Raw genomic sequence first — 72,089 nt, 5'->3', positions numbered from 1 at the left:
AGCAACTCCAATATGAGTCTTAACAAATGTAAAAGTTAAATTCACATTGGTTATCTATTTTCTAAGTGGATAATAGAATTTTTATCTATATTTAATCCATTTTTAAAATTTTCATTATCCAGCCTATTTTTTTTTAGATAAAGTGAATGAAGAACTGATTTTTTAATCCATTTTGCCACCACTGTCGTTGATTTTCTGATCTCATTTTCGGCTGAAAATAATCTTACTATCCCTAAATAAAGGAGAAATGGAGGCAAGGGGTTCTTCCACATATCATCATTGCAATTATAAAAAGTGACAAAAAGAAATGTTTAAATTAGCACATACAGGAAAAGCACAAAAACAGTACAGAAATAATACCAAGTACGGAGTACTACATTTTTTTTTGTTGCTATTCATAACTTAATGACCAGTGGAACTATATGTACTTATATCTTCCAACAAAGTAGTCAATCCAGTGTAAGATGACCCTCCTTCTTCAATAGCCTTTCTTGCCATCTCCTTATACGCTTTAGCTCTGTTTCTGAATCCATCTGCTTCTTCACTCACCATTACTCTCTTTATTGCCTTAGCTATTGCTTCTCTTTTCACTCCTTCACTAGCTGATCTCTTCCATTGTATCGAACCAACACCAGCTCCAGTTTTCAAAACCTCAGTCACTAACTTCTCATTGAAAAATTGCTCAGCAAATACAGGCCATGTTACCATTGGAACCCCTCCTGAAACTCCTTCTAGTGTTGAATTCCAACCACAATGTGTAACAAAAGCTCCCACAGATTCGTGATCAAGAATTAGTACTTGGGGTGCCCATCCTCTTATTATTAAACCTTTCTCTTTCGTTCTTTCCTCGAATCCTTCAGGCAACCAATCTTCGTTGTCTAGTTCTGTTCTAACAACCCAAATGAATTCTTGTCCGGAAGCTTCAACTCCCATAGCAAGTTCGTGCAGTTGTGATGCAGTGAAATTCGCTACGCTTCCAAAACAAATGTAAACGACGGAACTTGGTTTCTTCGAATCAAGCCATTTCAAGCACTCGTGTTTATCAATAGAGGATTTCTTTCCTCTTTCAGCTTTATCTTCAATGTCCCTGTTGCACATCGATAGAGGGCCAATAGCCCAAGCTCTTCTACCCAGCACCTTAGTATAATGCTCAACATAATCTGTTTCAAGCTCATAGAAACTGTTGAAAACAACTCCATAGCTCTTTGAATCTGATTCCCTGACTGTTTTTATCATCCGGGTCATAGCCGTCTCTTCCCCAGATCGCTCAAACGGAGACACCTGGGTTCTGGTCAGCTTAATTTCGTGAGGCAAATCCGGTACAACAAAAGTTTCAGAATCTGAGGACACATTCTTGAAAGGCTTATTTAGCCTGACGCTATTCTCAACACAAAGAGCAAAGAAGCTTGTGCCATGAAAGACTATTCTTGGAATGTTAAATTTTGCTGCAGTATCAGTAGTCCAAGGAAGGAACATATCTGAAATAAGACAATCGGGGCGACATTCTTCAATAAGCTGTTCTAGTGGTTCTTGCATCATAGCTACAGCTTTGAAAAAGTTTGGGAGCTTCTCATCTGAAGGGATTTGATCGAGGCGTTCGCATTCTTCAGGTAAGCCGTTTTCAACAGCTGGGAATTTGATCAAACGGATTTCGATTTCGATACCCAAATGCTTGTTTCTTTGAATAGCTTTGGAGAAAACGAATTCATTGAGTGGGGTTGTGATTATAGTGGCCTTAACACCACGTGAAGCAAAGAGCTTCGCCATGTCTAGTGTAGGAATCATGTGGCCATGAGCCATCACAGGAAAGAAGAAAATATGGAGCTGACCCATTTGTGAAAATGCTTGAAAGAAAGAAAGAAAGATGTACTCCTAGTTTAGTAGCAGAAAATAGAAAGAAATATAAAGCTGTGTGGTTGTTTTCAGTTCTTGTATGATTGCATGAGTGTTTAATGCTGCAGTTACGAGAGTACTCTCACTTTATTTATACGTGGAATTAGTTGTGACTTTCGTTGAAGCTACATATTAGTATGAGTTAAGACTGACTTTTCCTTCAAGGAAAAAAGTTTTTCAATTATTTTGGTTGAATCAGAGTACGTACGTAAGCACTCGCGTGATTGATTTAACAGGCAAAGACATAGAGCCAATCATAAAATGAAGATAAAGTGGTGGGGGCCTAGGGGTGGTGACTCCCAATTTCTTAGAGAAGAGGGCATTGTACGAATACAGATGATGAATGTGACATATGCTCTTCCGTCACAACTCACAAGTCGAGCGCAGACTCAATTTTTGCCTTTTTCGTTACCTTTAAGACCAGTGTTCTGTTCAAACACGAAAACTTTGTTTAAAGTTTTAACTTTGAGATAGATCGTGACATTGGATCCTAGATGTGCAATTTACGAGTCTTCTAGAAGAAGCATTTTGTTCATTAGCTATTAACTTATTGTAGCAGGAATAATTACCATGCAGGGGAGCATCTGATAGTATATCCACTGGCCGACTCGGACATTCTTCTATAATTTAACTGAGCTTTCACTATTAATAGGCTATTTGGCCAAATTTTTAAAATTAACTTTTTAAAGTACTTTTTAAAAAAGCGTTTTTGGTGAAAAACAGTTTGTGTTTTGCTAATTAATTTAAAAAACACTTTTGAGCAATAATTAGTATTTGATCAAGTTTTTGAAAACTATTTTTAAATATTTTTTTTTAAATGCTTATCAGAAAATTAATAGAACAACCCTGCATATAAGAGAGATGTTACTCGTAACTTTTTATGTGGGATCTCATAGCAAAAGTTGCCCTCTCCAATTGTAAGACTACAATGACCTTGCGTCACACATTATTACATTTTAATTTCTTCTGACTTCGTTAACCAATTTAGATGTCCAAGTAATTATAACACATAGGCCTTTAGGCAACACATCTGGGTAAGTTTTCGCTCAATGTGTTAATCACAGCTGTATGAACATTCTTGACATACCTTCTGCCTAGTGGTCGAGTTCGGAAATTTTACTATGGGAAAACACACTAAGAAGATAAAAGAAAAATCAACATATAGTATATATATACATAAAATTAAATTTTTGACCTAATTAGATAATGTGATTTTTCAGCAAAAGGGAGTCAATAAACACCCCTCAGCATAAGGTGGCTCCGCCCCTATTTCTACCAAGTGTTGTCGTCTAACACCACGGATTTCAACCACATCATGTAACGACGTAGATTTTGGGGGAGTAACAATAAGACGTACAATACATTTTCATTCATAAACAAAAACATCCTAACACTTAGCACACCAAGAGGAACCTACTGACTCAATACATATATATAATATTTCTGTAAATCTAGATGTCATATATATATATATATATGTAATTTATAAGTTGTAACAAAAAATGGTTTAATATATATGCACAAAACAGAATCTGTGAGCACAACTTTATATTAAGAAAGCGAGAGAATATAATAGATTCCTATTGTTTTTCGATTATCGTCTCTGCAGTACCATTCTTAAACTCCTCATACCAGACATAGATAAGTTCCAATCATTTGTTACTTACAAAATTAATTTGCTTAACACAAAGAATTAACAGTTTTTTTTAAAAAAAAGACACTCCCTTCCACGGTAAGTCCAAGTATTATTCTCAAAAGAAACATCGGTGAAATGAGCCAAAATTAAACTTTGAAGGATAGTAAAAGCAGCAAAAGTTAATCCAGAACTAAAGTAAGAATTACTTGGAAACGGTTAAGAAGGTGCATAATTAAGTTATCTAGATTGCTTGAAAAATCAAAAGACCAGAACCTTGTCACTTTTTTTGTTCTCTGGTATTAATTCTTTTTTATATACCTTTGAGGATAAGATATGCTATATAATGAGAAACCAAAAGTTCTAATTGATTGATCCTAATAATTTACTAACAACAATTACAATTTTTTATTACCTTCTCTTATTTGACAATAAATAAGTAAAAACTGAAAATATATCAAATAATTGGTAGATAAAGGAAAATACATAATTTATATTCCAATAAACAAAGTCATTTTGCATAAACAGACACTTGAATATAATTCCAAAAAATATCACAAAAAGATGAGGCCTCCAACCATTTGACAAATAAAATTATGCCAGGATTGTTAAAATTCACAACCCATATATCTAAAAATCTTTTTGCAGTGTAAAGATAAACTTGCCAAGCTCTCCTCTTCTTGAAATTTAAGATCGTGACCACCACCATGTAGATAAAGTAGAAAAGATTATCTCCAAATATCATTTAATAGGAAATATATAATAAAGAAAGGAATATTGGTAAGAATATTATAGTTAGAATATAAGGATCATTGGATTTTTCCTCTCTGTGCCTCTTTATCGTACACTCGTACTCCTTAAAAAGCCTTGCCCTTGAAGCATACATCGTCATTGGCTATCCAATATTAATCAACACAAATACTTCAAAGCTTGAAATAATCTTAAATCAACTGATTTTGTTTGATCAGAATTGGGGCAAAAGTACAACCTATATAATCAGTGTGATTTTCAGTTACAAGTTAATTAGTTAATTATTCTTTTTTATATTCCATAACTGAAATCCTCTTATAATTGAGCATTAATTACATCTTTTTATATTCCATAACTGAAAACTTCCAATAAACCTCATTTGTTTTCCTTTAGTTCACTTCCGTGGATAGTAAATGCGTTCTCTGTATTAAAATAGATAAATAAGTTTCTTGGCTAAAGAAAGGTGCCAAGTCACCTATTTTATTTTCTTATATATATAAGGGCAAAATAGTAATTTACTTTTATTCTTTTTCCAAAAGGCATGCACTACTTTCTGTAAACACGTGTCAAAGACGAGACATCCCAATTCATTTCCCTCTGTTGAAAAAATCATTTCACTCCACTGACCGTGAGCGTGAGTCATTATTCATCATCTTCTTCTACTCTTCTTTTTTTGAATCACAGCTTCCATGGCAGCCATATCTAACCTTTAGCACCACTTTACTTCAAAGTCTGACTTACCGCTTCGTTCTTCCCCTTTTGTCCCTCTCAACCTCTTTTATTTGTTCACCTGGTAAGTATTCTTGCATTGGGGATTGTCCCTTTTTCTTATCGATTTTTTTTCTCCTTTATTCATTATTTATTAGTACTATTTATCATGGGATTCTTTAATTCTACTTTTTGTGTGTCTTATTATTGTTGTAGGTCTTATTCTTGGTCTTTCTCAAATTTTCTTGAATTCTTTGAGTTTTTATGAATGCCTATTCAGCATATTCAACTTTAAGGTTAAGGTTAGGGTATATGGGCGGTGTCTGATTCTGTACATGCATCTTCTCTTTTCAATATTTTGTATCAAATTTCAGAACTACCGGTATGATGGTGTTGCCTTCACTTTGATTATGGACCAATTACTGTCCGATTCTTTTATGTTCACTTCCGCTTCTTCTATCAACTGACCATGTACATGCATGTGATCATTCTTTATTGTATTGTGCAATTACATTTTAGAGATAGTCATCTAATCTATTCTTTATTTATTTTGTGTGATCTTGGATCTCATGCTCTATGGTCTTTTGGCAATCGCACCTTCTTGCCTCTATAAATATTATATGCTTGCTCTTAAAAATTAAAATTAAAATAGCATCTTCGCATGGAAAGCTACAAGAGTTGAACCCTAAAGTTCAGCCAACAGAGGAATCGATCCAAAAATCAGAATCTGACAAATCAGTGAGGCAAATCACTCCAGCTTCAGGGGTACAGCAAAATCTAGTCCCAATACAGCTGGCTAGCTGGATACCAGGGACCTCGAGTCAGGCTGAGAAAAGGGAAACCCAGCAAGTTAAAAATGGAGAAGAAGTTCATACCCGACCTGCCCGGAAATTGACCTTTGCAACAGAGACGCCACATGCAACGCCAAAACTGGCAGAGGTGGTGAAGAATAATCGAACACAAAATCAAGGTATGAAACTCAAATTCTATCCTCCGGTGATGAAAGATGGGATCAAGGTTGTGCAATTGAATCAACAGGAGATTGATAAACAGAGGTAGAAATGGCAATGTGCGCTTATTGGGTATGTGTTTGGAGGAACCCCAAAATTCAAGGAAACGCTTCAGTTTGTATATGGGGTTTGGCATTTTGTGAACACACCTCGGGTCTTTCTACATGATGATGGGTACTACATTTTTCAATTTGAATCTGAAGAGGACAAAGCCTGCATAATACAAAATGGGCCTTACACATTTAGGAATAGGCCAATGATTCTGAAACAATGGAGTCCAGAATTTTAGTTGCACAAGGAAGCAATGCGTATATTACCAATATGGGTGTGTTTCCCTGGATTGCCACTCCTATATTGGTCTTGAGGAAAACCTAGGGAGAATTGCTAGCTTCCTAAACAAACCTATGTGCACTGATGTTCTAACAGCTAAAGGTGAAAGAATATCTTTTGCAAGAGTTCTAATTGAGATAGATATCACCCAAATATTACCTGAATCTGTTAATGTTGAAGTCCGAGATGGTGGTATTTGGACCAAAAGATTGAGTATGAATGGAAGCCTACTCTATGTCAAGAGTGTATGCAGGTTGGACATAAAAAGGAGAAGCGTCCAAAACAGAAGCAGGGACTGCAAGGCTTTATCTTGAATTCCAATCAAGATAAACACACTAGGCAAGTATGGCAGCCTAAACCAAAAGCTAAGACAGAAGAACCAACATCTCCTACAACAGTGATACACCAGGAGGAAACTCAAACTGCCCCTTCCCAAGTTCACACTCCTACAACAGTGATACACCAGGAGGAAACTCACACTGCCCCTTCCCAAGTTCAATTTAGAGGGAAGCAAGTGGTAGTGTTTCAAGGAAGTAAGGAGATCCCACAGTCAGATGAAGAGTCAGATAATGAATTGGATCTTAATCAATTCAGTAAGCTATGCTTAAAGATTGGAGAACCTGCAAGTAGAAGAACTAAGGGGAGCAGAAAAAGTAATACTGGAAAGTTGCAGAGGGATGGTCCTATTGCCAAACCTCCCCCATGATTTTCTGCTCATGGAATATTAGGGGGCTTAACAAGCCCTTTAAGCAAAAAGAATTCAAAAACTTTTTGCTCAAAAATAAAATTGACTTAATAGGATGTCTAGAAACAAAAGTTAGACAAAAAAATGCCAAAACAATTACTAGAAAATTTCATACAGATTGGAGGTTTCATTATGATTATACTCAAGTCCCAAATGATAGAATATGGCTATGCTGGAGACAAAGCTGTGTAACTGTTACTATTTTGGAAAGTACCCCACAGGTGGTACACTGCTCTGTTGAAGCTAAGAACTCTCCGTTCCAATGCAAGATGTCTTTTGTATATGGTTACAATACTACAAGGGGGCAGAAGGGTACTATGGGAGACACTAAGGCACATTAGCACTTATACTATTGAGCCTTGGATTATTCTTGGTGATTTCAATGCTATTCTCTCCACAGAAAATAGAATTAATGAGCTGCCAGTACATGTAAATGAAACAGTTGAATTTCAATCTTGTGTCACTGATATTGGACTGGGCCAAGTTAATAGAAAAGGTTGGCAATACTCATGGTGTAATAAGAGAGATGGAGATGATAGAATTTATAGCCATATTGACTGGGTGATGGGTAATGATAAGTGGTTTCAAGAATATGGAAATCTAGAGGTTGTTTACTATAATCCAGAATGCTCAGATCATACTCCCATTGTTATCAGAACATTGATCCCTCGACAAAAGTTGAAAAGACCTTTCAGACTCCTCAATGTACTAATCAAGCAGGACTCATTTAAGGAAGCTGTAAAACAATGTTGGGATCAAAACATCACTGGATGTCATATGTATAGACTATGGATGAAGCTTAAGGCATTGCAAAGTGAAGCAAGGGTTATGAACAAAGAGATGTCTACCAAAGAGATTAGAGTTGAAAAATTACAACAGAGGGTGCAGGAAGTGCAAAACCAAATGGCCAATGACATGTTCAATAATCAGTTAATAGCTGAGGAGAAAGAACTACTTACTCAGTTGGAAAAGTGGATGGGAATTCAAGAGCAAATACTAAGGCAGAAGTCCAGAGCTACATAGATATCATATGGAGATGCCAACACCAAGTATTTTCATGCACAAATGAAAGCAAGACAAGCCAGGAACATGATATCTTCTATTTGCAATGATTAAGGAGTCCTACTCTCAGAGCCAGATTTGGTACAACAACAATTCTTGGAATATTATAAGCAGTTCCTGGGAGATGTTGAGTCACTAATGCCTTGTATTGATACTACTATTGCTAGAGATGGTCCACGCCTTTCATTGATCCAGCCGCAGGAATTACTAAAACCAGTTACTAGAGAAGATATAAACCAAGCTGTTAAAGACTTTCCAAATGATAAAGCCCCTGGTATAGATGGATTTACAGCTGAATTCTTCAAAGCACACTGGGAGACAGTAGGAGAAGACATGATTAAGGCCATCTTACAATTTTTTGACAATGGTAAACTGTTAAGGGAGGTAAATTGTACCACAATCACCTTGGTTCCTAAGGTTTCTTGTCCATCTTATGCTAAAGATCTCAGACCTATAGCCTGTTGTAGTACAGTCTATAAGATTGTTGCAAAGGTGCTAACTATAAAAATAAAACTCATGGTTGATTACCTGGTGGGCCCATCTCAATCTGTATTCATTGAAGGTCGAAATATTTTGGACAATGTGATTATAGCTCATGAGTTAGTGAAGGGCTATGGGAAAAAAAGGAGTATCTCCTAGATGCCTAGTAAAAGTAGATATCAGAAAAGCATATGGTTCTCTGAATTGGGACTTCATGAGGCAAGTGCTAATGGAATTTGGATTTCCTCAGAAGCTGGTCAATTCGATCATGAATTGTGTTTCTACCGTCAGCTATTCATTGCTTCTAAATGGTGGTCTAACTTCTATATTTCATGCTAAGATAGGGTTGAGACAAGGGGACCCCATATCCCCATATCTATTTGTTATAGCTATGGAGTACCTAAATAGATCCTTGAAGCAACTAAGGAACAACCCTGATTTTAACTATCACCCGAGATGTGCAAAAAAGGAAATAGTTCATATTTGCTTTGCGGATGATTTACTAGTGTGTTGCAGGGCAGACAAGGTTTCTATTCTACTCATGATGCAAGCATTTGAGCACTTTTCTAGTGTTTCTGGACTGAAGGCCAATCTGGAGAAGAGTTCATTCTATGTTGCAGGAGTGACACAAGAGTTTAAAGCTCAGATAATGCAAGATAGGCATTTCACTATTGGGGAGATGCCATTCAAATACTTAGGTATTCCATTGTCTTCAAGGAAACTTTCTATTCATCAGTAGACTAGCTCCTACTAGTAAGAAGCTGTTCTCGAGCCAGGTTCCCTAGATCCACGTGTTCCTAGCCGGGCCTAAATGGATGAATGAAGAACGGCGCCCGGGTAGACTTCAAGGAACATAAGGGACAACTAGTCCTCTCTTACCTCGTCAAGTCAATATGTCTTCCACTAATTGGTCTTGACAGCAATTCCTGCATCTGACGTCGGATCTCCTCATTTTCAAATGGGGATAAGCGAGAAGCCGCTTTGCAGGGTAGACTCGCTCTTACCTGCAACTAAATCTGCTTCTATACCCTCCTCTTATCTTAGGGGGTAATCAAGCCGGTACTTGTGGATTCAGGGCGGCATCAATAATTGCTAGAATTCAATGTTGGACCACTAAGTTCCTATCATACAGTGGAAGAGTGCAGCTCATCAAGAGTGTACTGTTCGAGATGCAGACATATTGGGCCCAAGTGTTCCTACTGCCTAAGAAGATTTTGACTATAGTGACAAATGTATGTAGGAATTTCTTGTGGACTGGGAGTAATGAATACTCAAGAAGAGCCTTAATAGCCTGGAGTACAGTATCCTTCCTAAAGCAGTTGGAGGAATAAATATATTGGACTTCTTTACATGGAATAAAGCTGCAAGCTGTGGGCAGTGGGTAAAAAGAAGGACAAACTGTGGGTTCAATGGATCCATAGTATATACATAAAGGGCAGGGAGCTGAACAATATGCCATCCCCAAGCCAAGCCAACTGGTTAGTGAGGAAGATATATGATGCAAGGAAATGGTTGACTTAATCTGGGAATGTGATGGACTGCCTTGAATCATTTGAAGATAGAGAAAAGTTCAGCATCAAGAAGGCCTATCAATCCTTTATACCTACATCTCCAAAAGTTTCATGGAAAAGTTTGGCCCTAGTGAAAGGAATTATTCCTAGGCATTAGTTTATTCTATGGCTAACAGTTCATAAAAAGTTATCAACAGTGGACAGACTACAAAAATGGGGAATTAAAGTGATGCAATACTGTGTTTTATGTAACACAAATGCAGTAGAGACATTGGAGCATCTATTCTTTTGTTGCGATTATTCAAAGCATATATGGAGCTCATTGCTACACTGGTTAGGGGAGAAGAGACCAGTCAGAGGATGGGATGATGAGGTCATGTGAGCATCCAAGAGAACTAATAACTCTTGAGCAAGAGCAGGTATCATTGGTTTCTTATTTGCAGCAAGTATATACCACATATGGGCGGAGAGGAATGCAAGAAGATTCAGAAATCAGAGACGAGAAACAATTGGATGGCCTGAACAGTTACCCAGTATAGATGTTAAAGAGTTAATCATGTTATCACTAGTTATTGACAATAGTTATAGAAGTTAGCTAGATAAGGAACAATTAGAATAGTTATAGAGATTACTGAGAGCTGACTCATGAGTCCAATGAGTCCTTTGTACATATTACTTTTTAAAATTAATTTATGCGAGTAACGTGTTTGATGAATTTTCCGAGCAAAAGGAAGACTTGTGTGTCGTGAGAGATTAGTTGCAAGAGTTGGTTGCTTTTAGCAGTATGTTGCTAGGCTGATGAAGCCGAACTCTGGGTTTCGCTCTGTTTACCGTGCCTATGCTTTTGTCTCAATGTTCTGTCCCAGTGTCGACAAGGGGCTACCACATAAATGTTTCTACAATTACCTTAATTTCTATGGTTCTTTTGTTTGCATGTGTAATTCTACGGTAGCAGTTTTACCATTTCTCTAAATTTTTGTTGACATGAAAAATTAGAAATGATTATAGTTTAGTAGATATTTTTCCCCGTGATATCTGTTTTTTATGTAGTAATTTTCAACAAAAAGAAAAATGATAGATGTTTGTATGTTAGGAAGTCATGCTTTAGGTGATTTATTTTCTCCATGGCATCTGTTAACTTTCAGGTGAGTTATTGAGGAAGAATTGATGAAAGTTGTTGAATTCTTTGATGTTGTTGTGAAATTGGCAGTGAAATTAAAGACTGAAAAGGTAAGTTTTCCACTATTAATCTTTTTGTTGTATGTACTACATTTTAGAAAATATAGCCTATAGCCACTAACTCAGCAAGTTGAGTTGCAAAGTCGGAATCACAATCACGCCGGATCAGGAGATTCTTCAATTTCCAAGCCCTTCAAGTACAATTCCACATTCTTTACAGAGGCTCTGAATTTTGGGTCGCTTTTTCTTGGAAAGAGAATTTCAGTTTTTAGTTTTGTCTACCGATATTGGGCTGTGACTGATTTTGGTGTTGTATTTGTATTAAGTAGTTGTTTTTGGATAAAAGTTGCAACTGTAGTATTGGATACAAAAACCAAACTTAGGAAATACTTCACCTCTAGATTGAACTTTTGTAACTGACTTAGCTTTCTTCTAATATATTTAATATTTCAATTGCAAACTATTGAATTCGGATTTTTGGATTGAATAGAGGGAAGCAATAACTTGACAACATGGTTGTTATCATACTCATAATAATTGCAAATCTGAAATTGGGAGGATGATCATACAAGTATAGGGTGACTGATGATGATTGAGGTCAGTTAGGTGATCTATAGGCTCATATAATATCATGCAATATGATTGAACTCTACTTTGGAGTTCCTGTAATGTGTGGCTTTTTCCTCTGGATGTTTTTTCCTTTATAAGGTACTATGTGTGATTGTTTGAGGATCGTGAAGTTGAATGTAAACAAAATAGTTTATGTAGCTTATTCATGAGTATAGTCAGAACCCTGCATTAGGTAGTTCCTGAAAGATTTTAACTCAACCACAACGTTATTGCAAGGTATTACGCATATCTATCCATCCTTTTTATACTTAAACAAGAAGGAGCATGATCCTCTTGAAGTCTAATTTTCTTTGCCTTAAAGGAACATGATGGGCTAATTGTTTGGATAATAATTATGTTATGCAAGTAAGATGTTAACCGGGCACCGTCTTAGGTAAGAGAAGGGACTAACATATATTTCAAGTATCTAGCACTTTTTATTTCAGATACTCCTATCCTTGAGAACATCTTTCACACATAGATGCAACAGTTATTTCAAAGAAATAAGCATATAATCTTGAGATCATCTTGGGTTATTTCTATGAACCTGAAAACATTAGGTTATTTCTACCAGACGTGAACCTGTTCTTTACATGATCAGCTCTATGTAGCCCTATCAAGAGCGAAAAGTTTCAGTGTGAACCTATTAATTCGATCACCTACAACAGAGCGATGATGATCATTTGATGTACAATATCGCTTATGATAAAATAATTCAAAAAGCCTTTGCGTAGATGGATCCCTTGGATGGCCCAGATTCTACTGATGGCCCGCGCTTCCTTATTCATATTTCATAGAAAGTTGACTCCAACTTGGTATAGTAATAGTAGTTACTCTATTTCATTATGGGGTAATTTACCTCTATTTGTTTAATTATCAACATAATTTACCTTGTGGATAATTCGAACTGCGAAGGATTTTGTAGATTTCCTGTGAATGTAAGTTCATTTTCAAGAGTTTTTTATGCACGAAGTTCACCAATAATTTATAAGATAAAATCTAAAATAGCCACTAGATTTAGTTAGCAAATACACAGTCCAATTTTGACTGTAGAACCTCGATCTGATTGAGTTGTAGCCCAAATATACACACGTTTATTTAAGAATATATATAAGTATTATTTTAGTGTTTCCTATCCTGTTCCTCGCAGTTCTGCGTGAGAATTGAAGCTATTTTCATTTGTTACTTTCTTTACAACCAATTTGTCTTCTTTTGGATTTTTTTGTCCCAAGATGCAAAGAAGGCATGTTGATTTGGTATTTTCTCGGTAGTTGTGGTGAAGTATAATTTATATTATTGATATGGATTTGCATTATGCTGAAACATTATGTGCTTTTATATTAAATTTGGTAACCACTATGTGCATCAAATAAAATCTTCCAATTCTGACTTGGTTCTAAACCCCCCTCCTTTTACTCGATAAACACAATGTCTTTAGGTTAACTATATTCTTGAAGCACTCTTTGTACTACATCCCCATTGTCTCTATCTTTTCACATTTTCATTAATTTTATTGGATGGTGATAATGATTAACATGGATGTTTGACTTAAACTGAACGGAGAATCGTTCCAGCCTATAAATTGGAGACATGGCATACTAGATAGTGCAAGAACTATCCAGATAAGAAGAAGCTAAATGGATTTATCTCTTAATCACATTGCATTCAATTGTAATAGAAGGGATACATAATACAGGGTCAATTGGAAAAGTTAAAACTCTTATTTGAAGAAATGTTTGAGAGGTGTAGATTTACAAAATGCTCGAATGCTATTACAACAATATAGAGATATTATTATGCCAGATATACAGGTTTGGAGTTCCCCCAAATATTTCTGGTATATAATCTTGTGAAATGTTGCTACTCTTACTAGCCTCTAAGAGGCTCCTTGGCTATTCAACATGTCAAATGGTATTCAAGTCCTCAAAACTGAATCACTCATATTTATGACTTGCTGATATATTAATAGTACCACATAGCTGCTCCAGACCACTATAAAAAGAATTGTAGCCGTTCTTTAATATTACCTTCAATGTTGGGCATGTGCCCGTGCTGTAGTACGGGCTAAACCTTACTAGTGTTCTAATTATGGGTGTCTAACGGGCCAGGTCAGTCCGTTTTCGGACCGGCCCAGATCGGTTAAAACCGGAACCGGCCCGGACCGGTACAAGGGGGCCGGGTGGGGCTGGGTTAAAGGAGTAGAGGGGTTTGGTCCGTTCACGTTTTGTCAACCGGTTAATTGGACTGGTCAAACCCGATCAACATAAATTACTGTTTAACCGGTTAACCGGCCCGGTTTAAAAGCTATATTTCATTTTTATTTTATTTATTTTTTAAGGTTTTAGAGTCTAAGGCAATGCAAAACCTTTGAATTTACTCTTTTTTCGTTAATTTACTTGTTGTTAAATGTAAACCTTTCAATTTGTAAGTTTGAATTTTGAAATAAATGTAGAACTTGCAATTTATAAGTGCAATTTTTTTCCATCTATATTGTATTCTTTATATTATTACTTTATATTAATATAAATTACAATAGTTATACAAAATACAAAAAAAAAATAAAAAAAAAATAAACACTAACGTAGCCCGACCCCTTGTACTCGTAACCCTTACTGTTCATTTTTTACACGGATGAACCCGACCCCGTTAAATCCGGTAAGCCCCAATTCGTAACCGGCCCGGACCACAACCCGTTCGGTTACTAATTTCCCTACCCAGCCCGGCCCGGCCCACCCGTTAGACACTCATAGTTTTAATATCCTCAAGAAATAGTGCCAGACACCAAATAGCTAAATTATTTTTATTTATTCTGTGATCTCAATTTAATACTATTTTTAATTTTATCGTAAGCCCTAAACCAACGTCCCATCTTTATTAGGGTGGGTATTCGATACTTCAGTACGGTATTTAATAACTATAATTCGATACTTCGGTACGTATTCAGTACATCTATCGTGCATACCAAATACCATACCATAGTGTTTGGAATAAATCCCCCACAGAAATAATATTCACAGTAATAAAAAAAGAATAATAATGTAACACCGAGATATGATAATTAACAATAATAAAAGAGCGACAACAACACCAAGAATTTTACGTGAAAAACCCTTCTGAATAAGGGAAAAAACCACGACCCCGAGAGGAGCAACTGATATCACTATAGTAAGAAATTTTACACTTTGTGGTTCGAGTAAAATACTACAAAGATCACTACAACACTCAAAAGAAATAACCCTCTTTTGATATTTTTACCTCACTACAATATCGCTCACACTCTTTATTTTTTCTCACGGACTATTTTCTTATACCCTGTCTGTGATGCTTCACTCTTTCTTTCTCTCTTTGTTGGCGTGTTTGAAGAAGCGAAAGAGGTCCTCCTTTTATAGGAGAAAAGAGTCGTAGGCTCCAAGTGTGCTACAAGAGCATTTTTAATGTCCTTCAATTATTTCCAAACTTTGGCTCGAAGTAAGATCTTTCACCAAAGATCTCTGCCATTGTATAGGCAAAATAGGCATAAGGCTATTGCCAACTTTTTCCAATCAATAAGATGAACCCCACAATCTCCCCCTCCAGTCCCATTCACCTGAAGGAAGCAACACCGAGGTTGCTAGTTTGAGTGCATGCCGTCAAGTTCTTTGCATAACTCGAACTTGTCTCTTGGTACCACTTTGGTCAGCATATTCGAAGGATTCTCACTTGTATGGATCTGCTTGACCTGCCTAGATGCATCCTCTATCTTTTCTCGAACCCAGTGATGTCTCACGTCGATATGCTTCGTCCTTGCATGATACATGGTGTTTTTGCTCAAGTCCATTGTGCTTTGACTGTCGCAATAGACTATATATTCCTTCTGGTGCAATCCAAGTTCTTGAAGAAACCGTTTCAGCCATACCATGTCCTTGCCAGCTTCAGTAGAGGCAGTATACTCTGCTTCAATTGTAGAAGAGTGCGACACACTTCTGCAACTTTGACTGCCATAATATAGCTCCCCCCTAAAAATGTGAATAGGTATCCAGTAGTAGATTTACGATTATCAAGATCACCTGCCATATCAACATCCGTGTAGCCCTTCAAGATTGGATCAGATCCTTCAAAACACAACCAATCTCCAGCAGTACCTTTTAGGTACCTGAGTATCCACTTCACTGCTTCCTAATGTTCTTTTCCTGAATTTTCAAGGAACCTGCTAACAACACCAACTGCATGAGCAATATCTATTCTAGGGCATACCATTGCATACATTAAGCTTCCAACTGCTAAAGAATAAGGAACTCTAGCTATGTTCCATTTCTCCTCCACTGTTGTAGGACACATCTTCTTGCTCAACTTCAGATGACCAGCAAGAGGTGTGCTGACTGACTTGGCACTTTTCATGTTGAAGCATTCCAATACATGTTCAATGCACTTCGCCTAAGATAGCCACAACTTTCTGCTTGTTCGCTCTTGAACTATCTTCATCCCCAAAATTTGTTGTGCTGGGCCCAAGTTTCATATCAAATGACTTGGACAAATCTCTATTCAACTTCGCAAGCAGCTCTTTGTCTTATCCTACAATCAACTTGTCATCCACATATAACAATAATATAATAAAATTGTTATCAGAAAATCTTTTGAAGTATACATATGGATCAGAATAGGTCTTTATATATGTTTGACTTTTCATGAATGAGTCAAACTTCATGTACCACTGCCTTAGTGCCTACTTCAACCCATAAAGACTCTTATTCAATTTGCACACCATGTATTTCTTTCCAGCTAGTTCAAATCCTTCTGGCTGCTCCATATAAATCTCCTCTTCCAAATATCCATGAAGAAATGTAGTTTTCACATCCAACTGCTCCACTTCAAGATCTAGGCTAGCTGCTAAGCTCAAGATTGTTCGAATAGAAGTCATTTTGACAATAGGTGAGAAAATTTCGTCAAAATCAATACCTTTCTTCTATTCGAAGCCTTTAACCACCAATCGAGCTTTGTATCTAACCAACTTGCCATTTCCATCTTTCTTGAGTTTAAATACCCACTTATATTTGAGTTGTCTTTTACCCTTTGGAAGTTCAACCAGCTTGTACGTACTATTTTTCTGTAGAGATTCCATCTCTTCTTGCATGGTTTTCATCCACTGGTTCTTTCCTTAAGACTTTCTGGCTCCCCTTCATCACTGATGAGGATGTACTCTATGGAAGGGTACATGCATGACTCTACCCTTGGCCTTTATGATATCCTTAGAGCTTGAGGTTATTCTTCTCCCTGAGTGGGGTGCTCCACTTGCTCGGCATCATCATCAAGTTGCTCCCCCTGCTCGACAGCCTCGTCGGCCCTACTTTTTGCACTTGTGGGATTGTTAGAAGTAGAAGGAATTGTAACAAGGTTAGGGATTATACCATTCTTGGTAGAATAGCCGCACGTCAAGTACATGTCGCACATCTTTTAGAACCAATGTGCATCCGACATTTGTCTTTATACAAATGTCACCAATCCCCTCAATCTTTGAGTAACTTGTGTTACCCATTCTCACAGTGCCGAAATCACCTGCTACATATCTGCAAAAAAGATCTCTTACCGGTGTGGCATGGTAAGATGTTGTTGTGTCTGTCGACCACCCATTCCGATTCTGGACCTGTCAAGTGCATGCATTTCTCTTCGTCATTTATGAAGAGAACAACATTATCATTGTTTTGCACCGTGGCGGTTGTGTTGTTGTCATTCTTCTGGCCACTGCTTTCACCTTTGCCCTTCCTTAGATTTGGGTAGTCTTTTTTGAAGTGACCTAGTTGATCACAATTATAGCAATTTCTGGCTTTTGACTTGGATCAGTTCTTGGACTTCCCACGAGCTCTAGATCTACCATAAGTGCTTGAACTCCATTGGTAACTCCTGCCTCTACCTTCTGTGATGAGAGCCTGTCCTTGATTTTCAGGCTTCTTTCTCATCTTTTCATTGAGTAGATGAGCCGATATGACATCATTCAACTCAATGGCAGTCTTACCGTGTAGGATGGTTGTTGCCAAATTATCATACGAAGCAACAAGTTCAACAACAAGATGACTTTATCTTCTTCCTCGATTTTTGCTTCGAGGTTGGCAAGCTGTGTGATTAGTCCGTTAAACACATTTAAATGTGACAAAAAAAATTCATACCTTCACCCATATGTAGGGTGTATAACTGCTTCTTCAGGTACAATTAATTTATCAGCATTTTGGACATGTATAGGCTTTCCAATGTCCAAATACCACATGCGGTGTCTTCATCAATGATGTTATTTACCACATCATCTGATAAGTGCAACCTGATTGCACTAGCAGTATTTTCATCTAAGTTATCCCAATCCTCCCCTTTCATGGTATCAGGCTTTTTGGCATCAACATCTACTACCTATTAGTATACTGTATTTGTAAAATAATTTGGAGAATATAAAATAATGTATTAAATAGAAATGATAACAGAAACAGAATTTAATTCGAGCCCACTAAATTCACAGTATTTCCTTAAGGAATTTAATCCCCTCCTAGTACCCAAGGTTGTGGATTATTTCTTCCCAAGATAGAATAAATTATATACTGGTGTAGTGGTACTTCAAACCCTAGTGTTTCAGCGAACATAAAAATCGGTAGCAAATCACCCTTACTATTGCTTAGTAGTTAAAATAATGCAGAAAAAAAGAGGAGAAGTCAGAAATTCATATAAAAAATCTGAGAGAATGAACTGATATATAGCCAATATGTTGAGACTCTTCAGAAGGGCTATCATGACCGCTTAAGAAAAACGGCCATAATTTAAATGGCTATTTATGCAGCAATAAAACGGGAATTCAAACCTTATTCTTCCATTACAAAAGAAACGGACGGGAAGGGAACTTAATTTTCTATCACAAAAAACTGAAAACAGACGTTGAGAAAACGAATAATTTGGATTTAATATTAATTTTTTGTTTATAAAAATTGGATATTTAATAATATTACGTTAATATTTACTATTAACAAATAAATTTGGTCCAAAAAATTAATCAATCAATCGATTATTTGACCAAATCTAAATCCAAATATGAATCCAAAGTCGAAGCCAAAATCGAAGCCGAAGCCGATCCGAGCGACAACTACGGCAACGGCGGTGCGAGGCTTGCCTTCTGCTTAACTCTTTAAGAGCTACAAGAAGAGCAATTGTATATATACCCATCAAAAACCTTTTCCTCTTCTAATATGGGACAATATCACATTGTTAAGGAGGGAAACTTAAAATTTTTATTTTCCCTCCATTTCCTATTCAGCCTCTTTTAAGCTTATTTTAGCTTAAACACCTCAATAATCCCCCACATGAATGGGGAATGGCTATATCACTGAAATATGCATGAAAAACTGTGTGACTTTCAAGCAAGGATTAACTGCATCTGGATAAGTAGGTTTCCCTTTGAACTTTCCATAGTGAACTTATGTCGGGTATACTCGGTCAATCGGTAGATTTGATATCTTTGAACCGTCGAACTTTAGTGTATACCTAGACAACTATAAGTCACATAACCAACCCTTTACCGTCTTTGGTTCTCATTGTTGTGTTCGTTTCAACCATAAACACCGCCTGATTTCATAAGTTCATAGAGAACTGACCTTACAAAATTCTCCTTGAACCAGCTAACACTTCACACTTACATAGGTGATTCCTAAATGTGTCATCCCATAGATACACTATTTGATATACCCCATGTAGACATGTGATTTTTGACCCTCCCCAAGATTTTTCATATTTTAGCACGTAAATATTTAATTTATGCCCAATATAGCTATTTCAACTCATTTTTACTCTTTTACTTTATTTTACTATAAGAAAATGAAAATTACAAAAAAAAATATATTTTTATTTTATGTACCTTTCATAAAGTAAAAAAAAAGTATACAAAAATAGTACCTTAATTTTTATCTTTATATAATCTTGAAAAATACAAAAAAAAAATATATGTAATAGTTTCATGTTTTAATATAGTTTAGTTTAATTAATTAGAATTTATTTTTACATCATGTAGTATAGTTATCTTATATTAAGGGAATTTAGCTATGGTTTTAATTAATAATTTTTGGAGTCTTCTTAGCCCAAAATTGAAACACAAAAAAAAAGACATGGTCCAACCCAATTACCCTTGGCCCATTCTTCCCAACCCATTAGCCCATTTAAGTGCAAGATTTAATCCTAGCCTTCTATTTCTTTCTAATCCAATGGTCATCATCCATTCTCCCTCCATATAAAATACCCAATTGTAGAAACCCTAACCCAAGTTTTCAATTCCAAAAACCTAAACCCTATAAAAAATCCATTGAATCACCCGTTTTTCACTTAGCACAAGAACACACCCTAAGAGAGACGGCAACCGTTTTTATTTTGAAAAAAAAAAACTAAAGACTCTTTTCTTCATCTTCAACCTCAAGCCAAAAGAGGACAAAAATGAGAACACCCCCTTCCTGAGCTTCTCTTTCTCCATAGCGACAACTCATGAGCTCTTTTTCCCTAAATGAAAACCCGCTCTTTTACCTCCAAATCGATCAACAAAAAAAACCCATTACAACCCAAATTTCAACTCCAAAAAGCTAGGAATAGCAGCTGCAAAACAGCTCCAAGAACACCTCAAATCCAGCTTGAAATTCAGCTCCAAAAGTAGCAGAGTCAAATGTAAAACCCAGCTCAAAACCGGCCCCAAACCGTCCAAAAATCACCTAAAACATTCAATCCGTCGAGGTCGTCGAGGTCACCATTCGAGTGCGCCTGTCGCCGGTCTTGTTCGGGTTCGTTGTAGATTTTACTTCGGGGTGTATTCAAAGGCTTATTTTTAATAAAAGTTCAGAAGGAATTTTGGCTACAAAAGGTTCCATTTCTCACTTTTAATTTCATGTTGTTTCAGTATTCTTTGTGTTTACATGTGAGTGTTGGTTTACTTATCTATGTTATAGTGTAGTAGGAATTTTTATTTTTATGTCGAGCATTTTAATGGTGTTAATTGGATTTTGGGTTGATCACTGAAGTAATTTCGGGTGTTCAAATATATTTGGTTTGTTTTGTCTTTTGTTTCTTTGTCAACTACACAGAGATTCTCTGTTCATTTAATTCTTCCTTATATTTTGAATTTCTAAAGTTCTTGAATCCTATTGAAATATCAGTTCCTCTATTAATACTAATTATTTAATACGTTTTTATGAGTACTTTATATTGGAATTAAAATTATGAATTTCACTCCTTTTTGTTTGAGTAGAAGAAGCTTCTAATTGTTATTTTTGTGCACTGTTGAAGTACTGACATTCCGATAAGAGTATGTGTTATTAATATATTTTTCTTAATTCTGGGCTCTTGTTGATTTTTGTAATCATTTTAGTTTGTAGATCTGAACTTGACAAATCACTCTATGGATTGAAATTTTTAATTGGGTATCTCTGTTCTTGTGGGTTATATGTCTAGTTTTGCAAATCTGGACTTGCATACAAACAAAATAAGGTGGCAAGTGAAAGTGACCAAATCTGTCTACTCTGCATGCAATATTTTCCAAAATTAACAAAATATAAGCTTTTTAATGTTGATGGCAAGAACCTTTCTGGAATTGGATTCCTCTTCGAAGGTGTCTCTGTGTACGATTTTTCTTTTGAACATTTAGGCACGATTAATAAATAAATCATTGCAACTACGGGTACGGTTCCCGTGGCGTGGTTGTGATACCTAAATTAATTAGTTGTAAAAATAAATATCCGTAGTTTAACTAATTGCTTTTCCTTGAATAAATTGAGGCGCGCCATGCCAAATAAAATCATCAAAACTCATGGCCCTCACTTAATTAATTTTAACCCTTTAGAAATCGAGTTGTACCATTTAGTTAAATTTTTCATGGCCCTCGCAAAGTTAAAAATGCGTAGTTGCTTTAGGCGCGTAATTTAAATCAATTTCCTTAAACTCGGGTGTGCATTTATGTGACCCAAATCCAAATCTCAACAACGTTTGATAAAATGTGTCGTGGACCGCGGGTGCATTTATGTGACGTGGTTCACGATGTATTCTAGATGACGTTGAATCTTTCCTAAAAAATAGTTAATTAAAAGCGGTTAATAAGTTAAAATTGAACCATAGGCTAAAACATGTATTAAAATCAGACAATAGGCCAATTATGATAGTTTAAGCGACCGTGCTAGAACCACGGAATTCGGGAGTGCCTAACACCTTCTCCCGGGTTAACAGAATTCCTTACCCGGATTTCTGGTTCGCAGACTGTAATACAGAGTCAATCTTTTCCTCGATTCGGGATTCTAAACCGGTGACTTGGGACACCATAAATTATCCCAAGTGACGACTCTGAATTTTAATAAAATAATCCAGTTTCGATTGTCACTTCAAGTGGAAACTCCCTTATACCTCCCTTCCGGGGGTGCAGGAAAAAGGAGGTGTGACAGCTCTGGCGACTCTGCTGGGGATCGAACCCAGAATCTCTGGTTCAGGGTTCAGAATTCGAGCTTAGATGAATTGTTATATTTGGCTTTATCCATTATCTGATTTTATTACATGTTTGGGCCTAATGTGCTAAATGTTTCTTTTTAGCGCTTTGATAATATTTTAACTGTATATATAAACTGCTACGAAACCCCTCTCTTCTCTCTCCTGAGGAGTGCACGCTGGTCGTGACTTCTTTCTGTTAGTGTCATATCTTAAATAGAACGAGGTTCGGACAAGTTGCAAAGCCGGATGATCTTTTGGTTACCGGTACACAGACCCCCCCGGCTCGAGTTGTCCGCTCGGGTAAGCCAGGTCTAGAACAATACACCCAGGTTTTAAACCTAGAATAACTCAGCCTCATGCCAGATCCCTACTAGGAACGTTTGTTTGCATCATGTGCATTTGACTTTGGGGACTCAACACAGGGGTTGGGTCCGTCTAGGACAAGTGTACCCAAATTAAAAGATCATCGTGATGAATCTTATGTGCTACTTGCATATCTGTTTGTTTCGGCTTGCATGTTGACTGGCTTCTAGAATAGGGAAAGAAAATAAAAAAAGAGAAAAAAAGAAAATAAAAAAAAAAGGAGAAAGAAGGGAAAAAATTAAGAGTGAGAGGTAGGTATTTGAAATTTCTGAAACTCTCCCGAAATTCAAAAAAGAGAAAGAAAATAAGACAATGTTTTCAAAATTCATGTTTTCCCCGTTCCGTCAAAACGGGCGAACTACGCGGGTCTGATTCTCACCGGATATGAGATACGTGGGCAAACCTCATCGGTTCCGGCCCATAATTTTTTAAAAAATCCAAAAATATTTTCCTTTACTTCTTCTTTAGAAAAGTTTCTTGAGACCCCAATTTTTAAAAATATTTTCTTTTAGTTGCTTCTCAAAACCAAAAATACAAAAACATTTTCATTCTTCTTTCGAAAATTGAAAAGAAAATTCAAGATTCAAAAATACTTTCTCTTTCTTTAGAAGTACTTCTTTCCTAACTTCAGAATAAAAATCCGTAAATCCAAAAATATTTGTCTTTCTTCTTTAGAAGCTTTTCTATCGAAATTCCAAAAAAAACAAACAATAAAAGTCGAAACTCAAAAAAAAAATCTTTCTTCTTTTGAAGTCTTTCTTTGCAAAAAAATCAAAATCCAAAAATATTCCCTTTCTTCTTTATAAGTCTTTCTTTCGAAAAAATTAAATAAAAATTCAAAAAAAAGAGTTAGTTTATTTACTTTATTCATGATCTTCCGAACTACGCAAGATCTGATTCATGTTCCCACATGATACGTAGACAACCCACATCAGGTTCGATCAACCATTAAAAAGAAAGATGAGAAAAAAATAATAAAAAAAAAGAAATGAAAAAACAAAAACGGAAAACATTGCTAATAATTAGGACCGACTGAGTCCATTCTAACATATTTTGTTTTGAATTGTGAAGAAAGTTGAGGTGGTCGGTTTGTGGTAAGCTGGAAACACAAGATCCAAGGAAAAATGATAACTGACATCGAAACTGTTACAAGTGCTCAAGAGACTCAGGGTCAGAGGGTTCAACAAGACTCTATTGTGTTTGAGAAAAATAGAATGCTGAAACAACAAATGACTGAAATGTGTCAAGCATGGGCCAATGGCCAAGGACAGCCTTGTCATGAGTCAATATTTGCTACACATCAAGAGCAGTACCACTCTCCTGAGTACCACTCGTACTCGTTTGATCTTCCTACAAACATTGAGAAGCCTGCCCGAAAGATGGTACAAGAAGAAATGACCCAAAGAGTGAAAAGCTTAGAACAACGGTTTAAAAACATGCAAGGGTTGGCAGGTTAAAAGAGTGTTGCCTTCAAAGATCTATGTATGTTCCCCGATGTCCACTTGCCACATGGTTTCAAGACTCCCAAATTTGAAAAGTATGATGGACATGGAGACCCCATAGCCCACCTGAAAGGTATTGCAATCAACTAAGAGGTGCGGGAAGAAATGAAGAATTGTTGATGACTTATTTTGGGGAAAGCCTTACGGGAGTAGCCTCCGAATGGTTTATGGATCAAGACACATCTCGCTAGTATGTCTGGGATGACATGACACAGGCCTTTGTCAAACAGTTCCAATACAACATTGACATTGCCCCAGACCGCAATTCTCTTTCAAACTTGAAGAAGAAACCAACTGAAAGTTTCAGGGAATATGCCTTTAAATGGAGAGAGCAAGCAGCTAGAGTTAAGCCACCCATGGACGGCCACGAGGTAATCACTGTCTTCCTTCACGCTTAAGAGCCAGATTATTTTCAAAACATGATGTCCGCAGTGGGCAAATCCTTCTCGGAAGCAATCAAAATGGGAGAAATGGTCTTAAGACAGGCAAAATTATAAGTCAAGCAGTTCTTAAAGCCGCAACTCAGGCTGTCCAGTTTGAATCTGATAATTTCAATGGCACGAATAAGAAGGATGAAGAAATCATGATGACAATAGGTTCGAGAAGAGGTCCCAGGAAAACACCTCGAAGGTATGCGCAGCCTCATCAGGTTTCCCATGACTCCCCTGAGCAGTGTTATCCACCTCAGAACTCTCAATACTCTGTCGCTCCACCTCAGTATGTTGTCTAGCCACCAAAACACCCCAGAAGGCGAGTACGAGCATCACAAAATCTCCAACACCTTCCCCAAAATTTTCAGGTACCCTATAACCTACATCCAGGCCAGAGGTATAGAGGGGAACAAAAGTTGAAAGATAATTTTACACCAATAGGAGAGTCCTATGCAAGCTTGTTTGAGAAATTAAAGCATTATGACATGATTGCATCTATTCCTCCAAATCATGTGGACCCACGTGCAAGAAGCTTTGACCCTTCTAAAAGGTGTGAATACCATTCCAATGCCCAGAGGCACAATGTTGAAAGCTATCGGGATTTGAAAAGAGAAATAGAAAGGATGATCTAGGAAAAACTGATTGTGATGCAAGACAGTGGCGCCCAGAATATCGTGCAGAATCCTTTACCTGCACATGATGATGCACACTTTGTGGGGATGATGCGTGGTGACAGGGAGTATGGGAATCCTCTCGAGAATTTGCTAACTGAAGTTAATGATTTTGAAATTGGAGAAGGCTCTGCTGATCCTGATTAGCAAATTTGTGGCTAAATGCCAAGCCTAGCAATTGAAAAGTCATTCCCTCCGTACTAGGAAGGAATCTTGGTAGTTTGTTTTGAAGTTTTTTCTATTATCTGGGTTATTTCAGGGTTGTGATCCAGATTTTATTTGCTTTATTGAGTCAAACTCTTCTATCCCTCCATTCTATTTGTGTGAGTCTTGTCTGTCTATTCTGTTGCTATTTTCATTATTCGGGTTATTTTAGGGTTGTAACTCGTATTTTAGGTTGCTTGTTTAGTTGTAAAACCCTTTCATCCTTTACTCAATAAAATACAGTTTGTCCTTTTGTGTCATTCTGTTCCTAGTTCTTTTCCCGCTAGTTCTAATGACATGACATGCATGCGGAAATTTTGGCCAGATCTTAGGAACTGATTTAATCTGGAATTCGATAACTAAAAAAAATACTTTTGAGGATGAATAAAGAGTTGGAATACTTTGGAACTAAGGTCGAGTAAAATTCTCCATCAAATCATTGTGAAGATTGGGCCTGATGATGTTTAATCAATTAAAGTTTGTTGGAAAGTTTGTCACTAAGGGATGAAAAAATGTCTTGTGACCACGGCATACCAAGAAGACAAACATGTTCGTCAATGTTGTGATCACGAAAAGATACCATGTTTGACGTTCTTGAGGTTGGGAGGCCCTTTTTCTGTTACCCAAACACTTTATATCCTTTGCTACCCCTTTTGAGCCTGTGTTATTTTTCTTTGACTACCCTCTTTTGGAATCAAGTTTAGAGTAAAAAAAATCCATGTTCCAAGAGTACAAACTGAGGCAACTCTTAGAAAGTTCAAAAAAAAATAATTGTCAAAGGTCCATGCCCTCAAAAATAGAAGTTGGGGCAAACAAAAAAAAGGAAAAAGAAAAGGAAAAAAAAAAGAGAAAAAAAAAAGAAAAGAGGAAAAAGAAAAAAGAGAAACAGAAAGAAAGATGAAAAATAGTATAGGTCAGATGTTTGAACTACGTTAGACCTGATTCCTTAAAAAAGGATACGTAGGTAGCCTCACGGTTCGGTTCAACCAAATAAGAATTTAGAAGAAAAAGAAAAAAATAGAAAAAATAGAAAAATCCTAAAATCCCTAGCATCTGAAACTGGGGCAAAAATTTTGTTTCATTTTTGAAAGAGTCGATTCCAAGAGTTGTAAGTCTACAACTCCTCATTTTGAGTTTATTTTGAGCCTTCATGCCGACCTTTCTTTCCAATCCTATCCAAAAACCTTCCAAATAAAGACCTCCCAATATGCCTTCAAGAATGCCAAGAGACGCATGCAATGAGCAACAGTTATCACAAGCCTTGAGTGTAATCTAAAGTGAGCTGTAATAAATAAAGCCAGCTAGCGTAACTCGGGAGAGTGCGTCTAGTAAATTGTCGTGATTACTCGGGAGAGATTTACGGTAATAAGAGTGCTTACGATTGATAGAGGCAATTAGGCGAATCTATGTGAAACATAACTGGAATGGATTAATTAACATAAACTCGCTCATATTTGTAAACCACGAAATACATTGGATCATTACTCGAGTGTAATCTCGATGCAACCATACTTATAGTCATTGATCATTTTACTTGCTTCTAGGTTAGTTTATATTTCCGCATTTAGATATAAATATTTTGCAAAAACAAATTCTAAGCGTTTGGCATTGCGCGATAAGTGATAATTTTCTTATATTCCTAATTGCCTATATATTGTTCTCTGTGAGATTTGACCCTGACTCATAGTTAGGTAAATTATATTGCATGCGATCGTGACCATTTACTTTTTTAGTAGTGAATTTGGACGTCATCAATTACCATAATTATATAAATAATTATTATGACATATTATAAACTGGTGTCGGTTGAAATTGCATCAGTTACGAGCATTGATTGTTGCAACCGTTGCACAATTTTTTGAAGAACATGACTTCTGAGAAAACTAATAACATGATATTTGGTTAATTTATTAATGATAGAGTAATGTACTAAATGAGAGAGAAACCCAATAAACTAAGCTGTTAATTTTTTCTTTTGTAATTGAAATAAATATAATGAGATGTAATAATTAGGATAGAGAATGGTCAATTTTCAATTACTAAACAATTTAAATGAAAAGAATGAAAGGGAAAAGGTAAAACAAAAGGAAAAAAATAAATAAATAGAATCTTTGGTCAAAAAGAGGTGTCAAGTCACCTTTTCTATTTTCTCCTTTATATATATATATATATATATATATTTCTGCGTGAATCTTTAAGACATTAAAGAGACCCTTGACTAATTGCTCGTCTATGTCTGTGTATCCATAAGCAATTAATGTCTCGCTATACGTACAACGTTGGGTTTCTTTGACACAGTCGCATAAATAAAATTTTGTGTTAGCATTTTGGATTTATTATCACAATTCAATTTGTACACGAGTTGGTTGGAGCAGTGGGGTGTTAAAGCTTATCTTCCTATTTCAAATTGATGTCTATTTTACTCTATTTTTCATGCAGTGTCTTTTGAAAATAACAGTCTACGTATACACACGCAAGTACATGTATCATATACTCTTTTTTTTTGTCCGTTTCTGAAAAAAAAAAAGACATCTTTCTATATTTAACAACTTCTTTACTTTAAACTTCTCATCCTATTTTAAGATTGTAAGCTGATAGCTGAGACCGTAGGCTCAATACTGAATTTAAAGCTGTGTATGAAACTGATAACTAAAATTGAAGCTGAAAAATAAGAGTTATTTTTAAATGACATGATTTTATAACCAAAAAAATAATACCTCTTGATTGATTAGAAGATGTCTCTCAAATAGTGCAATGCTTGGATTCTTCCAAAAGACCGAAAACTTTTGTGAGGGCCGCAAAATTATGACCCGCCAGATCTTCAGTTTAGTTGTAACGTTCAATTTAAGTGGTTTAGTCAGCCGACAATGTTTTGACGAATTAAAATTTGGGAAAATGACACAGTATAATTGCTTTTAAAATAATAGTCTAAAAATATATATATTTATATATGTATACATTTTGTATATTATATACAAAAAATTATATAAATTTTATATACTTTTTCGGTTACCGAATATAAATAATTTCTACCACAAATTAAAAGTGATAATACCCCTCAAAATTTTCTAAAGAGATACTCTTCAAAGTTAGTGGTAGGTCGTATTCGGGGATTGCCGGTTAATGTCAATTTTGACCACATGTCAAAACGGAGAAGCAGAGCTTATATGGAATGCTGTGATATTGCCAAGACAAAGAGTGATTACTTGGCTGGCATTTCAAGATAAGCTAATGACTAAAGAAAGACTGATGAGGTTGAACATTCCTATTAATGGGGACATAAATTGCATACTGTGTGATTGTGGAGTACATGAGACTCACCGGCATCTATTTGTGGACTGTATCGGACCTAGAATATAAGGGTCGCACTGCTCAAGTGGTCAGGAATAACTATCTCATCCTATACTGTTAGCAGGAGTTTGCAGTGGATCAAGAATAGGCACTGAAGGCAATTAAGGAAAGAAAATAGCAGCATCAATTATTGGGGCGATAATATACTACACTTGGCAAGCTCGGAATTGGAAGCATTTCAGGAAGATCAATGTAAATAATGCAGTTATAGAGATACAGATTAAGAAGGAACTTAGGGGGAGGATTAGCATCCTAGCAGGATCTAAAAGAGCTAGAAACTATGCCCAATTTTGATACATAGGATATGCAGTTAGAGTAGTTAAAACTAAAAACAATTAAAATTCCTTGTCATTGTTTGCTTTTCTGAGAGCTAGAGAGAGTCTAATCCTAGTGGATTGGAACAGTTGGCTGCTCCTAGTTTGTAAATCGTTTGGTTTGTTATGGTAATATTCACATATTATTGCCAAAAAAATGGAGAAGCATCAGTATCAATGGAATCTTTTTGGATACCACTACTAGAAATCCGGGAAAAAGCAACCAAAGTTGGTCGCTTACAAGTCACAAAGCGACCAAAAAGCGTCCAAACTGGCTTGGTCGCTAATTAGCGACCAACTTTGATCAAAGGTAAAAGGACCAAATATTCTGGGTAAACAATATACCGACCAACTTTGGTCACTTTAATATTTAAATAATATAAATTTAGCGACCAAATTTGGTCTCTATATTTAAATTATATTTTTTTATTTATTATTATTCAAAATATAGTGACCAACTTTGGTCTGTAAACCAAATATTATATTTTAAAATCTGAAAATAGCGACCAAAATTGGTTGCAACCTTGGTTGGTCACTTTTTAGGAAATCTAGGTTAATTAGCGACCAACCTTGGTTGCTATTGCTCAGAAAATATTTTTTTTAGAAAAGCGACCAAAGTTGGTCACTTTTCTGGGTATAATTTTGGCAGAAACTGCCTGTTTTGGCAGCCACACCACCTGCCAGCATACCAAATTCCCTAAATAACAATATAATTCAATTCATAAACTACAATTTCAATACCAAAATCTCCACAACAACCCAAAAAAAGTTCAATTCACAATAACAATAACAACAACAACAATAACACAATTCAAAAAACACATTAAAACCAACAAATTAAAGTTCAATAGAACTAACAAATTAAACTAAGTTAACGCTTATTACACCTAGTTCAAAACCTGTTCTATTTATCTAGTTCAAAGTATATAAAAGTCAAGGAGTGTTTTGTATAACATTATTATCATCACTGTTTGATGAACTTTCATCACCAAGATGGTATACAGAAGGGTCTACTTGTCGAGGATGGGAAGAACGATCACGGAGAGGACGGGAGGAACGAGCACGGGGAGGATAGAAGGAACGCTCACGTCCAAGTCGAGCCTCTGCCGATGACTCACGAGACCGGGGAATCAGAAAACCTCCAAAAGCTAGGAGAGATTTGAGTTGCTCTTGCATGCCCTGGTACTGAGCTTGCATGCCAATGTACTGAGCATCTCTAAGCTTTTCTCTTTCCTTGGCCGCTTCTAACTCGGATGTGAGCTTTGTCACAGTCTCCCGCATAGCGGAGAGGCTCTCCCTATCAAGTTGCTCGCCTTGCCAAGAAGTCCCTATTCCTTGCATTCCACACTTATAGCGATGGAATTTCTTAGTAGGAAGCCCGTATACCTTCCCCCATTTTGGACCGCCAGCAGCCTCCGTCCACATTCTTTCAGCATCCTCGTCCGAAGGTTGGATTGGCTCGCCCGACTCATTAGGTGGCTGACTGCGTATGAATTCCTCCATGTCAGTTGTGAAGCGACCCTATAAGAAAAATTACATTGAATTAGTATTTCAAAATTTATATAAAAGTACATCAAAATACTTAATAAAAAGTGAAAACTTACTTATACAGTCGAGGCTCAGTCCTCTATCCATCTTTCTCGATCCGTCTCTTTCTTCTTCTTTACAATATGAGTCTCCTTGAATAGCTCATCTTGGTTCATTGGACGCCCCAACTTCTTTTCCTAAAAACTCATAAATTTTAGTTAATAAATAGAATAGATATACTTTGAAAATTAAAATAAATTAAGCAATTACGTATCAATCTTCTTTTTATTGTCCTTAGGCTGATTGCACCTCTAGTATGCAAGGATCCTCTCTTCTCAGATGCGCGAGCTTTCTTTCCTTTTTCGCTCTTCTCTAAGAATTTTGCGGTAAGCCATTGCCTTTGCAAATCCTCCCATAAATTCTGAAGCAACCAGTCAGGCTTCTGGTTCAACTTTCTAGCTTTGGAGAAACTATGCGACAACCGCTTGCGAGCTTTGTGATGAAAATTTGAAGCCACTTCCGCTATAGCGGTGTTCCCATACACACTTGCTCTGTATTTCAAAAGTTAAATATTATATGGAAATATCATAAATATAAATAATTATACTGCTTAAAAGAACATTTATACCTTAAATTGATTGAAAAATTGCTCCTTCGGCGAGAATGGAAATTCACTCCAAGTCGCATAAGGGCCATCATAAAGCTTTCTGGTGGCTTTGGTGATTATCCTCGTAGTAATATTACTCGGGATGAACCTGCAATTTAATTAAAAAAACACATTAATATCTTAGTACAAACTGTACAAAACAATAAACTTAAAAATAACAAATAACTCTTACTCATCACCCTCAGGGACTATGATGATCCTGCCATATTGATCATAATGCACCTCCTCGTCATCATCAGCATCACCGTCCGAAGCATGTATATCAGAGGAATGTGTGGAAGGTGTAGGGGGTCAGAGCTACTATCTCGCAGGCGAAGGCCTGAAATAGATGGAGTCGCTGATGAAGATGGTTGCGATCCCTGTGACTGCGACATAACTTGATGGACAGCAAGTGGTTGTGATACTGATGTCTGTGACCCGAGTGGCTGTGACATGGATGGATGTGATCCATGCGGATGTGACATGGATGGATTTGATCCATGCGATGCAGATGGCCACGTGGTCGTGAGGCAGCTGGACTGTATGCCAGACGTATAGTCCTATGGTCCTGTGATGAAAGCCTTGGTGTCTGCACGAAGATGTAGGGCTCGTGATGCTGTGGAAGATCAGAATAGACCTGGGGTGGAGGATAAGACTAGGCATAGGCATCTCTGAAGAGGGTGGAAAAGATGTAGTATTATCTTCTACCCTCCTCTTTGCCTTCCTAGCCTTTTCTCGACCCCGAGAACCAGTAGAGTCATTGTTACCTCGACCCTTACCTGTCATCTGCATAATATAATACATATTTAGATTGAAACATATAAGAAACTAGCTATAAAACGAGAGTTATTAAAGAAACCAACTTTTTAAAGCTCATCGACATATTGTTCCTCGTTCGAGAATTCTTCTTCCTCACTAGTTTGAGCTTCATCAGTTAATTCTTCTTTCTCATTTTCTATAATTCTTACTTCATTTATATCAACTTCTTTCAATATGTGTTCAGGATGTTCCAAATCATTTTTTAAAAGTTCGTCCACTATTTGGTGAACACTGGAGATATCGTTTTGATATGCAACATCTAACACATTCTCGACTTTCACCCTACCTACAGGCTTAATTTTTATTACAACCCTCCAATCGGACTTATTCCGCCGGAATGGATAAGGAGCATAATACACTTGCCTAACATTATGTGCAATTATGAAAAGATCATAGCGATCATACTCCCTCGTATGATTAACCTCAATTATGTTGTATTGATTGTGTACTCTTGTACCTTTTGTTGGATTTGGGTCAAACCACTTGCATCTAAAGAGTATCAATTTCTTAAATGGCTAACCTGTATATTCTAGTTCTATTATTTCTTTGAGCACACCATAATAATGAATATCTCCAACTTGGTTGCCATCACCACCTTGAACCCACACCCCGTTGTTGTTGCTATTTTTATTTTTAGAGCAATCCTCTGTATGAAACTTATAACCATTCATAACATACTTAGACATTGTTGTGACCTGAATCCCAGGTCCCTAAGATATATCTTTCAAAAATTTATTTACACCATTATTTGGATCATTTACCTACATATTGTTAAAAAATTTCATATGTTAGCATATCTTTCAAACATTGTTTACCTACATAGTGTTAGAATATTATAAGGATAAACTTACAAATTGTTTGAACCACGTATCAAATCTTGTATATACAGCATCATGGCCAAATTGACACACGAAGTGACTGTGATACATCAAATATTTTTAGTAGTTGCACTGAGATGTAGTCAGAATAAATTTTATATTTTGATAACTACTAAATCAATACTTACTTGAGAAATGGTACAACTTCGGGACAATTTAGCAACACATGAAGTGTAGCTGACTTGTACTCTATATCACTCAAACTTCTCTTTCTAACATCCTTAGAACATCGGCATGGTTGATTGAATATGGACATAGGCGGATATAATGGATCGTTCACACATTCGACTGTGTGCTTATTGGGCCTATTCCTAGCATATGGCACATTACTCTCAAAATAATAAGAACAAAAATGAGCAGTTCCCCTTGCAAGATAAGCTTCGCATATAGATCCTTCAATCCTATTCCTCTACTTAACAAATTATTTGCATTTGTCAATTGTCCTACATAATTTCAGGTTAGCCAAGAACATTCAAATAAAACAGAAAATTACATCAAACTTATAATATTACCTCTCAAAGGGATACATCCATCTGCATTGAACAGCCCCTCCAAGTCGTGCCTCGTGTACAAGGTGGATTGGAAGGTGTTCCATCACATCAAAAAAATCACATGAAAATATCTTTTCCATCTTAGTAGAAGTTACGCGAATGTTCTGATCAATCCAGAGTAGGTTTTCTTCCCTTAATGTGAAAGTAATGCTGTATTCTGGCCCGGGCCTTAGTGGGCCTAACGGGCCGGGCTTCGTGGGCCTGGGCTCTGGCGGTCTCGGGCCTGGCGTTCCCGGTCTTCGTGGGCTCAATGGGTGGAACCGGCCCGTGACGGGCCTAAGCCTACATGGTCCTGTGCTTAACGGGCCGGGCTCGTGGGCTTCGCGGGACCAGGTTTTTTTTTAAGGCAATTTCTTGTAGTATCATGGCTATATTAAAAATTCACTATGTAGTATATATGTAGATCTAATTATTAAAGTGCTTGACGAAAAAGAAAATAACAAAACAATAGTAAAACACTAAATTGTCATGCATAATATATTGTCTTGTAGTCTATATATTGTATCTTATGTATATATATTCTCTTATATATTTTCTTGTAGTATATATATTGTATCTTATGTATATATATTCGCATAATATATTGTCTTGTAGTATATATATTGTATCTTATGTATATATATTCGCATAATATATTGTCTTGTAGTATATATATTGTATCTTATGTATATATATTCGCATAATATATTTTCTTGTAGTATATATATTGTATCTTATGTATATATATTCGCATAATATATTGTCTTGTAGTATATATATTGTATCTTATGTATATATATTCTCTTATATATTTTCTTGTAGTATATATATTGTATCTTATGTATATATTGTAGCTTATAAATAATTCTAAGCATAGACAAAGAAATATTGCGAAAAGATATTCATGGGTAGAAGCAATAAATTTTATTACCAAAAATGGCATATCTTTCTTAGTCATCCTTCCCCCAATGGAATGAGCACAACAAGGTACTAATACCACCATTAGAAGGAAAAAAACTAAGGAAGATGTGCCAAAATACAAGTTACATATTAGTCTATGTATTATCTCTAACAAATCTCATAAATCCTTCAAGGTTCGGAGGAGGTTGCGTTGGTGGTGGTGGAAAAGAAGCTTGTTCATCACCACTTCCGGACGAAACCGAATCCTCCGCAAGTTCCGCTATCATTTCTTCATAAGCTTCATCTATCGCCGGTTGTGCTTCTGCAATTCCAAAGTTTCTTCTTTCCGAGCGGATCCAATCTCTAAACAGTACTGATTTTTCCAAGCTATCCCTCATAGACGCTCTATGATCACCTATTTGCAGTCTTGCTTGACTGAAAGCGCTCTCTGATGCAACAGTTGAAGCTTGAATTGATAAAATATCCCGAGCCATCCTTGCAAGAACAGGAAAATGTTTTTCCCTTGCCTTCCACCATTCCAAAAGATCAAAAGAGCCGTCTGGATTCTCCTTTTCAAGTCCCTGAGACAAATAAACTTGAAGCTCATTTAGATGTGAAGTTTCATCATAATTTTCACCTTGAGACCCCCTGAACTCCGTCCAAGATTTAAGAGCTTTTAAGCCCGCAACTCTTTTAGACGATTGTGAGCTAGACGAAGTAGGGGTTGGAATAGTTGGCCTAGAATGCTCTAAGGCAAGTTGATAACCATTATAAACTGTTTGAGCATTAATCTTAATTGAAGCTTTTGCATCTGCAATTGTAGCAATTTCCTCATTTGAAAGATCTAATGCCTTATAAATATTTGAATACCAAAAATGAGGACCTCCCAATTTCATTGTAGGATTTAGCATTGCAGCAAGACCATAAATAGGAGGGATAGGAAAAAAATATTTTTAAAACTTTTGTTTCATTTCATTTATAGCAAGTTCATAAATGTCCCCACCCTCACACTAAATTCAACAAACAAATCAGATAGTGCTGCAATATAAACTAAACAGTTTGAAATAGTAGGATAATATTGCCCAGAAAATGCATTTGTAGCAATTTGAAAATGTTCTAAAAAATCTAAAAGAATTTTAACATTCGTCCAATCTTGAGTAGTAAGCATTTCATCATCATCCTCACCACCTACCCGAGAATTAAACGTTGCATTAATTGGGTTTCTATATTCATATGCTACTACTAAACTTTCGTACATACAATTCCATCTAGTCGGGCAAGATTTAGGAACCTTTCTTTCTCTAAGGCCATATTCATCACATTTTTTAAAATACTCTCTAAGTCTACTTCTACGGTTTGAATAAAAAAGTCAATTAAGAGCCATTCTAACCTTTTCAATTTCTATGTTTAATATTCGCATACCATCACCGACAATTAAATGATAAATATGACAAATACATCTAACATGGAAAATATTAGTAAATGCAGGATTTAGTGTTGTTGTAAGCATGCCTATAGCACTAGTGTTACTAGAAGTATTATCCATTGAAATTGCCATTATTTTATCGCTAAAGCAAAAATATCTACAAATATCTGCAACAGTGTTAGCTATAAACTTACCTGTGTGACGCGAATTAATTATTCTATATGCAATTATGCGTTTTTGCATTATCCATTCCTCATCTATCCAATGACTTGTAACAGTTAGATAATCACAATCATTACCACTTCTACCAATATCAGTAGTAATAGAAATCCGATTAGGTATATGAGTAAATAAATACCGCAAATATTGTTCATATTCATGTTTGAATTTATAAATATCACTCTTAACTGTTACGCGAGGCCAACCTTTATAAGTAGGATTAAAAACTCTTCTAATATAATGAACCCAATTAGGATTAGATGCAAAAGTATAAGGTAAGCACATAACAGTAATCATCTTTGCTAATTCTTCACGATCTCTATTTGGATCGTAATATAAAATACCTCCGGTGACAGTGTTAATTCCTGGTTGAACAAGATTTGAACCTGTACTAGGGTTAACCGCAGAATCTACACTTGTCCCCTCTAGTTGCGCTTTCATTTGAAAAAATCTAGCCTTATCTCTAAGGTGTGTTTTTATGTGCCTAGTCAAACTACCCGTGCCGCTACGGTCTCCAGTATATTTATGCACCATTAATTTTCCACAAGTTTTACACTTAGCCTTATTTTGTTCTCTTACTTGAGTAAAAAATTCCAAACTAATGATGTTTCTAGGCGTTTAGCAGGTTCTTAAAAGTAGGAGTTTCTACAGGTGGGTCGACCGGTGCATCAGTTGGGTTATTAAGAGGACTAGTAGGTGTATCATCTAAATCCGGTGCTTGGGTTTCATCATCATCCTCATTTTCCTCATTATTTTCTAAGATGGTTTCATTAGGATAAAGAGCATTCATAATTTCATCATCTAATCTTTCACCTGGTGCAACATTATGGTAAAATTCACTATCGGTAAATTGAAAACAAGGGTGATCACTATCAAGAATTACGGAAGGAGGAGGACGTCTAGGTTGGCGACTACTTTCAACTTGCTTATCTTTTCTAGGTCGGGGAGCCGGGGGAAAGATAGTTGGTTGGCCACTACTTTCACCGGTTTTATCTTTTCCTTTACCAAACAATTTTTTAAAAGTAAATGCCATATTAATTATAATTATGCAAACTAAACCACACAAAAATATATTCTTAAAACGTAAGAGTTGAAACGATTTTACCGGATTGCCGAACAACTTCTTGAAAATTAAAAATCGTTGAACACTTGAAAACTTCAATTCAATAACTTCACAATTTTTCACGAAATTTCAACAATAAATTAAGTAATTGTAGTAGAGAGATTGAGAGAGATTGAGAGATATTGATGAATTGGTGAATAAAAATGAAAGAATGAGGGGGTATTTATAGTTGAGAAATGGGGAAAAGTGTAATTATATAAAGTTTGGGGGCCAAATGGCCATTTTTTAAACTTAAAAACGGTCATATTTTCAGCCCAAACGGCTAAATTTTAAATATGGCCGTTGGAGATTTTTTTATTTTTATTTTTTTTAAAAAAAAATAGTCGTTGGGCCCGCCAGGACCGGTCCAAGACCGGCTGACGGTCCCGGGCTAAACGGTCCCGGGCTCGTGGGCTCATACTAGAAGACCGGCCCGTCACGGGCTTCTGAGGACCACCAAGACCGGCCCACCAGGCCCATTAGGACTGCGGGCCCGGTCAGGTCCGGTTCAGGCCCGGCCCACCGAGCAGCCTTATGTGAAAGAACACAAGTCTTTAAAAAATAAACTAATCTATGTAATGGGTTTCCAGATTCTTTCAAGCAAACCACAAAATGCAATAGGCACTAAGGTCTCCATGAAAACATGACAGTCATGACTTTTCAAATGGCTCAACTCCCCTACCTCCATATCAACTTTTTTTCCAAGATTCGATGCATAACCCACAGGCATCTTCAATTTCGTTACCCAATCACAAATTTGTCGTCTTTCCTCCAAAGTGAATTTCGTAACTTGCTTTGGGATTGAATATCTTACCATTATTTTCAGTCTACAAGTATAATTCAGGTCGCCTGCAATATTTTGGTAAGTCCATTCTAGCCTTCGGGTTATCCTTTGTCTTACCTTTAACATCCATCACTGTGTTGAACAAATTGTCAAAATAATTTTTCTCAATATGCATGACATCAAGGTTGTGACGGAGAAGATTATCATTCCAATAAGACAACTCCCAAAATATACTCTGTTTCGTCCAATTATGAGTAACACCGTATCCGAAAAATCTATAAGGTGGAGCTTCAGTAACTTTACTGTTCTGGACCCTCTCCCAAATTTCCTCACCTGAAAGTATCGGAGGTGGAGAATCATGTTCCATTTTATTCTTTTTGAATGCATTTTTCATCCTTCTAAATTCATGATCAGGAGGCAAGAATTGACGATGACAATCAAACCATGATTGCTTTCGGCCATGTTTCAAAGTGAACGCTTTACTATTTTCCATGCAGTAAGGACAAGCTAGCTTCCCAACAGTCATCCACCTAGACAATATTCCATACGCGGAAAATCGTTAATTGTCCACATTAAATTAGCACGCAAATTGAAATTCTGCTTGGTTGATATGTCATATATTTCAACACCATCGCACCACAATTGTTTTAGCTCATCAATCAAAGGTTGCAAATATACATCAATCAAACTTTTCGGATTATGTGGACCGAGGATAATACAATTTAAGAATATATATGGACTAGTCATGCATAACTCGGGTGGTAGATTATAAGGTGTAAAAAAACAGGCCAACATGAATATGGTGTTGCAGATACAGGAAAAGGCGTGAAACTATCCGCACACAGACCTAACCGAATGTTCCTTGATTCACTAGCAAAATCTGGATATGTCCTATCAAAGTGCTTCCAAGCTTCTCCATCTAAAGGATGACACATAACACCAGGTGGTCTTCTATTTTCAAAGTGTCATCTCATATGAGGGGCAAAACTCATCGACGCATATAACCTCTTTAACGTAGGTATAAAAGGTAAATAATGTATCGCCTTGATAGCGACCATATTCCCGCTGGAAAGCCTCGTGAAACGAGGCTTTTCGCAAAAATTACAATTGTTTAAATTTGCATCATCTTTATAATATAACATGCAACCATCTTCACAACAATCAATTCTCATTGACGAAAGTCCTAACTTAGAAACTAATCTCTTTGCCTTATAAAAATCACCAGGTAATTTGATATTAGGGTCAACTAGTTCACTCATAAGGTCAATGAAAAAGTCCATGGTTGTTTGAGAAATATTCCAATCAGATTTGATACTTAGTAATCTAATTGCAACAGACAGCTCAGAGTGCGGACTTCCATTACGTAGTGAATGACTAGCTTCCTCTAACTGTTCATAAAAATATTTTGCGTCATTATTAGGAGTTTGTTCAACATTTTCATTGGGCTCACCCCCTAAGTGCATCCCAAAAGCATCCGCAACCATATCATGAATTCTAGAATCACGATTTGTATTCTCCACAAACCTACAACATTCATCCACAACCATGTTATGAAATATCACATGGCTACCATTTATCTCTCCATGATTAGTCCACACAAAGTAATTTGCTATAAATTCCTTCCTATAATGATGATGCTTAACTTCCGCCGGTTTTCCAAACTTCATACAGTCGCACCTAACACAAGGGCACTTAATTACTCCTTCACTTAGGTATGGTGGAAGTGACATTACATGTCTAATAAAGTCATCCACCCCTTATACAAAATCCTCCCGCAATCCCTGCCGATTAGGATAATTCCTATTGTACATCCAAGTACGATGTTCCATCTATACAAATAAAATAAGAACAAATTAATTTAGTTAATTCATATTCTAATCTTTTTCTAGTTAATTAATTTCATATCCTAAATTTTTAATTTACAAACTAAAAGTTCAATTCATTAACTGAAAGTTCAATTCATACACTAAAATTTCAATTCATATCCAAAAGGCTCATTTTATAAACTAAAAGTTCGATTCATATCCAAAAAGTTCAATTCATATCCAAAAAGTTCAATTCATACACTAAAATTTCAATTCATATCCAAAAGGCTCAATTTATAAACTAAAAATCTAATTCATATCCTAAAATACTCAATTTATAAACTAAAAGTTCAATTCATATCCAAAAGGTTCAATTCACAAACTAAAAGTTCAATTCATATCCTAAAATACTCAATTTATAAACTAAAAATTCAATTCATATCCTAAAATTTCAATTTATAAATTAAAAGCTCAATTCATATCCAAAAAGTTTAATTCATAAATTAAAAGTTCAAATCATATCCTAAAATTACAATTTATAAACTACAAGCCCAATTCATAAACTAAAATTCCAATACATAAACCAAAAGTCAAATTCATATCCTAAAAGTTCAATTCATATCCTAAAATTTCAATTTGTAAACTAAAAGCCCAATTCATATCCAAAAGGTTCAAATCATATCCTAAAATTATAATTTATAAACTACAAGTCCAATTCATAAACTAAAAGTCAAATCCATATCCTAAAGGTTCAATTCATATCATAAACTCTAGATTCTAACTAAACTATCAAGACAATACAAAGTATAATTCAAATCTAACTAAACTAAATTCAACACTAATTAAACTAATTAGTTAATAAAATTAATTAACAAAACTAATTAAAACAAGACCTAAACCCTAATCCTCAATAAAATACAATATTCAAAGAATTGAAACACTAATTGAAACAATAAGCTACAATATTGAAATAATTGAAACAAAAACTAGAAATAACAAAGATTCAAGGTTATAATTCAAACCTAGCTTTTTTTAGGTGGAGAAGAAGAGGGGGGGGGCAGTGGTGATGGCCGGTGAGCAGTGGGCGGCGAGGCGGCGGCGAGCAAGGGGGCAGTGGTGGCGCGGGGTGGGGGATGGGATTTGGGTGAGTGAAATAGAGAAGGGAGGGAAAGAGAGAGTTGGGGAAATATTGGGGAAAGAAATAAGAGAAATGGAGGAGAAACCCGTTTTTGTCTCTAGAATTAGGAAAAGCGACCAACTTTGGTCACTATTTTTGGTTTGTAAATAAGTTTTGACCGTTTGACTGAAAATAGCGACCAATTTTTTAAAATTTTTTTTTCTTTTTTGGTTTTTAAATATTATAAGCTATAAAAAAATTATTTTTAGCTATAAATATTTATTTTATTTAACTACAATTATTATAAATAATTATTAACTATGTAATTACTTTTAATAGATTATAATAGTATCTATGTAAAGTAATTTTTTAAGTTATATTTGAGTATATGAGTAATTTCATACACACACATAAACGATATTGTAATTGAAGATCAATCTTATACATTACTACATACGAATAATTAATGAATTGATAAACCAATATAATATTATTCTATTAATTGATATAATAGTATTCATTATTTGTATTATAACAGAGTTAATGAATTACATTCATTCATCACTAGGTTATAAGTCGATGAATCAATTATAACATATTAATTGATATAAGTCGAGACGTTTTGTTTTTAATATTCAATGATGCATCTGAGTAGGTTGTAAGTCGATGAATCAATTTACAAGTGTATAAATCCCTAAAATAACCCGACCATGTGTTACTAGCGCTTCATGTTCTTATATATATATATATATATATATATATATATATAGAGAGAGAGAGAGAGAGAGAGAGAGAAACACACAGACACTTCATTGTAATACTATAACATATATATAACTTGTTATAGTATATGTTAGTATGTGTATATCTATAACACACACACTTCGTGCTACTTTAACTACATATATAGTATGTTATAGTATATGATATTGTATTCATTATTTGTATTATAACAGAGTTAATGAATTACATTCATATATATTTGATGAAAAATTATATATACTAATTAGGATCTTGACAATTATGAAAATTATGTATACTCGGGTTCTTTTAGGGAAGGAAATAAGAGAAATGGGGGGAAATATATAATTTTTCATCAAATATACATGAATGTAATTCATTAACTCTGTTATAATACAAATAATGAATACAGTATCATATACTATAACATGCTATATATGTAGTTAAAGCAAAAGTGTGTGTGTGTGTTATATATATACACACACTAACATATACTATAACAAGTTATATATACGTTATAGTATTACAGTGAAGTATCTGTGTGTGTGTATGTGTGTGTGTGACGACCCGGCCAGTCGTCTTAATAATTAATGCCCCAATCCCCAATTAACTGTTTTTCCCATGATTATTTCTGCTATTTTGATTTGCCGGGATGTATGGTTTTGAGTTTCAGAGAGTTTTGGGACACTTAGTCCCTAAATGAGAGCTTAAGTTTGGGAAATTTGACCGTATATATATATATACTATATATATATAATACGCTTCGTTGTACAATTTTAACTACATATATAGCATGTAGAGTATATTTTAGTGTATTCATCTCTTGTATTACAAAAGTGTTAACAGATTATATTTATATTATTTAGATAGTAAATATAAAAGTGATTTTTAATTTTGACCAATGTTGACCTGAAAAGAGACCAACTTTGGTCGCTAATTATCCAGAAATTAAAATTAGCGACCAAAGTTGGTTGCTAAATTTAAATCAGATTTATTTATATTTTATATAATATTTAAAATAATTATTAAAATTTTATAACTGGGTCCCAGATTAGCGACCAAAGTTGGTCTCTATCTGCTTCCCCTTTCGTAAGCGACCAACTTTGGTCGCTAATTTTAAATTATATTTATTTATATTTTATAATTTTCTTAAATAAATATATAATTATTAAAATTTATAACTGGGTCCCACTTTAACGACCAAAGTTGGTCGCTAATTTCAATATTTCTTTGACCAAGCAAATCTGACCAGTCCGGTCAACATTTTGACTACATTATCGACCAAAAAGCGACCAACCTTGGTCGCTAATGTATTTAAAATAATTACTTAATAATTTTTTCCAATTTAGCGACCAACTTTGGTCACTTTTCTTGACAGACCAATTTTGATCGCAAATTGTTGATCGCTTTTTTTCAGGATTTCTAGTAGTGTACGAAGCACTGTAGGCTACAACAACTAACAAACGAATTACAGTGTGTTTGTTGCCCATTTTATTTTACAAACTCGCCATATATCATACTCCAGCAGTTTAGCTGTGTGCTATAGCATAATATGTTAATTCGAGGGACCTGGTCTATTAGCTTGTTAATAGGCATTTTTTTTAATGTTACAGAAGAATCATTTTAAAACAAAATTGTGTTTGGTACTCCTTTTAAGTGCCTAGATTGCTCATTATTTTGGATAGAAGATTAGTTTTGTAACTGAAGCAATTTTTTTTTTTTTAAATAATCTTCGAGACTTACATCAATATAGATTAATATAAAGAAACACAACAATTTATCATCACACTGTAATATAAAGGTCTTAAAATCTAATCTCCCTCTAACTCACCTTTGTGGCCAAGTATATGTCATTCTCCAAAGAATTTAAGTTCATACTCTAAATTTTGTACACCACCAATATAATTTAACATGTTAAAAAAAGAAAATTTACCTTTTATTCTAGGTTATCAATCAAAGTTATTAAACAAAATTACCTACAATCAGGGCATATATAGACCTTAAACTTTTCCGCTGTTGACAAAAAAATGAGTCAACTGTGCTTAGTCAACAGTCCAAGTGCTTAACCACTGATTCTTGATTATGAAACTGTTGGAGTATTCATAAGATACATTGTGGTCTGTGGCTGAGATTCAAAGATGAGTTGGACCATATTGTTCACGAAGCAATTCTTCAATGAGAAATTGGTGAAGGTGAGTGCTGAGAATATGAGTCGCAGAGTGGCCGATAATTTGAAATGTGAAGATATTGTAAAAAGCAGCGAGTCTTGTCATGGCGTTCGAAGATTCAAACATACTATTCCAACCCCTCACCACAACTTGCCTTCTCCATTAATTGTTTGTTTTTACTTGTTCACAAATGAACAATAAACTACAACCACAAAAGAATAAAGTGATTTTATTGATAATATTTTAGGTTATAATTCGATTTATCCCTTAATTCTTCTTCTGAATTATTCTCCGAGATTCGAGGGCTAAATCAGCATATTCTCGAACATAGAGTAATACTGACCTCTCTGGATTATTTAATCTTCACGAAAGCCAATTATTGTATGGATATTCTTCTTAAAGTATTTGATTATCAAGAACAACATCTATTGATCACGACATTATTTTATGTCTTGATCCCTTTGTGAATATCGCGAGAATTTATGGGATTTTTGAGACCCCTTTCCAAGGGAATATGTATCCTTTATATAGTTGTGTGTTAGGGTAGAATAAACTAAAAAAAAAAAAAAAAAAAAAAAAAAAGCCTTGGTAGACTCGTAAGATTTTAAAAGTCGTGTAGTATCTTGACTTTACGACGTAGCTTGTCGACAGCTGACATTCACCTTTCACCTATATCATGCTTTGCTTAGGTACTCTATTTCTACAGATGCATTAAACACTTTTTGCTTTCTGTTTCTAGTGCAACACATGGGTCAACTCCATTTTTTCTTCTTTCCTTTTATGGCTCATGGCCACATGATTCCTACGTTAGACATGGCCAAACTCGTAGCTTCACGTGGTGTTAAGGCAACTATAGTTACAACTCCTCTCAATAAATCTGTTTTCTCCAAATCTATTCAAAGAAACAAGCATTTGGGGTTGGAAATTGATATCCGTTTGATAACATTCCAAGCTGTTGAAAACGGCTTGCCTGAAGGATGCGAGCGTCTTGATCTCGTCCCTTCCCAAGACTTGTTTTTCAACTTTTTAAAAGCTACAGCTATGATGCAAGAAACACTCGAGCAGCTTATTGAAGAGTGCCGCCCCAACTGTCTTGTTTCTGATATGTTATTTCCTTGGACTACTGATTCTGCAGCCAAATTTAACATTCCAAGATTGGTTTTTTATGGTACGAGTTATTTTTCACTTTGTGTCGCGAAGAGCTGTATTGGGAAAAAACTGAGTTTATATTAAAGATGATGCGGCATGACACGTGGTTTAGTTAAATGGTCAAAGCGCAACAATTGACTAAGAGGCACGGATGGAGACAGCCACGGGAAGAAGAATTTAAATAGGCACGAGACAAAGTATAGATACGAGTCTCGTACCAATTTAAATTATTTACAGCCAACGGGTTAGAAGGCATTAAAGACAAAGATCTGATGACAGAAAGGAGTCCAAATTCATTATTAAATACTTGATACGTTAGAAAATTGGTATTTAATAGGAATGATTGTATAACGGCTTATTTAATGTCATTTATTACTCATAATTATATCATTAAAGATGAGACTTTATTCCTTTACCTAGAATTATCTATAAAAGGAAGAAGTATCATCATCTGTAAGGACACAGAATACTATTGAGAATTCATTGAAATACAAAACTATCTGCTGTTTTACCATCATTCTTAAAAGTATTTTATTTTTGTCTCTTGATTATCAGTAACCCGAATTTCTTTTTAGCTTTGACCAAAGGCTCAGATTTTTGGTTAAACAAATTGGTTCCGTTACCGGGAATCTGATAATCTTTTCTTTTAAGCTATATCTTATCTATTGTCGTCACCATGTCAAACAACAACACCGACAACAACAGTAATAACACATTGGGAAACCATGAGAATCAAATACATCAAAATCAAGATGACGTGGTTCCCTCTCCTCTAAATTCACCACGTCAATCTCGTGAAGGCACTCCTGTTACTGAATCCCGTGCTGATCAACAAGAGCAATCTGAACATTTTGAAGGAGTTACAACTGAAGCTTTACAAAAGCTAATTGATGCACAGGTCGGCAAAGCTCTTCAGGCACTTGTTAGTCGATTGCCTGCTGCACCACCCACACCAACTCCTAATAATAATACATTGGAGAATCCCCGTTCTGGTCTTGATAATTCTGGAAACGGAGCAACCCCCAGTGAACCACAGGAAGGGGGACCAGGTAATTCAAATAATTCATATTTGCAAAATTTAGTACTAACCTTGCAGAAACAGATTAAGGAACAAAATGAGCGTATTGAACAAATCCCTGGAGTTCCGCCTGTAATAAAAGGAGTAGACATGGACAAATACTCACAACAACCATGGAAGCCTAGTGCTGCTCCCCTTCCAATTCCGAAAAAGTTCAAAATGCCTGACATCCCGAAATATGATGGTACTACAGACCCACGTGACCACGTGACTGCATTTACAACAGGCGTAAAAGGCAACGACTTGACCAAACAAGAAATTGAATCAGTATTGGTCAAGAAATTTAGAGAAACACTCACCAAGGGTGCATTAACCTGGTATTCTCTTTTATCTGAAAATTCTATTAATTCTTTTGCTGAGCTTGCAGATTCTTTTATTAAAGCACATTCGGGAGCACAAAAGGTTGAGAAAAGAATGGAAGATACTTTCAAAATCAAACAAGGGGATTCGGAGCTGCTTAGAAACTTTGTTGACAGATTCCAACGTGAAAGAATGACTCTACCTCGTGTGCCTGATAATTGGGCTGCAATAGCCTTTGCAAGTAATTTAAATGACAAAAGTTCTGAAGCCACGAGATGACTCAAAGAAAGCCTTCGAGAATTTCCTGAAACCATGTGGAATGATGTTTACAACAGGTATAGTACGAAGCTGCGAATTGAAGAAGATACCGTACCTAAGCTTCATCATGAAGAAAGGGGCGGTCCCCGAAGATCAGAAACCGAAAAAAGATCAGGTAAAAACAGGTATGATCCATATATGGGACCTGCAGGAAAGGACCCACGGTCGAAACAAGATAGCCAGCAATATGATCAAAAATCGAGGAACCGCGATTCTGGCTCTTCTTCAAAGTTCAGGAATGATCGGAGCAGACAAGAATCGCGAGATGATGATAGAAGCTTAAAGGCACGATTCGGCGGATATAATTTTAATGTCTCTACCTCCGAGCTCGTAGCTATTTTAAGAAGCATGGGAGATAAGGTACGGTGGCCAAAAGAGATGCGGTCAAATCCAAATAGACGCAATCCAGATCATTGGTGCGAATTCCACAACGATCACGGGCACAAAACTTCAGAATGTAGATTCCTGCAGAGTGAAGTGGATCATCTATTGAAGCAAGGATACCTCACTGAGTTATTTAGTGAGAAAGGAAAACAAGCTTATATGAAAAACAGGCAAGAGCCACCACAACCTCCTTCACCCAAGAGGACAGTGAATGTCATAAGCGGGGGAGAAGATATTCACGGCATAACCTACACAGCCTCCAACAAGGTTTCTAAGGTAACAATTACACACAGGAAACAGGTGCGACAGGTCCTTGAAAATGAAAGTATTTCGTTCGATGACGCAGATACCGAAGGAGTGACAAATCCACATAATGACGCACTGGTAATATCTTACTTGTACATGATACTAATGTAAAACGAGTTTTGATTGATCCAGGGAGTTCTGTAAATATTATATTACTTAGGGTACTACGGGAAATGCAAGCTGAAGACAAAATGATACCCAAGGCGCACACCTTGTCAGGCTTTGACAATTCAAGTGTAGTAACAAAAGGTAAGGTAATTCTAACAACTTTTGCTATGGGTGTTGTGAAGGAAACTAAATTTCAGGTAGTTGATATGGAAATGGCCTATAATATGATCATGGGGAGACCATGGATACACGATATGGATGTTGTCCCATCAACTCTACATCAGGTTATTAAATTCCCATCACCATGGGGAATTTGCCAAATTCGTGGGGATCAGCAGATGGATAGAAGTGTCAACGCTGTAACAAGTACGAGCGCCGTAAATAAAGAAAAATAGCAATTACAGGAAATAGTCGAAGGTAAAAAAGATCAAACTTCAACTGAACAAGAAAAGACAGATTTGGACTTAAGGCCTGACACAATTCAGGAACCTGAAGAAAATGAAAGCATCAAAACGACAATTGAAGAGCTTGAGGCAGTGATGTTATTTGATCAATGGCTTGAACGGAAGGTTTATGTCGGGGCCAATTTAAGCTTAAACATGCGAGGTATGATAATCGAATTTTTAAAAGCTAACTTAGACTGCTTTGCTTGGTCCCACGCTGATATGACAGGGATACCACTGAATGTGATGACTCACAAACTCAATGAGGACCCTTCTTTCCCACCAATAAAGCAAAAAAAACAAAAGCAAGGTGCTTTCAAAAACCAGGTGATTCAGGATGAAGTCCAAAACTTATTAAAAATCGGATCAATCCGTGAGGTAAAGTATCCTACTTGGTTAGCTAACACGGTGGTCGTACCCAAGAAAAATAGTAAGTGGCGTGTTTGTGTGGATTATACCGATTTAAATAAAGCCTGTCCAAAAGATTCCTTTCCCTTACCGCATATAGACCAACTAATTGATGCAACCGCAGGTCATGAACTTTTAAGTTTTTTAGATGTATACTCGGGTTATAATCAAATTAAAATGGATCCTGGTGATGAAGAAAAAACTTCTTTCATCACAGACAGGGGGACTTATTGTTATAAAGTAATGCCCTTTGGTCTCAAAAATGCTGGAGCAACCTATCAAAGGTTGGTCACCAAAATGTTCCAAGAACATTTAGGGAAAACAATGGAGGTATATATAGACGATATGCTCGTCAAAACCCAGCAATCTCATGATCACATTTCTCATCTATCTGTTACGTTTGAAATTTTGCGAAAATTTAATATGAAACTCAACCCAGAAAAATGTGCATTTGGAGTTGCATCAGGTAAGTTTTTGGGTTTTCTTGTTTCTAATTGTGGTATTGAAGTGAATACTTCTCAGATCAAAGCAATAGAAGAAATCCATGATATCCTTACTAATAAAAAGGAAGTACAAAGATTAACGGGAAGAATTGCAGCTTTGGGGAGATTTATTTCCAAATCCTCATAAAGGTGTTTTAAGTTTTTCTCTGCACTTAAAAAGCAAGATCATTTTGAATGGAATGAAGATTGTCAACAAGCCCTTAGAAATTTGAAAGCTTATTTGTCAAAACCACCGTTGTTGGAAAAACCAAAGGTGGGGAAAAACTTCTCATTTATCTGGCCGTATCTGAAGTCGAAGTGAATGCTGTTTTAGTCCGCGAGGACCAAGGTAAGCAATCTCCTATTTATTATGTAAGTAAGTCCTTATTGGAAGCTGAGACATGATACCCACAGCTAGAAAAATTAGCATTAGCTTTGATCATGGCATCTAGAAAATTAAGACCTTATTTTCAATGTCATCCCATTAATGTAGTTACTGCGTTTCCGCTTCGAAATATTTTGCATAAACACGAACTTTCAGGAATATTAGCAAAATGGGCTATAGAACTAAGTGAATATGAAGTTGTTTATCAACCTAGGACCGCTATAAAATCTCAAGTACTAGCTGATTTCGTGGCCGATTTTAGTCAAGGGATGCATTTAGAAGCAGAAAAAGGATTACTAGTTTTTAATGGTGCGAACCCGGGGACTTGGGTTTTATTCACTGACGGTTCATCTAATGTAAAAGGGGCAGGCCTAGGAATAGTCCTCGTACCACCTGCGGGTGAGACTATTAGACAGGCTATAAAATATCATTCTATAACTAACAATGAAGCAGAGTATGAGGCTGTAATTGCAGGTTTAGAATTGGCATGAGAACTCGGCATAACACAAATTATAATCAAGAGTGATTCTCAACTCGTGGTTAATCAAATGCTGGGGACTTATACGGCCAGAGAGACACGAATGCAAGAATACCTCGCAAAGGTACGGGAGTTAATAAAGCAATTCCAAACTTGGAAAGTAGTGCAGATCCCAAGAGATGAGAATGTAGAGGCAGATGCTTTAGCAAATCTCGCATCTGCAACAGACGTAGCAAACAATACAAATGCTTCAGTCATACACCTATTTCATTCCGTTCTCGAATTTGATAAAAACAAGGTAAATTTTAATCATCTAACATGGGATTGGAGAAACGAAATTGTTGCCTTCTTACAGCACGGTACCGTGCCTAATGACAAAGGAAAGGCTCACGCGCTTCGCAAAAAAGATGCACGATATTATTTATATCAAGGAAATCTTTATCGAAAGATGTTCGGTGGACCACTAGCAAGGTGTCTCGGACCCTCTCAAACAGAATATGTGATGAGAGAAGTACACGAAGGACATTGTGGGAATCACGCAGGGGACGGTCACTGGTAAGAACATTAATTCGCACAGGATATTATTGGCCTAAGATGGAAGAAGAGGCAACCAGTTTCGTGTCCAAATGTGATAAATGTCAAAGGTACGACAATAATATGCACAGACCAGCTGAGTTACTACATCCTGTTATAGCCCCGTGGCCCTTTATGAAATGGGGAATGAATATCGTAGGTCCACTTCCACAAGCAAAAGGTCAGGTAAAGTTTCTACTTGTACTTACAGATTATTTCACTAAATGGGTAGAAGCAGGGGCATTTAAACAGGTACGAGAGAAAGAAGTTAAAGACTTCATATGGCGAAATATAATATGCCGCTTTGGAGCACCAAAGGAGATCGTGTGTGACAATGGACCACAATTCATTGGAGCTCAAATCACAGAATTTCTTCAAAGTTGGCAGATCAAAAGAATAACGTCTACGCCATACCATCCAGTAGGTAATGGACAAGCAGAATCTACTAACAAAGTCATTATCAACAACTTGAAGAAGAGGTTACAGGATTCAAAAGGTAATTGGCCTGAGGTGTTACCTGGAGTATTATGGGCTTATCGTACAACGACCAAAACAGACACTGGAGAAACACCATTTTCAATGGTTTATGGTGCGGAAGCCTTAATTCCAGTTGAAATAGGTGAGCCAAACACACGATACGATCAGGCAACGGAGGAATCTAATGATGAAGAGATGCGGTTTAGCCTAGATTTACTTGAAGGGAGAAGAGAAGCTGCATTGATAAGGATGGAAGCACAAAAGCAAGTAATAGAACGATATTACAATAGGAAAGCACGCCTCAGATTTTTCAAAATTGGGAATTTTGTGCTTAAAAAGGTGTTCCAATCTGCAAAGGCTGCTAACTCAGGAAAGCTAAGTCCAACATGGGAAGGACCGTACAAAGTCCGTGGCATTGCGGGAAAAGGAGCATACCAATTAAAGACAATGGACGGTAAAGTTTTACCCTCACATTGGAATGTCGTCCACTTAAAAAGATATTACTTTTGAGAAAGTACCTACGGTCAGGTATCATCATGTTAAAATTTCTTTCTTGGATTATTAATATTTTACTAACGATTTTAGATGCTAGGCAAAATACCCTAACTCGTGCCAAATGATGAGTCACAACCTGCAAGGCAAAATGGAGTATTCTTAAATTCCTAGCCCAGGGTTACAATTAATCTGATGGAAATACACACGAGTTAGGCAGTCTTCATCTATAATCGCACCTTCGAGTCCCGTATATCTTTCTGTTTCAGGAAAAAGGGCCAAAGTAAAAGAAATAAACAAGTGCTTGAGGCTTCATACTTCACCGCTCAAACACTTGGGGGACTACAATACTGTACACAGATACGTGTAGAAATGCAGATACGAATATCGAACAACAGAGTCAAGTGTTGAGTAAAAGTTACGAAGTCTTCAGCGGTTATGAGAATAACAGAGTCATCTCTCAAACCCTTCTTAACATATAAAGATTGGGTCATGACTAGGTACTGAAACAGGTTATGAAGAAAAACCTTGTTTATTTTATGTTATGTACAAATCTGTTACAAGAAAAACAGTTACGAGAAAGTTGTAAATGTATTGTAATACATGTAATAGTCAAACACTTGTTAAAGTTTATGAATAAAAAACTTGCCAAAGTTGTTTCATACAAAACGTGTGTTTTCCTATTTCTTTCATCGTATTATAACACCATTATGAAGTTGAGACGTCTTCTTCATTAAGTGTCGATAAAATAAAATGGCCCTCTTTTATAAGCCTCATGTTGATAATCCATGAGAAGAATCATAAAGCATTTTAAAAGGATAAAAATGCTAAGCTATTCCATGAGTCCTAGATAAATAGGCAAGAATAGAATATGCAGAAGTACCGATAAAACTTCTTAATATAAATAAAAACTAAGTACAAACTTAGTCAACAAAGCATTTGTTTTTTACAAGTGCCCCATTATGATAACTGGGAACTTCATCAAAAGATCCTTTACAGCAGTTTCATTTTTAGCTAGTCACTGAAGGATTTGGAGCATCAGAAGTTTCACCCTTGGGAGCAGGAATTGCAACCCCAATTGCTGCAGTAGCCACTTCTTCATTTAAAAGTTCTTCCGTTCCAGGAGCTTCAAGTACAGGAGAAGGAGTATCAGTAAATTGTTGACTTTTCTCGATGGTATCTACGACTTTGGCCAGTTCAGACTGCAAGTCAAAACCTTCCTGAGCAGCTTCCGTCAAAGCATCACGGCGAGATTTTAGGAAAGCCCAACTCACCTCTATGTTGAAGTTCTCCTCCAGAAGTCCATATTCCTTTTTCCCACATAGCAAGATCGTTTTTTAAGATTTGGTGCTCAGCTAAATGGGAATCAAGGGAAGCTTCAAGAGAGGCATGAGAACTCTTCAAGGCATGAATCTCGTCAGAGGAGGTCTGTAAGTCAGCCTGAGCTTGAGTCAAGCTTTGCACTAACTCTCCTGCATACTCTTCTTTCTTAGCCAAAAGTGCCTTAAGCTCCCTAACTTCTTCACTAGCCTTGGATAATTGTTCTGACAAAGAGCATTCCAAAAGCTCTTTGTCTCTTTTAAATTGGCTTGAAGAAGCCTTGGCAGTTACCAGTTCAGAAGTCAAACCACGGTTTTGCTGCTCCAGGAGGTTTTTATTTTCTTGCAACTCCTCTATGGTCCCTTGATTATTCTCAAACTGTTCTTTCCAATTGGCTGCTTCAAGCTGGGCTCCCCTAGCTATTTCTTCGGCCTCGTGGACAGTTTTTTCAGACTCACGGGCTTTTCTTTCCAGAAGGGAAATTCTTCCCATTAATTCCGTACCAATGAGGTTAGCCTACAGAAACAACTCATAGAAATGAGGGATTGAAGATAATTAAAAAAGAAAAAAAACTTGTTGGTAAGAAGAGGAAAAATACCTTCAAAGTAGAATGAATTATGTCATTCATCAGAGTCAAGCAGCTATGGCTCTCCATCTTCTTCTTCTCAATATCTCCAATTAGGGGCTCGAGCCAAACATCGGCTCTACCAGTCTTTTCTCAAGAGGCTATGATTAGCAGGAACTTCCAGAGTAACATTTTTCATAGTCATACTTCCACTGCTAGAACCCGTCTCTGTACGATGAACAGAGGGAAGAGGAGCAATGGAAGGAATGGAAGGAATGGAAGGAGAAGATGTAGAAACAGGAATGGAAGGAGAAGATGTAGAAACCAACGCAGGAGCGGAAGCAGGTGCAGTAGAAAATGCCAAGGGAAAGGACATAGGAGCGGTAGAAACCGATAAAAGAATGGAAGTCGTCAAAACTGGTAAAGAAATACTTACGGTTGGCAGAGGAATGGAGGAAATAGGAACGAATGAGGAAAGAGGAGCTTCATCAAAAACAGGGCCGAGCTCGCCACTCCCGAAACCACTATCAAAAAGATGCTGAATTGATTCATTATTATCTCTTGGTTCGGTGTCCTCGTCAGAATGAATCAAAACAGGCTCGGTGGTGGAGGTTCGAGCAGGAGTGTCTTCAATTTCATCATCAATGATTATTCGCCTCCTGACCCTTGGCCTAGTAATTAGGGAGGTACCCTCTTCTTCTTCTTCAGAACTTTCCTTTATAGCTTTCCTTTTTGGCAGCAAGGCTCGAGCCTTATCCAAATCAAGAGCAGCATTCGCAGACATGCGAATGGCCATAGCTACTTCAGCCGTCATTCCTCTAACGCCAAATCCTGATTAAATGATGGATATACATGATCAAAATTGAGGAAAGAATGCTTAACATATAAAAAGGGGCATACCATGTGTTTTGACCTTCCAGCCATGTAAGGAAGAAATTGATTTCCAAGTTCTTTGCTCTCTAGAAGCAATCTTCAAAAGTGAGTCTACCCAACCACGGAAGTTGGGAATAGGTTCCACATCTCCCATGGTTGCTACAAAAAACCAAGAAGAGACGAGGTTAAAAACAAAATTTCTTTTGAAATTCTCAAAAGTAGGTACGGTAAATAAAAGAAAACCTACGTTCAAAATTCCACTTCTTAGGGAAGGGAATATTTGTTTCGCCAATCAAGTCCACCGTACGAACAACAACGTAACGGATATACCATCCACGATCTTTATCATCTTCAAGATTTACCAGAACTTTTTTGCTCCTTGCAGTTAAGGTAAAAACCCCATGACGTATTAAGTTAGGGTGGTACAGATGAATGAGGTGAGAGAAGGTGAAATTGACATTGGCTTTGGAGGATAAATATCTCAAACAAGTCACTGTTCTCCACACTAGTGGACCGATTTGGGCCAAACAAATTGTAAAGAAACGGCAAAATCCAAGAATAACTGGGTCAATCGGAGGATTAAAACCTAAAGTGAAGGGGTAAGTATAAACAAAAGAATACCCACTTCTAAAGGAGGAAATTCTTTGATTTGGGGAAGGAATTGACATTCGAAGACTATCCTTCCAGTTACAATCTTTTCTTATGGTGGGGATTGTAAGCTCGGTTACTATTGTAGGGTAAGTATCGGCTTTTTCTAAATTTGCAATTTGTTTTTGAAGAGACGTTTTGTCACTTTCAAAAGACAAATCGCTGGGAACTATCTCATCAACTGAGGGTTCTTGAGAAGAATCAATAATTTCTCTACTTTTAGAAGAGGGGGCCTTTGGGATAGAACTCCTTGAAGAAGAACCAGAGGAGCCGCCTCGAGTAGATTCTAACCCTGTTCGAAGCCTACCTCCTCCGCCTCTTCTGTGTCTAACAGGGGCGTTGGGGAATTGGTCTAGAATTGGAACTTTTTTACGGTTAGGGTTTGAAGAAGACATTGTTAGGAAGGATAAGTCGAAAGAAAGTAGAAATGAAGAAGAAAGTGTTTGCTGAAGATTTGTGAAGAAGACAAAGGAAGAAAAAGTTATGTATATAATGGGAACCGTCAACCTTAGAAGTGTAATGATGGAAAGCCTATAATAAAGGCAGCTATCACTTCGTGAATAGTGAGAATGAAGAAGTCTCGAAAAAGGGTGTAAATAGCGGAATCAATCAGAAAATGACACATGGGCAGAACATTAAATGGAAAAGACTACTGAGGCGTTAATACTGTCATAAGCATTAACTGTGGCAAAAATTCCTTTTTTATGAAGATCCACTTCCCAATTATTTAATTGATAAATAAATGGAAAGTGGGGGGGACTATCTGTATTGGGAAAAAACTGAGTTTATATTAAAGATGATGTGACATGACACGTGGTTTAGTTAAATGGTCAAAGCGCAACAATTGACTACGAGGCACGGATGGAGACAGCCACGAGAAGAAGAATTTAAATAGGCACGAGACAAAGTATAGATACGAGTCTCGTACCAATTTAAATTATTTACAGCCAACGGGTTAGAAGGCATTAAAGACAAAGATCTGATGACAGAAAGGAGTCCAAATTCATTATTAAATACTTGATACGTTAGAAAATTGGTATTTAATAGGAATGATTGTATAACAGCTTATTTAATGTCATTTATTACTCATAATTATATCATCAAAGCTGAGGCTTCATTCCTTTACCTAGAATTATCTATAAAAGGAAGAAGTATCATCATTTGTAAGGACACGGAATACTATTGAGAATTCATTGAAATACAAAACTATCTGCTGTTTTACCATAATTCTTAAAAGTATTTTATTTTTGTCTCTTGATTATCAGTAACGCGAATTTCTTTTTAGCTTTGACCAAAGACTCAGATTTTTGGTTAAACAAGAGCAATAGGCTTAATAAGCCTTTTAAGAATGTCTCCTCTGATTCTGAAACTTTTGTTGTACCTAATTTGCCTCACCAAATCAAGCTGACAAGAACACAGTTGTCTCCGCTTGACCAATCGGATGAAGAGTCAGTCATGTCCATGATGATGAAATTAGTAAGGGAATCGGACTTGAAGAGTTATAGAGTTATATTCAACAGTTTCTATGAGCTTGAAGATTATGTAGAGCATTATACCAAGGTTCTAGGTAGAAACGCTTGGGCTATATGTCCGCTTTCCTTGTGCAATATGGACATTGAAGATAAAGCTGAAAGAGGGAAGCAATCCTCTATAGATAATCATGAGTGCATGAAATGGCTTGATTCGAAGAAATCCAGTTCCGTTATCTATGTTTGTTTCGGTAGCATAGCGAATTTCACCGCGTCACAACTGCACGAACTTGCTATGGGAATTGAAGCTTCGGGACAAGAATTCATTTGGGTTGTTAGAACAGATCAACAAGACAACAAAGATTGGTTTCCTGAAGGATTTGAGGAAAGAACGAAAGAAAAAGGTTTAATAATAAGAGGATGGGCACCCCAAGTACTAATTCTAGATCACGAAGCTGTGGGTGCATTTGTTACACATTGTGGATGGAATTCGACGCTGGAAGGAATATCAGCAGGAATACCAATGGTGACATGGCCTCTATCTGCTGAACAATTCTTCAATGAAAAGCTAGTAACTGAGGTTTTGAAAACTGGGGTTGGCCTTGGTTCTATGCTATGGCAAACAACACCTTGTGAAGGAGTGAAAAGAGAAGCAATAGCTAAAGCAATAAAGAGAGTAATTGTGGGTGAAGAAGCAGAAGAATTCAGAAACAGAGCTAAAGAGTATAAGGAAATGGCAAGACAAGCAGTTGAAGAAGGAGGATCGTCTTACTGTGGTTTGAGTAATTTACTGCATGATTTAAGTACGTATAGTTCTACATGCATGACACCGTACGTGGATGAACGTTAAAAGCAATTGTCTTGATAGCGAACGTGATACAGAATCATCCAAATGAAAGTTCCAAACCTAAAGGTCAACTATTTGGACTCAAAATACCTTTCTACTGTCCAAAAAAAGTTATTTTTTTATATATAATACGATATTATACCGCGCTATACTTTAACGGAGTTTCTATCGTTAAAATATAGTACGGTATAATAACACATTATATATAGCGTGATATAATACCGCATTATATATAGCGCGTTATTATACCGCGTTATACCTGTTTATGAGCCCACCAATTAGTCTCCTACATTTAACTAACATAACCGTAATTCAAATATATATAGCGCCGCATAATACCGCGCTATACCTGTTTGTGGGCCCACCAATAAGTCTCCTGCAGTTAATTGACATAACAATAATTCAAATGGGTATAGCGCGGTGTAATACAACACTATACATCAAAAACTTCAGCCCCTCGGGCTAGGCATTGCCTTATTTAAAGGCGTTAGGATTTTATGAAAATCCATTCAAAAAATATTCTAACTTCTGTTCAAACTTTTCTTCTTGTTATCAAGCATTTTTTATAATGTCTGAAGAGCCAAAAATAAGGGTTTCATTATATTGGGGGTGAGGTTGTAACGGAGAATAACTCTGTGAGCTATAGTTCATCTCTACAGTGTCATGTTAAATTGTCGCTTACAATGGAGTACGATAAATTAGTATCGTTATTACGTAAAAAAATGAGTGTGAGGGAACGTTCGATGAACCTTAAAGTAACCAGTAAATTTCCGTATTCTGTGATTCCGCAGGGGTTTGCTTATTATTTTGATGTGTTGGATCACGGTGGTCCATCCGGGAGTCATCACCAATAGAAAAATGTCCATCATGGAATATCAACGCAGTACGACTTGTAAGTGAGTGATATAGCTATATGAAAAATATTTATCAATTTGAGTAGCTTATCATTTTGTTCTTTTTGTGCAGTGAAAATGACCAACTTGATGGTCCCGGCCTCACTCAGTTGCCCGTAGACGACGTATTTACTCGTGATCTGGCAGATGCATGGAGTCAGGAAGATAATAGTGATTATGACAACAATACCGATGAGTCTGGAGATGACACACCCTTCCCTGACGAGGGTGATGACGAGGAGAAAGTAAATGTCGAACCTGAGCTGACGAGGGAGCATGCTCCTCCACCTCCAGTTAGATCAAGAGTGTACAAGTTCCACGTGTCATTTCATGAGGAGAATATTCCCTACCTTGATAATTTGCCAAGTTTGTCGGATGTGGATGCCATCACAAGGGATGTTGAGAAATTCGATCAACAATGTGGGATGAGTCTAGACCAATGCTGCTGGCAAAGGGCATGTATTTTCCCGATAAAGCTCGCTTAACTAGGGCTGTAAAAACATACAGCGTCAGAGAGTGCCGTGAGATGAGGGTAAGGGAGGCAACTCCGGAGGTATACAAGGTTGTATGCCATAGACAGTTTATGGGTTGTAACTGGATGTTACGTGCGATCAAGAAGGAAACAAGGTTGTGGAAAGTGGGTAAATATATTGGCACCCACATATGTGAAATGGACACATTCAATCAGAATCACTTCAACTTGGATGTAGACTTGATTTATCTTGTCTTGATTCCACACTTGGAAGTGTTCATTAGGTACAAGATCAAAGAGTGTATTTCATCCGTCCACCAAGAATATGAGTGTACTATAACCAAAAGAAAGGCATATCTCGGGCGCAAACGTGCATTTGAAATTATTTAGGGTGACTGGAATAAGTCATTTTCATCTCTACCCAAGTACATGGCCGCACTAAAACATTTCAACTCCCGGACTGTTGTTGAATGGAGGCATGAGTAGAGTTCGGGAATACTGGAATGTATTTTTAACTATGTGTTTTGGTCATTTAAACTAGCAATTGATGGTTTTGTGCTTTGTCGTCCGGTAATTTCCAAAGACAATACTCATGTCTATGGAAAGCATGATACTAAGCTTTTGATCGCAGTTGCAGTAGATGCCAACGGACAAATATTTCTACTAGCTTTTGCCATTTGTGCCAATAAAAGCGAAGAGACGTTGACACTTTTTTTGAACCACTTGAAGCAGCACGTTGTCAAACAGTGTTCAGGTATTTGTCTAATATTTGATCGGCATGGTGGTATTTTAAGTTCTGTACGCCATTTACCTGAATGTCAGGAACCCTATGCATACCACAGTTACTGTGTGAGGCATCTGAAGGCCAATTTCCAGAAGAAATATCCCGACAAGGCCTTGCATGATTTAATATGGATGGCTGCAACTGAGCACCAGCAGTGCAAATTCACGAGGCGCATGGAAGCGATCCGGCAATTAGACGAAAGAGCCTATAATTGGCTGATGGGACATGAGCTTCACAAGTGGACATTGCATGTTGATGGTGGCAGACGATGGGGAGCCCTGACTACAAATGTGTCGGAGTCATTCAATGGCTTATTGAAGTCTCCACGTGGTTTGCCTGTCACTGCCATGATCCGGATGACATTCAAACAGATTGCGGAGAGGTTTGTTGAAAGGCATAAAGCTGCATCGGAATTGATGGACAGGGGTGTTCAATTTATGCCAACACCGATGAGAAAATTTGAGAAATATAGGAGGCGAGCACATTGGCATTCATTTTTATAGTATGATCATGACCGGGGTATTTTTGAAGTTCGCACCGCTATCCGTGGACACCGGGGGAATAATCCATAAACCGTGAATGAAGCCAACAGGTTGTGTTCATATGGGAAATAGACCATCTACTACATGTCGTGCGCACATGCCATGAAGTATTTTCAACAAGTTGATTTAGGGGCAACCAACTATGTTGATAGGTGTCACGACCCCAAACCGTACCCGGTCGTGATGACGTCTCTCGTGAAGACAAGGCCAGCCGATACAATTCCTAAATTCAGTTTTTAATAGTTTAATAAGTCAGTTTAGGCCATTTATAAGGATAAATCCCTAACAAGTATAGATTTAGCAAAATAAAATAAGTGCGAAAATAAATATAGCTCGACATCGGAGTGTCACAAGTCATGAGCATCTACCAAGGTCTGAATACAACCAAAGTCTAAAAATATACTAAATACAGTAATGAAAAATAAGAGGAAGGAAAGCAGTGCTGCGAACGTCGTGCAACCACCTTGCTAACTATGACGTCTCCGCCTCCAAGCAATCAACACCTACTACCGAGTTCCGAAATACCTGAATCTACACAGGAGGTGCAGAGAGTAATATGAGTACTCCAACCCAGTAAGTAATAAGCGTAAATAAAGACTGAGCACTAGGAAATGATGTATCCACATTTATGATAAACTCAATAAGCACAACAAGCTTTCAAATCAGAATATGAGTCAATCGTCTCATTTAAAATCCAGCTTTGGTGAAAATCATTTGAAAAATGCTTTCCAATAGTTTCAGTAAGGGTTCAATACCATTTATAATAAAAGAGATGAAAATCATAATCCGCCCATCGGGCAAAACATAGTTCGTATACAACCCCTCGCATAACAGAAATTCACAATCCTTTTCATAACTTAAAAACTTCAATTTAAATGAAAGATTATTTAAAATATTTGTTCAACATTTTCAATAGAGGCTCGGTCTAAAGATGAGTGAAACCAGCAATTAAATCAACATGTTCAATAAAAACTCACTTTAAATAGGAGTGAAAATAGTAAGTTCATAAACTAGCCCCTCATGCAAAGCATCACTCATGTACATGTATATATATATATATATATAGCCCCTCGGTCAAGCCTCTCAGTCACTCGTGACTCAACTCTTACCAATCAGCGCTCACACTTAGCACTCACACTCAATAGGTACCATATAGTAATCGCTAAGGCGTGCAGCCCGATCCATTTATATAGTCGACTGTGCTCACTAGGGGTGTGCAGACTCCGGAGGGGCTCCTACAGCCCAAGCTCTATATTGCTACGGCGTGCAGCCCGATCCATATACACACACACACACATATATATATATATATATATATATATATATTGTTGCGACGTGCAGCCCGATCCATAGATATATAATCCTCACAACCAGGCCCTCGCCCTCTCTCAGTCATTAACCTCACAATCATGCCCTCGATTTATCTCAGTCATCAACCTCACAATCAGACCCTCGGTCTATCTCAGTCATCAACCTCACGATCAATCGGACTATCAGTAAAATAGGGAACTCAGCCCAAATAGTTTTCACATTTTAAGAAGTAAAGTGATAAAACCAGATTTAAACAATAAACATGTAAAACATGACTGAGGATATGCTTTCAAAACAAATAGAGTGAGGAAAAATAGTGAAAGTGCCCCTAAGGGTCTAAACAGGTTGGCACAAGGCCCCAAACATGGTATACAGCCCAAAATATAATATCAATATGTAAAATATGGAATATCATAAGATTTTAAATCAAATACGCGACTTAATAGTCGTACGGGACGGATCAAGTCTCAATCCCCAACGGTGCACACCTCCACGCTCGTCATCTAGCGTGTGTGTCACCTCAAAGTAGCACAACGATCTGAAATTCGGGGTTTCAAACCCTCAGGACAGCCTTTACAATCATTACTTACCTCGATCCGGTCCAAACTCTAGACCACAATGCCTTTTGCTCTCACGAATCAACCTCCGGATGCTCCAAATCTAGCCACAATCAGTACGTAACTATTAAAATATGCTATGGGAACAAAGCCCGCTCAAAAATATCCAATTTGCATAAAAAATAACGCAAATTGCTCAAACCCGGCCCCCGGGCCCACATTTCGGAATCCGATAAAAATTACATCAATAAAATCCTCGTTCACTCACGAGTCTACCCATATCGAATTCGTCAAAATCTGATCTCAATTGCCCATTCAAATCCCCAAATGAAATCTCAAACTTTTCTTCCATTTTTTCCCAAGTTTCACTCTAATTTCTCAAACTAAATGATGAAATTTAAGACCAAATCATGGAATTAAACCAAATATGAGTGAAGAATACTTAAACCAATAGTTCCACTGAAAATTTCCTCAAATTCCACCTCCTTCCGAGCTCTCTAATGGCTTTTTATGAAATTGGACTTAAACCCTCGATTTAAAAAATATAAACTGTCTGTCCAGATATTTCTTCATCGCGAACGCGGCATATCCCTCGCATTTGCGAAGCACACTGCTTCACCTACCGAAATGTCTTCTATGCGAACGCGATGCATGACATATTCAACACCTCGTGATCGCGAACGCGTAGAACAAATGCACTGAGGACCCAGCTATCCTTCTTCCTCTATACGAACGCAACCTGAACCTTGCGAACGCGATGACCAAAGACCTCACGACTTCGCGATCGCGGAACCATCTTCGCAAACGCGAAGGCCAACTCTACAGCCTCGCACCCTAACCCTTCACGAACGCGGGACATGCATCACGAATGCGAAGGTCAAAACCTGCAACACCAACAGCAGCAATTCTGCAATTTGTCACAACATGAAATGGTCCGATTACCCACCTGAAACTCACCTGAGGCCCTCGGGACCTCAATCAAATATGCCAACATATCCCATAACATCAATTCAAATATGTTCCAACCATCAGAACGCTCAAAACAACCATAAAATACCAAATTCGCATCGGATTCAAGCCTAAGAATTCCACAATCTTCTAAATTACACTTTTGATAAAAAACCCAACCAAATCACATCCGAATGACCTGAAATTTTGCACACATGTCACAAATAACACAAAGGAGCTATTGCAACTTCCGGAATTTCATTCCGACTCCTATATCAAAATCTCACCTATCAACCAAAAAACGCCAAAATCTCAATTTCGTCAATTCAAGCCTAAACCTTCCACGGAATTCCAAAATGCATTCTGATCACGTTCCTAAGTCACAAATTACCTAACGGAGTTAACCAAATCATAAAAATTCTGATCCGAGATCTTATACCAACAAGTCAAATCTTGGTCAAACTTTTCAAATTTCAAGCTTCAAACTGAGAACTGTTCTTCCAAATTCATTCTGATTACCCTGAAAACTAAAACCAACGATTCACATAAGTCATAATCCATCACACGAGGCAAATCATGCCCGAGAACTGACGAGCAAGGTGCAAAATCTCAAAACGACCGGTCGGGTCGTTACATCCTCCCCCATTTAAAATATACGTTCGTTCTCGAACGTGCCCAGAGTTGTTCCAAAAGCCATGCAATCGCTAAATAACCTTACCATGAACATATACCTGGGGGTGATCCCACATCACCCTATCTCGTATAGGTCCGATGACACAATGTAACTGAAATTTCATAGTCCAACCTAGCCCATGAACCTTAGAACCACATTCCCACTTCTTAAATCATCCACAAGATCAAAATCTTACATCTATACTCTGACTAAGCCCGAACAAGCTGTAATAACCCATACCCGCAACCCCAGTGCAATTATATGATAAAACACATAAGTCAAACGCTTGCAGCGATAACTTGAATGAAGCCAGCAAGTTGTGTTCATGTGGGAAATAGACCATCTACCACAACCGTGCGCACATGCCATGAAGTGCTTTCAACAAGTTGGTTTAGGGGCAACCAACTATGTTGATAGGCAATACATTGTTGTTGCATCCGTAAATACATATAGTGGGCAGTTGCAGCCATTGGGTGTTGAGCATTATTGGCCGTCAGAACAATTTAAAATGTTGTGTAACAATGACTATTTGCGCAAGCTGTAAGTGCAAAAAAGAACACGTATACGGAACCAAATGGATGTTGGTGATACCGTTTATGCACGTAAATGTGGCATATGCTCGCAAATAGGAAACGACCGTCGTAAATGTGCTTCAGTTGGTTTGGGTGGCAATGGTAATCCAGCTCTTGGTGCAAGTTCGTCTAATGTACCCAACTATCAAGGATACACCTAGTGTTTTATTTTCGTAATGTTTTTGTAATAAGTGTTTGTACTTGTTTATGTTGCAATATCTATCAAATAAAATTATGTTCCACAGTCTTTTTACATATTATTTTTTAACATGACCTTTTGAATTGGGATGATGATATGATAGTTCCAACATTAAACTTATTGGTGTTAGTAAAGAAGACCAATATGAAGATTGAAATTTCATAACATAATATTCGACGAGATAAAAGCACAACCATAACTAAAGCATGAAAAGTATAACGCGGTTAAATATATATAGCGCGGTTAATATGTATAGCGCGGTTAAATACTACGTTTTGTGTGTTGTCTTGTCGGTCTGAAAAGTTGACCGACTGCGAAAAAGCTATTTCATTTCAGAAAAAGTCAATATGTATAGCACGGTACGATACTACATTTTGTGTGTTGTCTTGTTTGTCTAAAAAGCTGATCGACTGCGAAAAAGGTGTTTCGTTTCAGAAAAAGTGAATATATATAGTGCGGTATAATACTACATTTTGTGTGTTGTCTTGTCGGTTTGAAAAGCTGACCGATTGCGAAAAATCTGTTTCGTTTCAGAAAAATTGAATATGTATAGCGCCGTATAATACTACATTTTGTGTGTTGTCTTGTCGGTCTGAAAAGCTGACCGACTGCAAAAAGCTGTTTTGTTTAAGAAAAATTGAATATGTATAGCGCGGTACAATACTACGTTTTGTGTGTTGTCTTGCCCATAAATAACGGGCACATTCTAGTTATTTTCTGCGTTTAACAATAACCAATAGCAAATATTTCCATAAAAGCAAGGTTTTTCTTTACACTTTAACAAATGTCTGAACCTCTTTATGTGCCAAGGTGCGAGTGAGGCAAAAAATGTATGATGCAAGACTGTTGGGATGATGGTGATGTTGGACGCCGCTATTGGGCGTGTATGAACTAGTTTTATAAAACCTCAACATCCTGCAGTGTGATGGTGGCCTCGCCAATGGGCAGGTAGAAAGTGTGCGTCTCCGATCGCCACCACTCTATCAAGGCCGTGATCAAAGACCAGTCGGGTTGCAGCCGCCCAATCTGAAAAATCCTATAGAAGCCTGTATCCTGCAGGCACTGGACTACACGGGGATGGAAATCTCTGCCCCTCATAAAGTCTCACAACTCGTCCACTCTCCTGGCGTGGAGAGTCTGGTCCTGTAGCTCTCCCTCCCATACGTAGGCAGACCTATTATCGCCCTGTAATACTAATAGCTCATCCGAGAGAGGTCTAGGATGCACAGGCTGAACGTCCATGTCGTTTACTGTAAATTAAACAATATTAATTGTGTGTTAGTTTTGTAAATAATTAATATTTAATTATTTAATTGGACAGAGTATATCTATATATGGGTTCCAGACTCGATATTTGAGTCACAGTAGCACCAAGCTATCCTGAATTCTTATGTGTGTCAATTTCAATATTTTTCATAATTATGTGTGTTTTATAAATTAAATAATTAATTTTTAATTGGACAGCGTATATATCTATAGGTTCCAGGTTCGATAATTGAGGCCCAGTAGCACCAAGCTATCCTGAATTCTTATGTGTGTCAATTTCAATACTTTTCATAATTTTGTTTGTTTTATAAATTAAATAATTAATTTTTAATTGGACAACGTATATATCTATGGGTTCCGGGCTCGATATTTGAGGCCCAGTAGCACCAAGCTATCCTGAATTCTTATGTATGTAAATTTCAATACTTTTCATAATTTTGTTTGTTTTATAAATTAAATAATTAATTTTTAATTGGACAGCATATATATATCTATGGGTTCCATGCTCGATATTTGAGGCCCAGTAGCACAAAGCAAACCTGAATTATTATGTGTGTCAATTTTAATACTTTTCATAATTTTGTTTGTTATATAAATTAAATAATTAATTTTTAATTGGACAGCGTATATATATCTATGGGTTCCAGGTTCGATAATTGAGGCTCAGTAGCACCAAGCTATCCTGAATTCTTATGTGTGTCAATTTCAATATTTTTCATAATTCTGTGTGTTTGTTTTATAAATTAAATAATTAATTTTTATAAATTGTAATTGGACAGAGTTTGTGTTTGATCTATCAATATAGTATATACTTAAACTACAGTGATTCTATGCTAAAAGACTCTACATTTTACTACGCTAAAATGCTCTATATTTTACTACGCTATAAGGGTACTAGTCTTTAAGTAAATAAATAATCTAAACTAAATAAAAACAACAAACATATTTTAATAACATAACATTCACGAAATTACATATAAAACAATAAAAGAAATTTATGAACAATTTTATTAATAAGAAAAATTATTTCTCAACTTTTAACTATTTTTTTTAAACACTAATATCTTAATCCGGATAAAAATAACATACTAATTTAATCGCAAACATAACACAAAACAACATGGAAACACATTTAAGACAACTAATATGCATTATTATACGAGTTTCGATATAAACTGAATCGGAAATAACTCGATTTATGTTTTTAGAAAAGTCGGAAAATTGAAATTTTGATCCCGAAACGAGGAAACCACAACAATAGAAGGCTTGGGTTGGATGCGGGACCTACAATATTATCTTTTTGTGTGACGGGTGGGGTCCACTCGGAATGTTTTTGGAGAAAAAGAGGGGGGACTGCTATTCTTTTAAAATTCAAAGGCTCGTATGTTTCTGTCGTAGGGAAGAAGAAGAAGGGGTCTTTATTTAACAGGTATAGCGCGTTATAATACCGCGCTATATATAATGCAGTATTATATCGCGTTATATATAGAAAAGTAGCTTTTTTACACAATAGAAAGGTAATTGAGTCCAAAAAGTTGGCATTTAGGTTTCGGACTCTCAAAATGAATGGCAAATAAACTTATACTACATAGTAAAATACAAGCTAGTACTCCCTCCGTTTTAATTTATGTGAACCCATTTGATTGGGTACGGAGTTTAAGAAAAGAAAGAAGACTTTGATAAATCATTGCACAAACGTAAATTCTTTTCAAATACGGAAAGAGGTCATTCTTTTTGGCACAGAACAACAACAATAACAACATCTCAGTATAATCCCACAAGTGGAGTCTTTTTGGCACAGACTAAAAAGAAAATAGATTCACATAAATTGAAACGGATAGAGTATTAAAATATAGAGGTAATTGGCCCTGATGTCTTTTTACAACGGAAAAGGGTCATTGTTACCCCTATACTATGCAAAAAGGATTAACTATGCGCTTCGTTATACAATTGGTACAAAATTAACCCTGCCGTTATACAAGTGGTTTAAATATACCCCCTTTGTTAGGATTGTCCAAGTTGAAGACCCAATTTGATGTGGCACTGATATTTGATGAGGTGGACACCACGTGACATGCCACCTCACCTCCCCAACCAATTTTACCCATCCCATCCACTTCTTCTTCTCCACGAGCACTTCCCTCCACTCAACCATCACTACCACCATGGCACCATGGTGACGGTGGAGGTGGTAAAATGCCGGCCATTTAATTTGTTTCCATCGTCACCTCTAAATCTGTTCATCTTCTCTCTAAACTGTTGTTGCTTATATACTTGACCTGCTGATTTGTTTTCCCTCTTTAGAAGTAATATGCAGGTATATATTGAGAAACAAAAATTTACAACTAGCATTGTATAGGTCAAAATTAGATTAGAGAAATTCGGCACGCAGAGATATAAGGTCGTGGTCGGATAGGCCGAGGTCGGACAGTCATCAATAGCCGAGGTCGGACAGTCACCAATAGCCGAGGTCGGATAGTCATCAATAACCGAGGTCGAACAATCATCAATAGCCGAGGTTGTACATTCATTAATAAGGTCGAGGTCGGACAGTGATAAAATTGCTAGTTTGCTTTGGAATCCTCAAAGGGAATATTCTGAATATTCCCTCTAATTGTACTTTTTTAGGATTTTCTATGGATACCCCTTATAAATAGGAAGAGAGGACTTCCAAAAGGGGGCTCCCTCTCCCTCTCCCTTTCTCTAGAAAATATGTAAACATACCTCTTTAAAGAGATTAGAGGATCTGTGATTCCAGACCTTCATCAGATCTAAAAGGGGTCTTAAGGTTCTTGTATCTATTATCATTCGTCTTTATCAAATGAAAGAAGATCCACTCCACTCAAGATTTGATTAATCTTTTCCTTTATTTACATTTTATTGTCATTTAATGTTACTTAATGTATCTTTCTTTATGCCATTAAATCTGGCCATAATCACGGCCAATATTTATACTCAGCTATGTCTTTTCTATTCATATCATTTATCTCGGATCTAGAGTTAATTATCTTTAACTAGGATTTACCCCTTCATCATTGATTGATTTGTTCAAAAAGGTTTCAATATTTTAAGACAAATAATTTGGTGTCGTCTATGAGAATTTTCTAATTAAAATTTTAGTTTCATCTAGATCCAAATGCACGTATCATATGACTTTCATCCTCGTTAATCAAAAGCTGGTAAACCTGCTAATCCAGGTCGCCAAGTAACACAATGGCACAAAATTTAATAACACAACGGCACAAAGTTGCACTCATCTTCGTTTTCCTTTATCATTTCCGATTATTTGCCTATATATCAATTCGACCCTTGCGGTGAAAGCTCATAACTTCTATCCCTTTCTTTAAGTACAAAAAGTTACCACCTGTGGAACATGAAATCCATTCACCTACAAGATGAGATCTACTTAATCAGTTAAAAGATTTGCATTGCTAATTTTAGCACCACTAAGGGGAGATTAATAAATAAGGAAAGGGAAATAATTAGCGTCCGAATATTTTTTTTTTTCAACAAGGCTACATAAGTTCTCCCAATATTCACTCTCTACAATGCAACCAAAGTAAAATACAGGAAAATCACCTTTTTGATAAAGCTGGTCAAGTAAATTGGTGCAGCCACAAGTCTTTTCAAATCTGACTTTGTTTTAAATTTTGTGAGTACCGCTCCCCCACTCATCAGTTTTTGAAAAAAGGGCTTCAGAAGAATAATAAGTAAAATACTGAAAATCATAGAGAGGACAAATTTAGCTTCAATCTAAAGAGAAGCACTTTTATCGAAGCTCGGTGGATCGTCATCTTCGTTGTCAATTTTTAAATTGTCAGACCAACATTTTCCAGCGGCAATGCAGAGTACCCTCGATCCAATCGGCTCTGCGTCGTATCAGCTTTCTTGCCAAACTGGTAGCGGCCACTAAAAGCGTAACCGAAGAGGGAAACGTGATCACTCCTCTCCCTCGTCAACCGATCAAATCGAGGTAACAAACGCTTTCATTTTGTTTTAACTAACAATTTTTCTAAGTGGAATAGAAGCAGGAGTAATCACCCAAGAAACGCGTCATACTCTTCAATGCAAACAAAATTATGCAAACCGGGACTCGCCCAAAAAATGCAGAGGTTGAGCAAAACTGGGACTCCTCCAGAAGATACTCGAAACTCTCCAAAAAAAACCGGGACTCACGACAAGTTAACATTTCGATAAATTCGAAATAACACCCTTTAAGGCCAAGGGTCTTCGCCAAAGAAGAAGAGTTCGACCTTGATTGAACGACGACGGGTTAACATTTCGATAAGTTTGAAATAACACCTTTTAAGGCCAAGGGCCTTCGCCAAAGGAGAAGAGTTCGTCCTCGATCGAACAGTGACAGGTTATTATTTCGACAAGTTCGAATTAACACCCTTTAAGGCCAAGGGCCTTCGCCAAAAAAGAAGAGTTCGACCTTAATCGAACGACGATGGGTTAACATTTCGATAAGTTCGAAATAACACCCTGTAAGACCAAGGGCCTTCGCTAAAAAAGAAGAGTTCGACCTTTATCGAACGACGACGGGTTAACATTACGATAAGTTCGAAATAACACCCTTTAAGGCCAAGGGCCTTCGCCAAAGAAGAAAAGTTCGACCTTGATCGAACAACGACGAGTTAACATTTCAACAAGTTCGAAATAACACCCTTTTAAGGCCAAGAGCCTTCGCCAAAAAAGAAGAGTTCGACCTCGATTGAACAATAGTGGGTTAACATTTTGATAAGTTTGAAATAACACCCTTTAAGGCCAAGGGCCTTCGCCAAAGAAGAAGAGTTCGACCTCGATCGAATGACGACGGATTAACATTTCGATAAGTTTGAAATAACACTCTTTAAGGCCAAGGGCCTTCGCCAAAGAAGAAGAGTTCGACCTTGATCGAACGACGACGGGTTAACATTTCGACAAGTTTGAAATAACACCCTTTAAGGCCAAGGGCCTTCACCAAAGAAGAAGAGTTCGACCTCGATCGAACAACGACAGGTTACTATTTCGACAAGTTCTAAGTAAGACCCTTTAAGGCCAAGGGCCTTCGCCAAAAAAGAAGAGTTTGACCTTGATTGAACGACGACGGGTTAACATTTTGATAAGTTCGAAATAACACCCTTTAAGGCCAAGGGCCTTCGCCAAAGAAGAAGAGTTCGACCTCGATCGAACGACGACGGGTTACTATTTCGACAAGCTCGAAGTAACACCCTTTAAGACCAAGGGCCTTCGCCAAAAAAAGAAGAGTTCGACCTTGATCGAACAACGACGGGTTAATATTTCAACAAGTTCGAAATAACACCCTTTAAGGCCAAGGGCCTTTGCCAAAGAAGAAAAGTTCGACCTTGATCGAACGATGATGGGTTAACATTTTGACAAGTTCAAAATAACACCCTTTAAGGCCAAGGGTCTTCGCCAAAGAAGAAGAGTTCGACCTTGATTGAACGACGACGGGTTAACATTTCGATAAGTTCGAAATAACACCTTTTAAGGCCAAGGGCCTTCGCCAAAGGATAAGAGTTCGTCATCGATCGAACAACGACGGGTTACTATTTCGACAAGTTCGAAGTAATACCCTTTAAGGCCAAGGGCCTTCGCCAAAAAAGAAGAGTTCGACCTTAATCGAACGACGATGGGTTAATATTTCGATAAGTTCGAAATAACACCCTTTAAGACCAAGGGCCTTCGCTAAAAAAGAAGAGTTCGACCTTTATCGAACGACGACGAGTTAACATTTCGGTAAGTTCGAAATAACACCCTTTAAGGCCAAGGGCCTTCGCCAAAGAAGAAAAGTTTGACCTTGATCGAACAACGACGAGTTAACATTTTGACAAGTTCGAAATAACACCCTTTTAAGGCCAAGGGCCTTCGCTAAAAAAGAAGAGTTCGACCTCGATCGAACAACGGCGGGTTAACATTTCGATAAGTTTGAAATAACACCCTTTAAGGCCAAGGGCCTTCGCCAAAGAAGAAGAGTTCGACCTCGATCGAATGACGACGGATTAACATTTCGATAAGTTTGAAATAACACTCTTTAAGGCCAAGGGCCTTCGCCAAAGAAGAAGAGTTCGACATTGATCAAACGACGACGAGTTAACATTTCGACAAGTTTGAAATAACACCCTTTAAGTCCAAGGGCCTTCGCCAAAGAAGAAGAGTTCGACCTCGATCGAACAACGACAGGTTACTATTTTGACAAATTCGAAGTAAGACCCTTTAAGGCCAAGGGCCTTAGCCAAAAAAGAAGAGTTTGACCTTGATCGAACGCGACGGGTTAACATTTCGATAAGTTTGAAATAACACTCTTTAAGGCCAAGGGCCTTCGCCAAAGAAGAAAAGTTCGACCTCGATCGAACGACGATGGGTTACTATTTCGACAAGCTCGAAGTAACACCCTTTAAGGCCAAGGGCCTTCGCCAAAAAAAGAATAGTTCGGCCTTGATCGAACAACGACGGGTTAACATTTCGACAAGTTCGAAATAACACCCTTTAAGGCCAAGGGCCTTTGCCAAAGAAGAAAAGTTCGACCTTGATCGAACGATGATGGGTTAACATTTTGACAAGTTCGAAATAACACCCTTTTAAGGCCAAGGGCCTTCGCCAAAGAAGAAGAGTTCGACCTTCATCGAACGACGATGGGTTAATATTTCGATAAGTTCGAAATAACACCCTTTAAGGCCAAGGGCCTTCGCCAAAGAAGAAGAGTTCGACCTCGATCGAACGACGACGGGTTAACATTTCGATAAGTTCGAAGTAACACCCTTTAAGGCCAAGGGCCTTCGCCAAAAAAGAAGAGTTCGACCTTGATCGAACAACGACAGGTTAACATTTTGATAAGCTCGAAGTAATACCCCTATGGCCAAGGGCCATCGCCAAAAAGAAGAATTCGACCTCGTC

General features: G+C 36.9%; 2 protein-coding genes and 1 long non-coding RNA gene across 3 annotated transcripts; 2 read left to right on the top strand and 1 right to left on the bottom strand.

Annotated features, from left to right (window-relative positions):
* Window positions 1-309: 309 nt before the first annotated feature.
* LOC107826982 (scopoletin glucosyltransferase) lies at window positions 310-1,932 on the bottom strand. The gene is given in 1 exon segment (NM_001326177.1): window positions 310-1,932. A coding segment is annotated over 1 exon segment (1,431 nt). The 5' UTR covers window positions 1,834-1,932; the 3' UTR covers window positions 310-402.
* Window positions 1,933-4,910: 2,978 nt separating this feature from the next.
* On the top strand, window positions 4,911-11,761 carry LOC107826984 (uncharacterized). Its single transcript, XR_001657396.2, has 2 exons — window positions 4,911-5,069; window positions 11,268-11,761. It is a non-coding gene; the product is annotated as an uncharacterized LOC107826984 (long non-coding RNA).
* Window positions 11,762-44,590: 32,829 nt separating this feature from the next.
* LOC107825231 (scopoletin glucosyltransferase-like) lies at window positions 44,591-56,975 on the top strand. Its single transcript, XM_075256808.1, has 2 exons — window positions 44,591-44,964; window positions 56,061-56,975. Exons 1-2 carry the CDS (start codon window positions 44,617-44,619, stop codon window positions 56,973-56,975), a joined length of 1,263 nt encoding a protein of 420 aa, XP_075112909.1. The 5' UTR covers window positions 44,591-44,616.
* Window positions 56,976-72,089: the final 15,114 nt, after the last annotated feature.

Source organism: Nicotiana tabacum, chromosome 7 (genome assembly GCF_000715075.1).
Source record: "Nicotiana tabacum cultivar K326 chromosome 7, ASM71507v2, whole genome shotgun sequence".
NCBI classification, from domain to species: domain Eukaryota; kingdom Viridiplantae; phylum Streptophyta; class Magnoliopsida; order Solanales; family Solanaceae; genus Nicotiana; species Nicotiana tabacum.
The sequence above is the reverse complement of the archived record's forward strand: the minus strand, read 5'-3'. Positions and strand labels throughout refer to the sequence as shown.

Bases quoted from the DNA above. Each gene is read 5' to 3' on its own strand.
- LOC107825231 (XM_075256808.1), top strand. From the start codon at position 44,617: ATGGGTCAACTCCATTTTTTCTTCTTTCCTTTTATGGCTCATGGCCAC. The intron at 44,965-56,060 runs GTTTCTGATATG...CACCAAATCAAG, and splicing joins AGTGCCGCCCCAACTGTCTT to CTGACAAGAACACAGTTGTC.